General features: G+C 39.8%; 2 protein-coding genes and 1 long non-coding RNA gene across 5 annotated transcripts; 1 reads left to right on the top strand and 2 right to left on the bottom strand.

The window, feature by feature from the left end:
* Window positions 1–28693: 28693 nt before the first annotated feature.
* LOC133777566 (transcription factor bHLH19-like) lies at window positions 28694–30970 on the bottom strand. The gene is made up of 4 exons (XM_062217246.1): window positions 30580–30970; window positions 30354–30484; window positions 29831–30202; window positions 28694–28950 (listed from the first exon to the last, which is right to left on the bottom strand). The coding sequence occupies exons 1-4, from the start codon at window positions 30968–30970 to the stop codon at window positions 28882–28884; spliced, it is 963 nt and encodes a 320-aa protein (XP_062073230.1). The 3' UTR covers window positions 28694–28881.
* A 2280-nt stretch (window positions 30971–33250) lies between these two features.
* On the bottom strand, window positions 33251–41972 carry LOC133806982 (protein DETOXIFICATION 43-like). 3 transcript variants are annotated; one of them, XR_009879101.1, is made up of 11 exons: window positions 41834–41972; window positions 41598–41730; window positions 40791–40875; window positions 40524–40653; window positions 39474–39609; window positions 39284–39380; window positions 38169–38245; window positions 37574–37689; window positions 37283–37503; window positions 36518–36640; window positions 33253–33808 (listed from the first exon to the last, which is right to left on the bottom strand). XR_009879101.1 is itself a non-coding variant. In XM_062245081.1 (9 exons), the coding sequence occupies exons 4-8, from the start codon at window positions 40641–40643 to the stop codon at window positions 37673–37675; spliced, it is 447 nt and encodes a 148-aa protein (XP_062101065.1). In that variant the 5' UTR covers window positions 40644–40653; window positions 40791–40875; window positions 41598–41730; window positions 41834–41972; the 3' UTR covers window positions 33251–33808; window positions 37283–37672. The 3 variants fall into 3 exon arrangements, 1 of the variants encoding a protein (XP_062101065.1); XM_062245081.1 differs by lacking the exon at window positions 36518–36640 and having other exon boundaries at window positions 33251–33808; window positions 37283–37689; XR_009879099.1 differs by lacking the exons at window positions 39284–39380; window positions 39474–39609 and having other exon boundaries at window positions 33254–33808; window positions 37283–37689.
* LOC133806995 (uncharacterized) lies at window positions 41928–42293 on the top strand. Its single transcript, XR_009879102.1, has 2 exons — window positions 41928–42058; window positions 42129–42293. It is a non-coding gene; the product is annotated as an uncharacterized LOC133806995 (long non-coding RNA).
* The last annotated feature ends 22905 nt before the right edge of the window (window positions 42294–65198 follow it).

The following is a 65198-nucleotide window of genomic DNA, read 5'->3' as shown; positions in this document are numbered from 1 at the left end:
CGCTGCATCCCGCTCTTGGACCACCGTCCGCAACTCCTTAGCATGTTTGGCTTCAGCAGCCGAAAGCTCCTCAGCCGCCTTCACCTGATGTTTCTCGAGAACTTTAACCTCAATCTGCTCAAAGTAGGCCTGGGCTCGGGTACGAGCAGTAATGGCAGAAAGTAAGGCCTGTAAACGAAAAAGAAATCAAGACTCATCACGAGAACTGAAAAAACAAAGACTCGAGAAACAAAGAAATACTTACGCTGGAGATCTCGTTCAGAGTCCTGTTCAGGATCTGATCGACTGGTAGCTCTACTGCTTGGATCATGGCAGCCCCAACACGCTCACCTCTGCCAATCCGTTCAATTCGATCCTTAGCGGATCGAATGGTATGGCTCACGAGCCTGGCCTCATGAGCCTCTTCGCGAGAAAGATGCTCCCTAGCAGGCGCAGGTGGAGGATTGGATCGAGCAGGGGTGTTTTGCTGTTCAGAAGGAGCTGGAGGAGGGGTAGGATTTCGCCCGGTTGGCGCAGGACTTTGCCCGGTTGGAGTACCTTGAGGAGGGTCTTCTGGTCGACTCTTCTTGGCTGAAGGGCCTCGACTAGTTTCACCAGTTCGTTTCTTTGACCTCCGTTGAAGTTGAGGGACTTCCTCTTCCTCTTCGGCCTGGTACATGTCAAAGATATTGGGAGTCGACATATCTGCATGAAAATAAACACAAAAGGTTAATAAGAGAAGAAAAAGGTGGAAAAAAGTAATACAACAGAAAGAAGATAATAAAGTGAATACCCGAGCTACAACTACTGGTCGCTATACTATTGACTCTATTAATCATATACTCATTTTCTGGCATGAAGAAGTTTGGCCCTAGATTTGGAGCATATGTAAAGTTGCCATCCCCGTCAAACATGTGACAGGGGATTGGCAGACCATTTAAAAGCGAAATAACGTTACCATTGTCATCAGAAGACTCTTCCAAGTCAACAACTGGTTCTTTGGCCTTTTCTTTCCCCTTGCCTTGGGGAGCAGAAGGCCTTTCTGCAGAAGGGCTGCCCGTGGGTTCCCTGATCGTAACTCCTGTTGGCCTCCTCCTTGGAGAGGGCGCAGGAAATTGCTGCTCGGGAACCCCCCCAGCAGTGGGTTCGTCCATTTCGGACCCTCTATTGTCATGGTGAGGAGCCAGAAGGCCAGACGACCTCAAATTCTTTTCTTGTGTCAAGGTCTTGACACATTTGGTAGCAGCAGACATCTTGGCCAGAGTGTCAGACCTCGACACCATGTCTGGTGTTGGGGTCGGGCGCAACCAGGGGCCTGAAAAGCAAGTCGAGTTTGAGAAATGACGAAGAGAAATACTCTATGATAAAGTATCGACCAGGGCAAAGACAAAATTGTACCTCCTCTCGCGAAAGCCAAGTTGTTGCTGGATATATCCGGAGTAAAGAAGTACTCCTTGTTGTAATGTCCCACGTTTGATATGTGGGTGGTGCCACTCAAAAAGGTCCGGCCAGTTTCCTGATGGCAGAAGTGAAAAAAGCCCGTCCCGTTGTGTTGGGGATTGGACTTAAGATCAAAGAGGTAATTAACCTCATGAGGTGAAGGTTCTGGCCACTTGTTAAGTTTGTACAGGACATAGAGTGCAGCCAACATCCTATATCCATTAGGGGTTATTTGAAAGGGAGCGACGCCGAAATAATTGGCCACCCCCACAAAGAAAGGATGAAGAGGGAGATAAGCCCCCGCTTCAATGTGATACCGGGACCAGGCGCTGTTTGCCGCTCCTGGACGGTTAGCCCTCTGCTCCGCAGTAGGACGTGTAATGGTTACCCCCGTTAGGGGGTATTTTCTGAAGCAGTTCGCGACCATCCGAAGGGTCATCGAACTGGCTGGAGGAGTGTACCACTCGACATCAGGCGGATTGCGATGACGAGGACGAGCCCTAGTTTGGATATTGGGGTCAAGAGTAAGATTTTCTCGACCACTGGTCGAGGGAGCCCCCGCCTGCGAGTCAGGCTGGGCAGAAGGAGATGGGTTACTTTCAGATTCGGGCCTTTTCTTGCCAGAGGATTTTGAACGGGCCATAGAAGGAGAAGGGTGCGGTCTGGAAGAGGCTCGTGAGAAGGGTATCTGGTGGATGCGATCGGATATTTGTTCTTCACCCTCGAGCAGTTGAGCAAGGAGGTCGTCGTCGATGGGTCTCTCACCTCCCCACAAATCTGGCATTAAAATCTGCAAACAGAAGAATGGGGAGGCGAGGTCAGAGGGATCTAGGAGATTCTTAAAGTAACGCTGGTCGAAGTATAAAAGCTAAGCCTTTATATAACAGTATTCTAACTAAGTCTCTCTGCGCAAATAGTTTAAAAAGCGGACCAAAAGGGTGAAAGTGAAAAGTTTTCCTGAAAAGCTTTTTCGACTCCCCTCGCAACGGGAAGAAATTATTTCCAACCGGATTAAAAAATCGAAATGCTACTTCGATCCTACGTCCTAAAAAGTGCTAATCCTGGGTTTTAAACCTACTCAAAAGCATACTTTGACGACAAAAAACATCTTATCTACAGGCGTTCAAAAAACCAGAAACCAAGAGATTCAAACAGTACACCATTTAAAAGCATGCACCACGAAAGGTTAGAAGCATGGAGTTGTAGAGTAACTTACCAAGGAAAGTGGTCGTGAAGATGGAAATGAGAGTTTCGGAAGTCAATGAGCCCACCGTCTGATCCTACAGCACGAAGGAAGGTTCGCCGGAGAGAGTAAAGCTCTGGTTTTTAGGGTTTTTCGACAAAGAGATGACGTGCGTAAAAAGGAAGAAAATGGCTCAAGTAACCTTATATAAATTTGTCTTTGGTATTCAAAAGGCGTGATCATTAGTTTTCCATTTTCGGAGTATGGGGAAGCGTAATGGCCGTCAAAATTGTTTTTGGGAAACTGAAATGCCTTGATTAGACAGAAGTGGTTTGCTTTTTTCAAGAACGCACGAAAGGCTCTGACACGTCAGGAGGGGTTACCGAAGGGTCGTTCGCTCAAAGTTTATTTACTGTTCGTAGTAAATAAACTTTGGGGGGCAAATGTTATCCAATAAATTAGCATTTGTGACGTGGCGAATAATCTCTTGACACATGCCTGACACCTGGAGCGTCTGCTAGAGTATCGACCAGGAGACACACCAGAAGCAGGACAGACCTGTTTTTACCACGACCAGACTGGTCGGTGGTTCCGCTGGCAAAGCAACATTTATGGAAAGATCTTATGTATCCCGAATTTATTTCATGCAATCTTCTGAATATCCCATGATTCAGGGGATAATATCTGTAACAATATTGGGCAACCCTCCATGGGCCTATAAAAAGCAAGAGATGGCTCATGGGAAGGGACCTTTTGGCAGCTAAAAAACCATAGAAATATAGAAATTATCTCTGAAAACTAGTATTGTTTATGAGGAGTGTTGAAACTCATTGAGCCCAAGCTCTCTGATCACACTTTTGTTCCCATATCAATATCATTCTAAGTGGATGTAGGTCATTACCAGATTCTGGGGCCGAACCACTATAAATTACTGTGTTTTCTTTACTTTTGTCATTACGTTATTATCTATACATATTCGCCTATATCATTCATATTTTGACTCCGTGTCAGTTGGCTAAATCGAGGGTCAACAATTTTATTGTTTAATTATCTTATTAATTATTAAATTAATATTTTATTATTTAATTATCTTAATCTGAACTCCAACCTACCCTATTCCGACCTAGTGGATCCCTTGGAGAAAGTAAGCAAACATCTACTTCTCCTCATTTTTTCAAAATGTTTGAAGAAACATCTTGAAAAAAATGAGGAATACTAGATGAATACATTGACACTGATTACTATCCCCAAGGCATCCACTAGATGTATGTCGATGAATTTTTGTTGTTAGAAATAATAACAATTATCACTAATAACCATCCTATCCTATATATGATGTTTCACAATGTCTTATTTTATAATGTTTAAGGTTAAATGTTCTCGAATAATTAAAACTACATTTTTTACGAATGTTATTATAGTTATGATTATTATTCATTTCTATTTTAATTATTGTTTAATTGAATATAATTGAAATTAATTATAGGTAATTATTTCCATTCTTAGCTTTCAAATTTATCAAAATTTTTCATAATAAGTTATTTTTTAAATTATCAAACTTATTTTTCTTCTTTCAAATTAATGTTAATTTATGAATAATTGTTTTATTCTTAAATTAGTTATTATTTGTAAAGTTTATATTACTTTTTTGTATTACTAATTAAATATAAATATGAGTATAAACTTAATTATTTTTAATATCACGAAATTTATTTTGATTTTAATTAAATATTACATTTATTCATCATTTTATATTTTTAAAATATTAATTTAATTCTTAATATATTTATTAATTTAATTAATTAATAAAGATAAACTCAAAATTAGATAATTGTTTATTATTAATGAATTTTATAATGATATCCTAACACTACTAGAAAAAATTCTAATTAACTCCACTAAAATTTTCGCAGCATAATGACTATATTCTTATCAATCCAAAAAATTTTAAACCCTGCAAATAATACTCAGAAAATTCACAGAGCATTCACAATATACATATTATTAATTAAATTCAAACACTAACACATTATACAATTTTATACACACATTCACAATATGTTATTCTACCCACGTATATAAATACCACTAAACACAACTTACTTTCTACACATAGTCAGATATTAATTAAATTAATTAAAACAACAAAATCAAAAAATAAATACCTTGATGCCACAAAATTAGAAATACCCTACTGACCAAATTTTCAAGAGATACTCCTTCAATTTCTGCACAAACATAATATACATTGTTATAAAAAAAAATATGTTCTCAACACACACATTATATATACATATAAACAAAACTTACACATATATATATATTTACAAACATATATATATAAATATATATTTACAAACATATATATATAAATATATATAGGCACACATATATATATATCTATATAAAAAATATATATATACATATAAACTGAGAAAATATATATATATAACTACACACTGTATATATTTACAAATAAATAAAAAAGCTATATATATAAATACATATATCTATAAATATACATATACACCACACACACATTAAGTATATATATTGTTGACGGTGAGAACTCGTCAACTAAATTAAGTTAGAAAAATAGAAACGTAGAGATTATCAAAAGAAAAACTTTGAAGATCTAATTGGAAACATAAAGAACACTTGCAGAAGAAAAATGGTGAACTGAATTTGTATTTCTTATGGTGTAGTGCTACAGTGATTTTTCCAACCCCCCTCAATGTTGAAGAAGGGTTCCCTTTATAGTGGGCTCTAATGACCCTTGATACAGTGTGGTTTAGGGGACCAGATGGTACACAAGTACATTCTCAAGAGAGTGGTATCAGGTGTAGTGGTGTTGGGAGAATGGTGGTCGACTCTGGTGCATGTCAAAGACGTGGAGGTGGTGCTACCATTCCTCGTACTACCCCTAACCGCCACTACTTGTCAGGTACAGGTGTCAAGTCTGTCCCTTAATCCTTGCAGGCATGTACGTACCTATTTAGAGGTACCATGTTTGTATTTTTTGCCTCTTCTGGGCCACCTTGAATGACATATCCGGTTGGCCTTCTTGTAAGTGGTCCCAATTGGCTAATTGAAGAGAGTGCACTTCGTTGGTGGCCCCAACCTCACCAAGTGACGTAGGGCCTTTTCTACGAGGTGGGTATAGCATGTTATAAGGCTAGTGAGGTTTTGCGAGGACGTGGGGAGGTCCTGGCACTGTGTGCACCTGCGGGACGTAGGGTGTCATATACACCTTCGTAGCAACATGGCCGCGAGACGCGATGTTGTGGGAGTACCTACACGCATTGGCCCCTGGGCGAGGCCCTTTGGGGCGAGGACATCATGGACGTGAGGCCCTTGGGCGAGACCCTTTGGGGCGAGTCCATCATGCACGCGAGGCCCTTGGGCGAGATCCTTTGGGGCGAGGCCATCATGCACACAAGGCCCTTGGGCGAGACCCTTTGGGGCGAGGCCATCATGCACTCGAGGCCCTTGGGCGAGACCCTTTGGGGTGAGGCCATCATGCACGCGAGGCTCTCGAGCAAGGCCCTTATGTGTGTGAGGCCCTTTGGAGCGAGGCCACGTGCGCGCGGATCCCAGATGGCATCGCGAGGCCAGCGTGTGCATATCCCAGGCGGCATCACAAGGCCATCGCGCGCAGATCCCAAGTGACGCGCGAGGGGCTCTCTGCGAGGCGAGGCCTTGCTGGGTGCGTGGGTGCTCAGCACGCTGAGAAGTTCCATCGAGGTGCACGGGTGTTGGGCATGCTAAGAATAGCCTCATGTGCCTCCTTGCGAGAAGATGATGTACCATGGGTTTCGTGGCAGAAGTAGGTGTCTAGGCGTTTGGGGGACCTTGGCATGTGCTTTGGATCTTTCACAAGCATGGAGTTTTGAGCATCTACACTTGCCCCCCAGTCTAGGAGAGGACCTTTAGGTGATTTGGTAGACTCTTCTCTTTAATTCTTATAAATAGGCCCCCATGCCAAGCCTATTATCTACACTTCATCTCCTTAGCTTAGTGGCATTTAGATCCTTGCTCCTTTCAAGAGGTAAGGGGTTCAATCCCCCACAACCTCACTTTGGCTATAATTTTCTCCCTGCTTTTTTTTTATATATATATTTGAGCTAATTTTTGGTATGTCTATATCCCTTCATATATTTGGAGGCTAACACATCTTTTCTGTTTATTTTTGCAGACGCGTACTTTCGACCATTTGGCTCTTTTTGACCGTGATGGTACTTTTGGCCCCCAACCTCCTTTTGACCACGACAACGTTTCATTTTTCCTACTTGAGGTCTATTCTCTTTTTCCCTTATGTTTATTGGGTGCACATTAGCACCACTTGGGATGGGGTACTTTGGCCTGAGCCCGTCGTGAGTTGGCCTTAAGGCATGCCCCTTTATTCACACCTCGTAGCGGGTCATTTAGAGTGTTCATGCCTAGATTTTTTGAGCCCATTCCTTTGTGTTTTGTAGCAATCCTCTCATTTATACACGAACCTTTTTGCTTTCGGGATGAGGTCTTGTGGCAAGTGAAGGTCCGTTCGGCATTCCTCCGGGGGCTGAGTTTGTTGACTTGTCTTCAGACTCAGAGTCCCCTGAGGAAAACCCTTACCAAGACCATGACACCTTAAGGCAGGCCCGTATTCGTCATCTTGAGCACATGGCTGAACTTAGGCGTAAAATTTGGGTGGTAGAGAGCGAAATTGACTCGGTTTTGAGAGTAGACGGAGCACCTTTCCCTCCTGACCTTAGTGACCATGTAGCGAGCCTTAGGGTGACCCTTTTAGATTTGCAGGGGGAGTTGGAGTTTATGGAGGGACATCTTCCACCTGAGCCTTCTAACCAATCCTTGCCTGATGACTGTCATGGTGCGCTTCTGCTTCTCTTCAGCCCTTATTTTCGATCTTTCCTAGCTTAGCGCTTCCGCAGCCGGTGCCCCGGTGGAAGACTCTTGCTAAGAAGAGAAAATGGAGGGTCAAGTGTTCTGTCTCTTCCTCACCTTTTTCTTTTGGTTTTGCAGATATAACGAAGGGAGGATGACGACAGGTGTCCATTAATGACCAGGACGATGCCCCCCTAATGGCATCCACCCTAGTGTCCCATGTGTCTAAAATTAAATTGATGGGAATTGTAGATCACTACCGTGTTCCTCCTGAGTATGCATTATACACCCCTTCGGACAAGTGCCGGGCTGACTGCCCTAGTCCTGGCTTCGTGGCCCTTAGAGAGCATATCCTGAAGGTGGGCGGTACCATCCCATTACACCCGTTCTTCGTTACGGTCCTCAACTATTTTGACCTCACTCCACTTCAGCTGGCACCCAACAGTTGGCTGACCCTGAGCTGCCTCTTTATCACATTTGTGGAACTTGCCAAACGTGCTCCTACGGCCCTAGAAGTGCACTTCCTGTACAATCTCATGCCCTCTCCCAAATTCAAGGGCTTTTATTACCTACAAAAAGCCAGTAATGAAGTCCCTTTGATAGAGGGTGCAGTGTCCAACCCGGGGTCCTGGAAGCAGGACTTTTTCTTTGTGAAAGGCCCTCTTTCTGTTCGTGAGCACTTCCGTTCTGCTCCCAGTAAGTACCTCGAGCCACCTTTTCTTTTCTTTTTTTTTTTGTTGAAACTTATGTTTGTGTCAACAATGGTGTGGATCGTGCAGAGCAGTTCGCCGTACCTGTAGTTGTTGAGTCGGAGGCGAACGCCGTGAACGACCTTATCAACGCTGACCCCGCCGTGAAAAAGGCTGTATACCTATTCACTGTGGAGAATCTTAACCTCCACAAGCTGTCCTCGGTTTCAGATCCCAGGTTGCTGTGGACTATTCCTGGGTCAAAGAGGACGCAGGCTGCCTCGGCGGAGCCTCGTTCGGGTGAGGGTGAGGCCGAGGGCGTGCCGGAGGGAGTCTCCCTTGGACACGGGCAACCTTACCAGCTATCTTCGTCCCCCTGGGGATGTCCTCCCTTTGTCCCTTTCGACCCTGACATGGCTTCCCAATCCCAAGGTCAACAGGCCATGCTGGGGCATTTTGTTTGCCCCAACCCCGAGGACTTTGACAGTTTTCATCAGGCTCCCCTCGACCCTGGTCCATCGGAGGCTTACTTTCCCGATCTTCCTACACCCCTTCCTGATCTACCCAGGGCTCATTCTTCTAATCTTCCCGCGCCCCTTCCTATTTCAGCGAGTGGGTCATCTGTCCTCACCCAGCCAGGTACCCTTAGCTCAGAAGGGGTACCCTAGGTGGGTCGCATGGCGACCTCTTATGGGCGGTAGTATGTCCAGATCGCCTCAGGCCTCCCCGAAGCTGATTGGAGTGGCCTTGGGAGTTTCACTATGTCGGACCTTGGGGAGACTCTCACGCGCTCTACTGCCTGGGTGAGTTCAGGCATCTTATGTCGGCATCATATCTTTTTATTCCTTTCTCTTTGTTACTTATCATTGTTGTTGTCATTTTTCTTGTGCAGGCCTATACCATGGCGCAATGGTTTGCCGACTCGGCTCACAACCTTTCTACGTCGAGTACCGAGAGGGACCGTCTTGCAGTCCGGGTCCAGGAGCTCGAGAGAGAGCTTGATGAAACCAAGTCTAGGCTAGAAAAGGCCTTGGCAAAAATTTCAGCCCCGTCAAAGAGGAAGAAGAAGGCGGTTGTCAAGGCCATGATGTTTTAGGAAAGGGTCACCAGCCTAGAGGGCGAACTCCAGGGTGCCAAGGCTACAGCGGCCGTGTCGTAGGAGAGGGTCGCTTTCGTAGAGGCTGAGCTTGAGGTTGCTAAGGCTACTATAGTTGCATCGCAGGAGAGGGTTGCCTCCTTAGAGGCTGGCAGGGCAGCCATTGAGTATAGGTCTGTAGAGCGCACCCTCTATGGTGTATGGAGGCAGGATCCAAACTTCGATTTCTCCTCCTTTGGCGAGCACGTCGATGCCCGGGCGGCTAGGTGGAACGCCCGTGGCAGGAGGCCTTTAGGTCGTCATTTCATCACTTCTGTCAGCTAGCCCGCTGTGGGTGTGTACTCATTTGAAGCCTTGTTGTGCTTGTAATTTTTTTTTTTAAATCTTGCCATGCTACCAAGACTCTTTTTTGATATATACATATGCGGTTATTCATCTCTTATTCATGTGTGTTTGAGGACTTTTTGAGTCCGTATGATGGGGTTTGGTAGGTTCCCCTCTTTTATTTATCAGGCTAGAGGTCTTTTGGAGCTCATCTGAAAGGGTTCAATGGGTCCTTTTTTGGTGCCTCTTGATTATTTTTATAAGGATATTTTGACCCCTTGGGTTCTAGCTATCCTTTAATATATTTTTGCATGTGCTTATTATTTTTTGCGAGAACAGTCCTTCTCGTCAGTATTCATAGTACTATTTTTGCAAGGGTCTCTTTTATGACCTTTTTTGGCTAGACGGCTTGGTGGCCGCTCTTGGCTTATTGGCGGGTGCTCTTTCTGGGGCTTCTCCCTTTGAGAGAGTATCTGCCCTTATTTGGGAGCTCGTTGTTGTTGTTATTTTTCTTTTATAAGAACTTTTGGCCTCCTTGATGTTCGTAAGGGTAGCTAATCCTTGTGAACTTCAGGAGATGCCTTGCAAGGTCTCCTCCCTGTTTGTTAGGGTTCACCATGCCCTGATACAAGGGGTCCTTTTAAGGATCCTCTTTTTTAGGAGCCCTTTTTAGGATCCTCCTGATAGAGGGTCCTTTTTAGGATCCTCCTGATAGAGGGTCCTTTTTAGGATCCTCCTTTTTAGGAGCCCTTTTTAGGTTCCTCCTGATAGAGGGTCCTTTTTAGGATCCTCCTTTTTAGGAGCTCTTTTTAGGATACAAGGAGTCCCTTTAAGGAACTCGTTTAAGGCCCTGATATAAGGGGTCCTTTTGGGTTCCTCCTTTTTAGGATCCTCCTGATGCGAGGAGTCCTTTTTAGGATCCTCTTGCTTGCTGTATGCTTTTGCCTCCTGTCCTACCCCCCAAGTGTTTGGTGAATTTTATTTCGGCAGGCACTTTGGCTGATGCTCGCATAGAGAAGAAAAATAACACGTGAAGTTGCGAACAGTTTCATTCATAGCATGTGGTTTACAACAGCATATAAAAAATGGTTACATCTAATTGGGAGGTTACCTAGGTAGCCTCTTTGATTCTTACTCACTAAGCTAACATAACAAGGGACAAACTAAACATAGATCCTCTTTGCACCAAGTGCCGAATCCTCACTGGTATCATTTCTTGAGGTGTTCCATAACTCGTGGGTCTAACTCGTGTGGGTTGCACCTTCATACACAACCATTGCCATCGGAACCGCGATGGTTTTGTGGTCATGCGGAGGGACATGTTATAGCATTCCCCTGCTTCCTTATGCTCCCCTTTCATGCATGCTACTCCCCCAGGGGTTGGGAATTGCATAGCTAGGTGATACATAGAAGTTATCGCCTTTAATTCTCTCAGAGAGGGTCTCCCTAATACCGCATTGAAGGCTGAGGCGCAATCCACCACGACAAAGTTTTCCATTATGGTGGTTTGCCTGGGTTGTTTCCCCATGCTGAGGGCTAATTCAATTGCATATAGGGACTGTATCGAGTCCCCTGTGAACTCGTAAAGGGAGGTATTTCAGGGTTTCAGGTGTCGGACGCTCAATCCTATCTTCTCCAAAGCGGGGCGATGCAGGATGTCTACAGAGCTTCCATTATCCACTAGGACCCGATGTACTCTCATGTTCGCAAGATGGACAGTTAGCATCAGGGGGTCATTATGATGGAAATGTACCCCCTGCGCGTCTTCTTCAGTGAAGGTTATCAGTCATTCTCGCCCTTGAAACTCTTCGGGTGGCGTTGCTCCAAACTTAAGACGGACGGTGGTGGACTTTGTCTGGCCTCCTTGGCATATTTGTCTCGTCCCTTCCTTGAATCGCCTCTGAATCCTGGTCCTCCAAAGATGGTCCTGACCTCTCCCTGTACTTCTGAGGCCACCTCTCGCGCCCGCGGCGGGGACGCTCCTTCTTCTGGCCTCTGGTTCTCCTTGCGCACATATCTGCCCAAATGTCCCCTATGGATGAGCTCCTTGATTTCCACCTTCAAATGGTTGCATTCCGCGGTGGTGTGGCCGATATCTTTGTGATACTGGCAATACTTGCCGGGGTCTCTTTTAGACCGGTCTTTTTTCATTGTCGGGGGCCTTTTGAAAGGGACCTGGTTTTCGTTCGCAACGAAAATATGCTCTCTCGCATGGGTGAGGTCAGTATAAAAGGTGTAGGGGCCCTGTATGCACTCATCAGAGCGTTGATGCTTCCGGGGCCGATCATCTCTCGTTTCCTCATAGACCCCCTTCTTCTTTGCACCGCTTTGGTTTTCTCGGATCGAAGGTTTCAGGGGCGACTGGCCTTTTCCGGCTTTGAGGCTGTCGTGACCATCCTCTACGTGAATATATTTTTGTGCTCGCTCGTAGAAACCATCCAAGTCTGTGATCTCCCTCTTGAGCATGTTATCCCATAGCATGCTTCCTGGGTGCACTCCAGCTGTGATGGCCATTTTCAACTCTCGGCGGGTTAGGCTCCCTACTTTAGCTGCCCCCATATTGAACCTGTGAATGTAGCTCTTCAAACTCTCATTTTCTCCTTGCTTCACATTTGCGAGGTTGGTGCCTGGCATCGTGGAGTCCTGCACGGCGTGGTGCTGCTGGAGGAATTCATCAGAAAACTGTTGCCAAGATCTGATGGCCCCCGGTCTAAGTATTTTGAACCATTTGTACGCAGGTCCTTTTAATGTGACAGCGAAGCAATGACATCTCGCCCCGCTACTAATTCCCCTCAGCTTCATCATGTCATTAAATGCATCTAGATGGTATTTTGGATCTATGCTTCCTTCGTAGGGGGTCATATGGGGCTCCTTAAAGTTGGTTGGGAGCCGGATGGCTTGGATCTTCTTGATGAAGGGTGACTCATGATCGAACTCTTCCTCAAAGGCTTGACCTCCGGAGTCGGTGACGATTTTGCTTCGTAGGCTCCTCATTTCTGTGTCCAGGTCTTCCCTCCACTTGCTTAGGGAGTCTCTCAAAGTGGACGGGTTAGGATCCCCCTTTCCTTTGCCTTCTCGGGGCGCCATAGGGGGTGTGGTCCTTTTACCCACCCTCTTTTTTTTGAGCTCTTCCTGTAGATCTGAGGGTGCTCTCTTTGAGGTGACCTCGTCATCGTTACGAGGGGCAGCATTAGTCTTCGGCCCTGGCCCCTGGGGCTGCTTTGGTGGTTCGGGGCATTCATGTTGCTTCGTCCCGGGGGTGTTACTAGTGGAGAGTCGGGTCCGTCCATCATCTACTGGGACGGTGGTTTCTACTCCCTCCTAGCCTCTCCTTTTTCGCTTAGGGAGTGTCACGTGTGATCTCCCTTGCAACAGACCATTTAGCACCTCTTGCATGTTCTCCAGGGTGGTTTCTAGCCTCTGATTCTTACGCTGAAGTTCTCATATCTCATCTTCGTAGAATTAAGACTTAGAACTCGAGCTCACGGAGTGGACCCGAGGGTGCTTGTCAGCCTGGCGCTTCGATGGGCCTGGATCCTGCCGACCAGGGTTTGGCACCTGCGGCGGCCTTGGAGGTAGGAACTCATCGGTGCCCCTTGCTGGGGCAGTCGCCGACTTTGGACGATCCTCCTCAGGTGGGACTGCCGGGGATGAGGCCTCCTTTTCGTCTCTGGGCACCTCAGACTCCCTTGGGGCCTCCATGTTTGCAGGTAGAGGAGGATCCCTCATGGAGGCTTTTAGCTGATCTCTGTCAAGGTGGACCTCCACCTCGCGTAGCTCTCTCAACCATTTTGAACGTCACGACACTTTTTCTTATCGAAATCAATGGAAGAACAGTGACTTGCAATCTATCCTTCCCACAGACGGCGCCAAACTGTTGACGGTGAGAACTCGTCAAACAAGTTAAGTTAGAAAAATAGAAACATAGAGATTATCAAAAGAAAAACTTTGAAGATCTAATTGGAAACATAAAGAACACTTGCAGAAGAAAAATGGTGAACTGAATTTGTATTTCTTATGGTGTAGTGCTACAGTGATTTTTCCAACCCCCCTCAATGTTGAAGAAGGGTTCCCTTTATAGTGGGCTCTAATGACCCTTGATACAGTGTGGTTCAGGGGACCAGATGGTACACAAGTACATTCTCAAGAGAATGGTATCGGATGTAGTGGTGTTGGGAGAGTGGTGGTCGGCTCTGGTGCATGTCAGAGACGTGGAGGTGGTGCTGCCATTCCTCGTACTACCCTTAACCGCCACTACTTGTCCGGTACAGGTGTCAGGTCTGTCCCTTAATCCTTGCAGGCATGTATGTACCTATTTAGAGGTACCGTGTTTGTATATTTTGTCTCTTGTGGGCCACCTTGAATGACATATCTGATTGGCCTTCTTGTAAGTGGTCCCAATTGTCTAATTGAAGAGAGTGCACTTCGTTGGTGGCCCCAACCTCACCAAGTGACGTAGGGCCTTTTCTACGAGGTGGGTATAGCATGTTATAAGGCTAGTGAGGTTTCGCGTGGATGTGGGGAGGTCCTGACACCGTGTACACCCGCGGGACGTAGGGTGTCATATACACCTTTGAAGCAACATGGCCGCGAGACGCGAGGTTGTGGGAGCACCTACGCGCATTGGCCCCTGGGCGAGGCCCTTTGGGGCGAGGCCATCTTCGACGCGAGGCCCTTGGGAGAGACCCTTTGGGGCGAGGCCATCATGCACGCGAGGCCCTTGGACGAGGCCATCATGCACGCGACACTCTCGGGCGAGGCGCTTATGCGTGCGAGGACCTTTGGAGCGAGGCCACGCGCGCGCAGATCCCAGGTGGCATCGCAAGGCCAGCGCGTGCATATCCCAGGCAGCGTCGCGAGGCCAATACGCGCAGATCCCAGGTGACGCGCGAGGGGCTCTTTGCGAGGCGAGGCCTCGCTGGGTGCATGGGTGCTCAGCAAGCTGAGAACTTCTGTCGAGGTGTACGGGTGCTGGGCATGCTGAGAATAGCCTCATGTGCCTCCTTGCGAGAAGATGATGTCCCATGGGTTTCATGGCAGAAGTAGGTGTCTAGGCGTTTGGGGGACCTTGGCATGTGCTTTCGATCTTTCACAAGCATGGAGTTTTGAGCATCTACATATATATTTATAAAAAAATATAAATAAACAAAAAACTAAAATATATATAAATTTATATATATACACACACCATGTTATATATATTTATAAAAAAAAAAATATGGATATATATATACCTCAATACTGGGGTGGATCTGAGGTGGCGGCGGCGATGGGGCGGATCCGTGGTCGTGGCAGCAAGTGGGTGGATCCAAGGGGATGGGGGAGGCAGTGCTCCGGTGGTACTGGTAGTCTGAATGGATGGGTGGTGGTCCAAATGGGTAAGAGAGAGAGAGAGGAGGGGGGCAGTGGTGATCTAAATGGGTGAAAGAGAGGAGAGGGAGAGAGAGAGGAGGGCGACCAAATGGGTGAGAGAGAGGAGGGGTGGCCGAATGGGTGAGAGAGAGGAGAGTGAGGGAAAGAGTGGGATAGAGAGGGGAGGGGGGAAGGGTTTTGTGTTATCGGGGGAAGGAAATGTGTTTTCTTTTTTAATTTTGTTGTAGATGAGAATGGCGGAATGGTCGAAGAGGTGTTGCTATATAACACTATCAGGGGGGACATAATAGAATATTAATAAATTTCACAGAAAAGAAAACCGCCCAAATTTCCCTTTGCTTTGCTGGTCAAAATTTCATAATATTAGGGTCGACTTTTTCAATATCAGGGGCAACCCGTTGCCCCTAATATTATTTCAGAATATCAGGGATGACTTGCCCCTTATTGTCTCTAATAACGTGTATATTAGGGGCGGCTGTGTAGTATCGCTTGTAAAACTATTTTTTGTTATAGTGTGAATGAGGTTCAATACAAATACTAGCGTTAATTATGGTGGAAGGCATTGCTTAGGTGGAGCTTAGTACGGTGGTGAGAGATCACAATTAATACATGTGCTAAATGGTTGATTAGAGTTCACGTATAAAAATAATACATATTTAAAAGAAGTTTCCCATAAATGCTTTCGTTCTTTATAAGGAAAACCCTAGTTTCCAAGACCTTTCTTAGTTAGGGAACCCTTGCTCCTTAGCTTTTCTCTCGTCCAAAAATTATCGATGCTAGCCTGTGCACCAGTGGAGCTTGGTGAGAGGCCCTGCCCTTGCACATTCAGCATCTTTGGACCCTTCTTAGTTAGGGAACCTTTGTTCCTTAGCTTTTCTCTCGTCCGAAGATTATATCGACACTAGCCTGTTCACAAGTGGTGCTTGGTGAGACGCCCTGCCATTGCACTTTCAACATCTTTTATTGTGGTGGCTTTGTTTGTGCGAGCACTTTGTTCTATTCGCCCCTCTATCACTTATCGGTTCTTTGACGGTGGGTTCCTCTCCTGACTCCTGATCTAGTGGTCGACGTCACCATTCAACAATGGCTATTGATTTGGGCCAACTCCATTTGGTGGAGTGTGGGCTTTCCAATTGGCTATGAGGTGTGACATTATTAGCTCCAGTGTTGGCTTGGCACCCCCAGGATTATGATGGTCTCTTGGGCGCTAATGGAGGTGGGTCTCGACCTTGGGTGGGAGTGAGGTGATGGGTCGTGGTGAATCGTTTTTATAGTCGGGATGTTGTTGTGGTGAGTTTAATTTTATTTGTCTTGTTTAAGTTTTATTAGTCTTGTTTATGTTTCCTGTTTGATAATTTGCTTCTGTTTTGGTTTCTTTCATAATAATGGTGTTTTATGACCTTATTCTGTGATGACCTTGATTTGTGTTATTTTTGTATGATCTCTCTTTCTTTCTCTCTTAGTTCAAATCGTATTCGAGTGGTGTTGCTGATTCATATTCGAGCACCATTACTCTATTGTAACATCTTTAAAAGGGAAACCACTGTGTATGTATATGGTGGGGGAAATCTGTTTTACCTATTGTTATTTCTAAGTTGATGCCTGCCCTTTAGGGATGTAAATGGGGCAGGTCGGTCCAGCCCCACTAAGCTCCCGCCCCGTTATAAGGCTTTTGATGCGAGTCAGGTTAGACCTGCCTTGGATGTAATGGGGTGGATCAGATAAAAATGTTACAAGATAAAAAAATGGCAAAAAAATGTGTCATACTAGACATAAATGAGCTGCCCAATTTTTTTTATAAATGGCCTTACATACTAAAATAAAAATAAATTTAATATACTTCAAAACAAAACATCAATTTTCTCCTTTATCTCTCTTAAATATATGTCTAGCTTATTATACATATATTGGATCATGGATCACCCTAAATAATGGTAGTAATTGAAATTTTTTAAATAAAAAAAATAATAACAATATGGTCGGGTCATGATCCGACCTGCATCAATCGCTAATGGGTCGGGTCGAATCTCAACCCTGCCTCATTTTCGCCCCACTTATATCGGATCGGGGGTCGTCATGTCGGTTCGGGCTCCGGCCCGTCCTGATCCGCCAGGTTTTTTTGCCATCCCTAAGCCCTTATTATTAGGGGATGGTCTTAGTACTTAGGTTGATCTGCTCTATCATGTATTCAGTTTGATTAGTCTTTATTTAAATCATCTTTTTTGTAAGATTTGTGAAGCTATTTATACATTTTTCGTAGGAGTGTGATCCATTTTAACCAATGAATACAAATTCATTTTATTTCTTAAAAAAACAAAAAGAATATAAGAAAGGTTGATGTTTATTTTTTATTTTCATTATTTTTAATCAAAGAATGTTGCTTTATTCTTAGCTTTTTCGAATGGATCTTGTGCTAAGTATTGCTCGATCTCTATTATTATATTTCCATATTTATTCTAATGTTTATTTTTTTTTATTTGGTTCAATGTGGTTTTGTAATTTTGTGCGTAAATTATGTAATAAAGTTGCTTACTTATTAGCATTCTTTGGTGTTCATTGTACCAACAAATTCGTTGAATAATATTGTAGACATCTTTTTTCAGTATTGTTGAGAATTTGAATTAATAAAGATTGTAATTCTTTTTTATTAAAACAAGAAAATTATAATTTAAAGGAAGACTACGACAATATACAATTATTAGTCTAAAACCTTATGAAAAAAACACACTTTTTAAACATTATCTTTTTAATTATTTATACATTTTGTTTATATATTGAGTGAAAAATCATAAAACTCTCTTTTGAGCTTTTCAGGATCACACTATATTACGGGCTCTCAGCAAGCCCAGGTGGTTGCGGCCCAGAAGCACAGCCCAATAGCGCTGAATGAACGGTTGCTAAAAGACAAAGCCCAGGAATGGATAGATCAAGCCACAATATGAGAAGGAGAGGGCAGTGAAGTACACGAACAGTCGAAGGACCCTTCAGGAGAAAACGAACCCATTGAAGAGCAGCGGGCACGTGAGAGAAGGAAGCCAGTGAGACCTTGATGGCTGGACGAGTTTGTTAGGATGGAGCGGCAGTGAGGCCTTGGAGAGGAGTGAGAAATTGTTGAGATTTCTTGTAATTTGTGATTCTGTTAATCGTTTGGGTATATGTTAATTGTATTGAGACAATGGGAATTATTATTGAGAAATCAAAGCTTTTAGCTGCTGGGAGTTTTGCACTGACTCGAAGAGTGCTTAATTTTACTGTATTATTGGTGCTTTCATTGATTCTACTCATCATGAAGAATGAAGAAATCGCTGCTCTGCTTCAATCCATGGAGCTTAGCTTCAAGCAGTACTCAGATGAACAAATGGAGAAACAGTTTCAGAAATTTTCCACTCTGTTGAATCAACATGCAACCCAGACTGAAGAACGTTTCGCCGCCATTCCATCTCCGCATGGACCACCGTTGGAAGGAACTAGCAGTATTCGGGGGGACGGCACGAAGGGGTCAAGTGAGCAATTCACAGTGGTGCAAAGTCATGGAGATATGCATTCCATTCTCAAAACTCTGAGGGTGAAGGTTCCACGTTTCGACGGTTCGAACGTGGAGGACTGGATTTACAAGATCACTAAGTTTTTTGACTTGCATAAGGTGGACAATGAGATGAGGCTGGCTGTTGTCCCTATCCATTTAGATGGAGCACCATCCACTTGGTTTCAATGGGTGGAAAAGGGGGGTTCAATCACCGATTGGGATTCTTTTTTACAAGCTTTGGTTCAGCGCTTTGGCACTTCGATCTACGATGATCCTTTGGGGCGTATCTCGAAATTGACTCAGACGGGCCGAGTATCATAGTACCGAGCTGAGTTTGAAGCATTGATGCCACGTATTACGGGGGTAGCTGATGCGATGTTTCTCAACTTCTTTGTGTGGGGTCTGAAGCTGGAAATTCGCAGGGAACTTCTCCTTGCTAAACCGGTGGACTTAGCCGATGCAATGGCTAAGGCTCAACTATTCGAAGATTGCCATGATGATCTGGGTTTTCGTCAGCGTCCGGAGATGAGCAAACAGGGATGGCAACCACGAACATACAGCACTCAACCAACGCAACACACCACGCCAACATATGCTCCGAAAACAATCGCCCCATATCCAAACACATTTGGCTCGGGTTCTCAACCCCCAGCGAGTACGCCTTCCCTACCGATCAAGCGATTATCCCCAGCAGAACTTAAAGAACGCAGAGACAAAGGATTATGTTTCACGTGCGATGAGAAATTCAGTTATGGGCATAAGTGTAAAAATAGGATGCTGATTTTGTGTGCTCAGGATGAGGAGGAAACGAATTTGGAAACTGAAAGTACAGACCAGGACGGGCATCAATCCGAGGAGGCTGAAGTAAGTCTAAACACTTTATCTAATTCATTGAACCCGCGGATCTTCCGTATTATGGCCAAACACGGCACTGAAACATTGGAGGTCCTTATAGACACCGGTAGCAACAACAATTTCATACAAGCATCCTTGGCCGAGCGGTTGGCTTTGAAGTGGGAAGACACAACTCGTTTCAATGTTTACATGGGCAATGGCAAGTTCTTAGTGTGTTCGAAGATCTGTATTGGAGTGGAATTGCTTATGCAGGGACACTAATTAGTGGTAGATTTGTACGTTCTACCAATTTGTGGGCTGGATATTGTTTTAGGAATGCAGTGGGTGCAATCCTTGGGACCGTGTCTTCATGACCATAAGAACTTAACCATGGAGTTTCAGTGGCAAGGTAGCACGGTTAAGTTGGAGGGGTCCAAAACAGCTGCTCCAAATCATCTTACATTTACACAATTGCATGCCCTCATTAGAGAAGGTGACATTAAAGATGTATACAGACTGATGGCATTACAGAAGGAAGATCCGCCAGCTTTAACAGACCTCCAAACCGTGGAATCACAATTTCCTAGCGAAGGTTTCGGCCTTCTTACCGAGTTTCAAGTTGTGTTCGCCGAGCCCACATCTCTTCCGCCATATAGAAGCATCGACCATCGAATATTTTTGCAACCCGGTTCGAACCCAGTGAAGGTGCGGCCATATAGATACCCCCACTTTCAGAAAGACGTTATGGAGCAGTTGGTTAAGGAGATGATTTCGTTTGGTTTCATACGCCCAAGCACCAGCCCATATTCATCTCCGGTCCTATTGGTCAAGAAGAAAGATGGTACGTGGAGGTTTTGTGTGGATTACCGAGCTCTCAACGGCATAAAAATCAAAGATCGATTTCCCATTCCGACTATCGATGAGCTATTAGATGAATTGGGTCACGCAAAGGTATTCTCAAAACTAGATCTCCGGGCGGGCTACCACCAAATCCGGATGGACCCTAGAGATATCCACAAGACCGCCTTCCGCACCCATGAAGGACACTACGAATTCGTCGTGATGCCGTTTGGGCTTACAAATGCCCCGTCCACATTTCAGGCCACAATGAATCGGCTATTCAGTCCCTTTCTGCGACGGTTTGTCATCGTTTTTTTTTATGATATTCTTATATACAGCCATAACATTTCAGATCATGTTTTCCATTTGCGAATGGTCCTACAACTTTTACAGGATAATAGCTTCTATGCCAAAGTTACCAAATGCAGTTTTTTTCAGTCCACTATAGACTATCTGGGTCACTTGGTCTCGGCAAAAGGAGTTAGCGTGGATCCTTCTAAAATAGCAGCAATGTGTGACTGGCCTACACCAACTTCGGTTAAACAGCTGCGTGGGTTTTTAGGCTTGACTGGCTATTACCGCAGGTTTGTCGCTCATTACGCATCTGTTGCAGCGCCTCTGACAGATTTGCTAAAGAAAGACAGCTTCCAGTGGTCCTCAGAAGCCTCCCAAGCATTTGAGAAGCTCCAAGCGGCCATGACCTCAACACCGGTGTTACAGCTACCAGATTTTTCCCAGGATTTTATTGTGGAGACAGATGCTTCCAACATTGGCATCGGTGGGGTTTTGATGCAGAACGGCCACCCAATTGCATTCTTTAGTAAAAAATTGGGACCATAGTTTGCAGGGGCTTCGGCGTATAGCAGAGAGATGAGAGCCATTATGGAGGCAGTGACAAAGTTGTGCCAATATCTGTTGGGCAGACCTTTCATTATTCGCACAGATCATAGAAGTCTCAAGGAGTTGTGGACACAAGTGATACAAACGCCTGAACAACAACACTTTCTGCGCAAGTTTCTGGGTTTTACTTTCACCATTGAATACAAAACTGGCCGAGAAAATACAGTGGCAGATGCATTATCCAGAAAATACGAAGGTGCTCCTTCGTTGCTGCAATTGGCTGTAAGTACAGGGTGCTTCGAATTTTTGGAGGAACTGCGGCAAGAGAACACAACTTGCCCGGATCTTCGCTTATTACACAGTGACTTTCAACAGGGAAAATTGGATACAACGGTCTATTCAGTCCACGAAGGCTTGCTGCGTTTTCATCATAAGATTATGGCCAGTATCCACTCGAATCTAAAAACAAAGTTGCTGTTAGAATTTCATGCTTCACCAGTTGGGGGTCATGCAGGAGTTACACGAACTTATGTGCGTTTAGGGGCCAATTTTTACTGGAAATGCATGAGAAAGGATGTCAAACAGTTTGTTCGTTCATGTTCGGTGTGCCAAACAGTGAAGTATTTGACGACAGCCCCCTATGGCCTGCTGCAACCGCTACCGATTCCGGAGCGAGTTTGGGAAGACTTGGCGATGGAATTTATTGTGGGTTTGCCCAACTCATGTGGACTTACGAATATTTTGGTGGTCATCGATAGGTTGACAAAATATGCCCACTTTGGAGCGCTGCCTAACAATTATTCAGCCACCAAAGTCGCTGAACTTTTCACTCACATGGTTATTAAACTACATGGACTGCCCCAGACAATTGTTTCTGACCGAGACCCGGTGTTTACAAGCTCTTTTTGGACAAAATTATTTGAGTTGATGGGCACCAAACTCAAGATGAGTTTCGCTTACCATCCCGAAACAGATGGCCAAACTGAAGTGACAAACAGGTATGTGGAGCAATATTTGCGGGCGTTTACGGCTGATTTTCCAAAAAAATGGAGCAAGTTCTTGTCATGGGCAGAGTATCACTACAATACCAGTCACCATTCAGCCATTGACATGACTTCGTTTCGGGCGGTATACGGCAGACTTCCTCCGTCCATCCCTGCTTGTACTCGCGGGGCAACAACAATTCATGCAGTGGAAGAAGATCTCTTAACTCGGGATGAAATTTTGATCACTTTAAAACAGAAACTACAGCAAGCACAACATAGAATGAGGCAGCAGGCAAACAAGAAGAGGAAGGACGTTGAGTTTACAGTGGGGGAACTTGTGTTGGTTAAACTACAGCCATACCGACAGTCAACCGTTGCTAAACGTTTGAATCCTAAACTCTCTCGTCGATACTTTGGGCCATTTCCCATCCTAGCCAGAATCGGAACCGTGGCATACAAGCTCGGACTGCCGCCAACAAGCCACATTCACCCTACATTTCATGTCTCCTTGCTCAAGAAATATTATGGTGCTTCCCCACAACAGTGTTACCCCTTGCCCGAATTAGCTATAGCTAATAATCCACTCATGCTACCTGTGGCCATCTTGTCATCTCACATCATAGTAAAGCAGGGTCACCCAACAAAACAAGTGTTAGTCCAGTGGTCGTTGAGCACGTTGGAAGAAGCAACCTGGGAAGATTTTGATTCTTTTTGTCAGATCTATAACTTGCTGGACCTTGCGGACAAGGTCCAATTCGAGGAAGGGAGTAGTATTACGGGCTCTCAGCAAGCCCAGGTGGTTGCGGCCCAGAAGCACAGCCCAATAGCACTGAATGAACGGTTGCTAAAAGACAAAGCCCAGGAATGGATAGATCAAGCCACAATACGAGAAGGAGAGGGCAGTGAAGTACACGAACAGTCGAAGGACCCTTCAGGAGAAAACGAACCCATTGAAGAGCAGCGGGCGCGTGAGAGAAGGAAGCGAGTGAGACCTCGATGGCTGGACGAGTTTGTTAGGATGGAGCGGCAGTGAGGCCTTGGAGAGGAGTGAGAAATTGTTGAGATTTCTTGTAATTTCTGATTCTGTTAATCGTTTGGGTATATGTTAATTGTATTGAGACAATGGGAATTATTATTGAGAAATCAAAGCTTTTAGCTGCTGAGAGTTTTGCACTGACTCGAAGAGTGCTTAATTTTACTGTATTACACTACAGAAATCTTATCTTTAGTGAAAATTTTGTAATTAAAATCCATTATTATATTTATGTTGTCACTAAAAAAATTTGTAGTAAAAAATATTATTTACAAAAAATTAGAATTTGTGACTATCAGACCCAACAAAACTTATCCCTAAGTATAATATAGATTATGATAAAATTATATTCGTAACAATTGTGACTAAAAATATAACTTTTTAGTCTCAATAATTTTTTTAAATTGTTCTTATACCAACTACTAATATTTTTTTCAAGGGAGAAGAATATCATTGAATAGGTTAACAGACCACAATACAATTGGTCGGCAGAACTCAAAGAACTGTACAAAACTCACAAAAAAGATGACTTAGAGATAATGGCAAACCAAACAGATTATAATTAATGGTGGAGGCTGAACCAAATAGTACATCTAAGAAACCCAACCCTTTCCATCAGTGCCGACAAAAGAGAAAGCCCAACCACCTGCCATCCCCACGAGAAAAAGCCGAGAAACCCATATCTGAAAACCTCCACCGCCAACACCTCCACACCACCTGTTGATCTCTGTCAATCCCACATCCCCTCTCAGCTAGGACACAAGCTAATGGACCCTAGCCTAGAGAGGTATTATACAATCAAGAAAAAGGAAAAAGAGGTTTGTGTATAATTCTCTGTATATTGTATTAAAGGCCTTGAATGCCTTATATACAAGATGCCAAACGTAAACAACAGTAAACCAGTTGAAACTGAAATTAGTTACAAGTAGTTAGAAAAGGAAAACTGAATTAGACTTAACTAACTAACTAATTCTATATCCCTAACAGCCCCCCTCAAACTCAGCGTGTTTAAGGAAACGACACTGAGTTTGTCACGCAAAACAGAGAAGCGAGTGATGGACAGCGGCTTAGTGAGGCAGTCTGCAATCTGAGAAATGGCAGGAACATGACGAACACTGAGTTTTCCTTGAAGCACCTTGTCACGAACAAAATAAAGATCAATCTCAATATGTTTGGTCCTTGCATGGAGAATGGGATTGGCTGCAAGCATTACGGAACTCAGATTGTCACACCAAACTAGAGGAGAAGGCTGAGAAGTGATGTGAAGATCACGAAGCAAGGATTGAATCCAAGTGATCTCGGTCACAACAGAGGCAAGGCTGCGAAACTCTGCTTCTGTAGAGGATCTAGAAATCGTATGTTGTTTCTTGGATTGCCAAGCAACTAAGTTACCTCCAAAATAGACACAAAATCCGGTTGTAGAGCGACGATCATCAGGATCACTAGCCCAATCGGCGTCACTAAAAGCTTCAAGAACAAGCTGTGTTGGGCGTTGAAGATGAATACCATAATCAAGTGTACCAACTAGATATCGCAGAATCCTTTTGACAGAAATCCAGTGAGACTCAAGAGGGTTGTGCATGAATTGGGAGACCTTGTTCACACTATATGCAATTTCTGGGCGTGTGACAGTAGCATATTGTAAAGCACCAACAATAGAGCGATATAAGGAGGGGTCACTTACAGAGTCGCTGCCATAGGTAGATAGCTTGAGTCCCGCATTCATTGGGGTGCCTTGTGATTTTGCTTCTTGCATCTTGGTCCTGCAAAGAAGATCTTGAACATATTTGCGTTGACACAAATGAAAACCAGCGGATGTGTGTGTTACTTGAATGCCCAAAAAATAGTTGATATCACCCAAATCCTTCAAAGAAAAATCCTTATGAAGATCCAAAACTAGTTGAGATATGAAGGATGATGAACTCCCCATGACAAGTATGTCATCAACATAAACTAGAACATATGTACAATGACTAGTTATAGCACAAACAAATAGAGAGGAATCAGCTTTAGAGGAAGTAAAACCTTTGGCGGACAAAGCAGTAGAAAGTTTGTCAAACCAAGCCCGTGGTGCTTGTTTAAGACCATAGAGAGCCTTATGAAGTTTACAAACTTGGTGGGGCATATGAGGATCTTCAAATCCTTGCGGCTGAACCATGTAGACCTCCTCCTTCAACTCTCCATTTAAAAAAGCGTTATCAACATCCAATTGCCGAATCTTCCATCCTTTTGCCAAGGCAATAGTCAAAACTACCCGAATTGTAACTGGCTTCACAACTGGACTAAATGTCTCGGTATAATCAAATCCATGTTGTTGGTGAAATCCCTTTGCGACCAACCGAGCCTTATACTTTTCAACAGTCCCATCAGGTTTTTCCTTAACTTTAAAAACCCATTTGCAGCCTATAGGGGTTCGGTCATGTGGAAGATCAACAAGAGACCAAGTGTGGTTCCTGTGCAAAGCTTCAAATTCAAGTGCCATTGCTTCTTTCCAATGTGGGGTACATAAAGCATCTTTGACTGACCGTGGCTCCTTAGTAGCAATGAAGACTCTAGGCTTGCGAATACCAGCCTTAGAGCGGGTCACCATAGAATGATCATTAGTGCCTGCAAAAATATTAGTAGGTACAGCAGAAGAAATTACATGTGATACATTATCAGAAGTATTAAACAATTGGACAGAAGTGGTGGGATTATGGGGTGAGCTGGGTGGTATTGGAGCTGAAGTGGGGCTGTCAAGGTGCGGTGAAGCTCGGGGAAGAGGCTGGACAGGGGACGGACAGGAAGGAGAAACAGTGGGAGGGCCTAGTTGTGGTGAAGGAACGGGAAAGAGGGGAGGATGAGCAGAAGGCAGAGTTGAGACCGAATGGTGAGGAGATGCAGCAGGAAGTTGCTGTGATCGGGAGGGAAAGCAATCTTCTTGAAAAACAACATCACGAGAAAGATATAGTCTACCATCTGAGGAAAGGCATTTATAGCCTTTATGAGAGAGGCTATAACCAAGAAATGTACATGGGACAGACCGGTATTGTAGTTTATTTCTGTTATAGGGTCTAAGGTTTGGGAAGCACAAGCAGCCAAACACTTTAAGAGATAAGTAATCAGGCCGAATCTGAAATAGAACTTCAAGAGGAGACTTATTGCCCAAAACAGTTGTAGGCATTCGATTTATCAAGAAAACTGCAGTCCTAAAAGCTTCATCCCAGAATTTTAAATGAAGGGAAGCATGAGAAAGTAGAGTGAGACGTATTTCGACTATATGACGGTGCTTGCGCTCAGCAACACCATTTTGTTCATGGGTATGTGGACAAGATATTTTATGAATGATGCCATGAGACTCTAAAAATGCAGTGAAAGACCAGTATTCCCCACCCCAATCCGACTTAATGGATTTAATTTGGCAGCCAAGTTGCAACTCAGCTTGTGCCTTGAACTTAATAAAGGTGGGTAGTGCTTCATCTTTTGTTCTAAGAAGATACAGCCAAGTATGTCTAGAATATGCATCAATAAAACTAATGTAATATCGATATCCATTAGAGGAAACATTAGGGGCTGGACCCCAAAGATCCGAAAGAATGAGTTGTAAAGGAGCATCATAAACAGTAGTAGAGAATGAAAAAGGAAGTTTATGATGTTTACCAAGACAGCAAGAGGTACACAAATGAGAAGCTGTTTTATTATTATAAGGGATACTACAATTATTGAGTACATTTTTGACAATTCCCATTGAGGGATGATCCAAATGATTATGCCACAAACTAAGACTATTAGAAGACAATTGAGAGTTTAGAGATGTTGCAGTAGGAGTCTTAGAACATGCAGACCAAGTATTAGGAACGGAATGGGGCTGTGTAGAAGACTTGGACAGTAGGTCAAGATGATTGGAATCAAATTTATAGAGTCCCTTGTGGCGCTTCCCAACCAGTAAAGTCCTCCCGGTACCCAGTTCCTTCACATAACAAACATGAGAGTGAAACTCAAAATAAACATTATTATCTTCAGCAAATTGAGATACACTAAGAAGGTTTTTAGTTATATGAGGGACATGTAATAAATTGCATAAAACAAGGGGTGTAGAGGAAAAAGGTGTATGAAATGAGGTCTGTCCAATATGTTTAATTTCCAAACCTGTACCATTACCCATGTGGATTTGTTCATCACCAAAGTACTCAGAGGTCTGCACAAGATTGCCATAATCTGGAGTAAGGTGGTGTGTAGCCCCGGAATCTGGATACCAGTTGCTGTCACAAACCGATTCAGGAGTCGCAATCATAGCATGCATATCACCGCTGGAACTTGGTGCAGGTTGCGAAGGCTGAAAGGAATCTAGGCCGTGGAAAGACTTGTCAAACCGATAAAAACAAGTCTTGACAGAGTGACCTTGTTTATGGCATAGTTGGCATTGAGTTTTGTTACCCCAAGGAGTAAAGAAGGACCGGCCTGTAGGCATAGACGATCTTGTATGGCCATGAGGATGAGCCAGACCACAGTGAGCAGTAGAAAACGAGGATCTTGGAGCAACATTCTGGTAGTAATTTGGGGCACCGTACTGAATAGAAGAAGACCCAGAGCTGGCCGAATAGCCCCGAGAAGAGCCATATCGAGCGCCACCATTGTTGAACGCACCTCTGGAATTGTAGGGTCGGGAGTGGGAGGCCAAATTCACTTCAGCAGTAGCAACATCAAGTTCTTTAAAGCTTTTATCAATACGGGCCTCTTGTGCCATGAGTAATGCCTCTACTTTAGCTACTGTGTAAGGTTCAGATCTTGTATTGACAGAGGTAATAAAGACTTCATAGTCTTTTGTTAAACCATTAAAGATGGCTTCAACATGATCCTGTTCAAAAATATTGTGACCTATAGATGCAAGTGTATCAACAATATTCTTGATTTTCAACAGGTACTCATTTAAAGAACCAAGCATTCGAGTATTACGAAGAAGATTTTTAAATTGACTTATCTTTGCCCTATTCTGGGCAGTGTAGTAATCGGTGAGGGCTCTCCAGATTTGGGATGTTGTGTCTCGGCCGATCATTCGGTTTGTAAGCTTTTCGGACATGGAGGATAGAAGCCAAGAAATAAGAAGACTGTCTTGCTTCTCCCAATTTTGAAAATCTGGGTTGAGCCGATTGGAGAGACGATCATCATCGGTAAGAAATTTTGAAGGAGCATTCGAATCATCAAGGAATTTCTGCAGACCATTACCCCGAATGGCATGAAAGACTTGATGTTTCCAAGGTAAGAAATTGTGTTCATCAAGTCTGATGGAAAGAGAGTGAGCAAAATGAAGAGGATTTGTGCGTGGAAGACTAGTAGTAACAGAGGCATCGTTAGAGGAAGGAGCACCGATGGTGGAGTCAGACGTTTGTGCCATTGTTGAAGAAGAAGAAGGATCGAAGAAGCTTGTTTAAGCTAAAAACTCTGATACCATGTTATACAATCAAGAAAAAGGAAAAAGAGGTTTGTGTATAATTCTGAATATATTGAATTAAAGGCCTTGAATGCCTTATATACAAGATGCCAAACGTAAACAACAGTAAACCAGTTGAAACTGAAATTAGTTACAAGTAGTTAGAAAAGGAAAACAAAATTAGACTTAACTAACTAACTAATTCTATATCCCTAACAAGAGGAAATGAAAAGAAAAGGGAGGAACCCCGCAAAAATATTGATCAACATGAATTATGCTTACATATATTTTATAAACATGCATGTATATAATTATTCAAGGAAGTCATAGCTCGTATATAGGAAGGTTATATAGAGTCTGAAGCAAATAATTAGAGTCATCATATGAACTTCTTAGTTTTACAATTCAAAAATATTATATACTGCGTAGGTCTCTACGTACGTACTACATGAGCAAAGCCTGTCTTAACTTCTCTTTGAGCTCGTTGTGAGTCATGCAAAACTCAACGTCCATCTGCAAATACATGAAGAATCTTATGGATTACTTGGACATGACTTAGAATAAAAAGTAGCTAGACCAACAAATAAAACTAATTAATTTCTTTGTAAGAGAATACCATACATTATATATATTTATATATAGATATATATATTCACCGACCATACTTATACGCCGCTGATTGGTTGATGTACACATATACTTTAATCTTCTGTCAAATTATATGCGTACGTATATCGCATGTTGATCACGCACTATATATAGTAATACATACATTATTAATTTAAATGATATCTACGTTCAAGAAAGCACTATATAGTTCTAATTAACTAAGATATGATACATATATATGCATTTGTTTTAGTATATATATATATAATAATTTCTAATTAAGACACGATATACAACCCTAATAATTTTTTTAATACAGAATCAGGTATAATAATATCAATATGGATACTTCTAAATATTTTGTTGTTTATTAATTAACGTAAGTATCTTATCTGATCATGAGTAAGCATATTATATTACTTATTACTCTTTTTTTTTTCCTTAAAATTTCCATTTGAGTAGTTAACTAAGCCTGATGATCTTCCAATATTTCCTATCAAGTTTTAGATTGACTAACAAAATTAAGTCACATTTTTATAGAACAATTTTTTATCTCCCAACATAAATTCTGATGCTATAATTAACAGATGCGAAGCACTTGTGTAATTTTTCTAATTTTTTTTTAAAAAAATTGTTAGTGTAAAGTAAGGATTTAATGACTACAAAATTAAAAAATTAGTTACTAAAATTAAATTTTTGAGAAGCAGATCAAGGACTTTTATTAATTTTTACACAAACAAGTACAAGAATCATAACCAAATCAGAAAAGGTTTTAAACATTTACCTGAGCAACGATAGTTATATCAATTGTAGAACTCCCTAGGGGCAACGCACTAGTACTGACAATTGTGAGGTGAAGGTTCTCTATTTTGGTGAGTAAGTTGGCCAAATTGCACCCACCATATTGCTTCTCGCAGTAGATTCTTATCAAAACATCCTTGTTGGAAACTCTGGCCTCAATTTCAGGCAGTGGCTGCATAACCATGTCATTATCAGACAAATAATCTTCGACAGTACATAGCAGAGATTTCTTCATCAAAATGACTGGTTTATGGTTTTCGGTTTTTATTTCTTGTTGTTCCTCCAGTGTCTTTACTCGTTCTTCCAGATGTTTAACATAATTGATGGCATCTCCCAGAACAGAAGTCCTGTCCATCTGTTAAGAGTTTACCATCATTTACAAATTTGAGAAATATTAATGGTTTTACATATATACAATGTAGTATTGAGATCCCATAAAAAGAAACTTATAGGATTATATAGTCATATCATGCTGAATTAATTGGCATAAAACTAGCAGTAAGTACCTTCTTTAGACCTGGAACCACAGCGGAAAGAGCTATAAACATCTGATTGAGCTTCACTCGTCGCTTTCTTTCAGCTATAACATGATCCCGAGCATATGATGGAGACCTAGTATTGGTACCAATCGAACCAACTGTTTGAACCCCTTGCTTAGTACAATTTTGAGTTTGTTTGTTTGGAAACATAAAATTAATCACAAGTATATATTATCAAGATGATCGTAATTACCAATATAGTTCTTCTCAGAAGAAAGCACCAGCGCATTATTCGCGGTTGAGTTCGAGTTGTTGAACGAAATTAAGGCTGCAGGAGAAGTAGTAGTAGACACCATCTCCGCATTTGGGGTAGCCGAAGTGCAAGAATTCAAATTGCGGCTCTTAATCGTAACCCTTTTCATATCGGCCGGCAAAGGAGGTTTCGTGGTTGTATTTTGTTGATGGTGGTCACTACTACTATTATGAAGTGCGGAGTTAAGAGTGTAAATGTTGCTCTCATAAGGAGAAGAAGATTGAAAATAATTGAGCTGATGTTGATGATGATGATCAAGATCAAGATCAATTGAATCTAGACAGCTCATATCGAAGTGGTCACACATGAAATTACTTAAGGCATCCTTCATTTCCTACAATTAGTAATTAAAATCCAGCGCCACAATATGCAAACGTGTCTTTCTATATCTATTACATATATAATAAATGTGAATGGGCTGTAATGAACAGTATATATATTGTCTTTTAATAACTCTGCAAGTCTTTCGAATATCAAGATTTAATCATTTTTAACATGTAATTAGACATTAGATATGAATAGTATTATATTGGTGTATATTCCTTTTTTTGTCTTTTAATTCCAACATAAAAAAGTTTTAGTAGGTCTAGCACTTTTTTTATTTACCCCTCTTTTACGTATATTTTTTGTCTGTCATTTTTATTTCTGTTTGCTTTTTTTTTTCTTTATAATTTTTAGTGAAAAATATCTACTGTGTGTAATTTATTTTTCTTATGATAAATTATTGCATAAAAATTATATAAATATTTTATTTATTGCTTTATTAAAAAAATGCATTAAGTATTAGTTTTGGAATTAAATATATTTTAGTGCTTTCTTTATATAAATAATATTTTGTTTGGTAAAAATCTCACATTTTGTCATAAAAGTACGTAACAACTAATAGAAAACAAATCCAATTTTTGTAAATGATAAATAGATTTTGCATAAATATAAAACTAATAATTTTGTATAATTTTTTTTATCATAGAGGGTATGTGCTTTTGCTATTATAGGCTTGCATTTTTTTCAAACACAAGTGGGAAACTGAAATGTTAAGAATTTTGTTTTCGACACTCTAAAATATTCAGAATTTTTAAAATATTTGTATAAAGGATATTGTAACTGCAACGAACACTACCATGAAAAAATTGGAAAAAAAATACTCTGACATATATTTTTTAAGTCAGATGTTAACTTAAAAACAAAAATAGGAGGTTGACCATAATACTCATTTTAACAATAGTAATAAGTGAAAATAAATTGTACTTAACAGCATTATACACAATTACATGATTTTTTTTTACATATTAGTGAGTTACCCTTAAATCATTCATATTTTTTTTTCTTCTCATATGTATCAATAAACGTTTGATATATTAGACAACAAATTTAATTGGATTATTTTAATTGTGGAAAAATTTACAGTACAGTTAGATTAAGAGTATTCTACCGTAATTAATAAAAAAAATCATAAGAAAATTGCTATACATTAGTTGATTAAAAAATAAAGTGAACCATACTTATTTGAGAATAAAAAGGGTACTGGAGTGTGCCATAAGCACACATTCACAACCTATAGTGTGCATAGTAAATATTAAAGTATATAAACAGTGAATTTTTTTTTTTATGGTTTTAATACCCTCGCTGCAATCTGCACCGTTGATGAAATCTAAGGGCTGGTTTTAATTTTTCCTCTTTATATTTCTCTTTAGCAATAATGGTGTACTATTCGTGTTTTTGTTATTTGATAGTTGTAATCTAATTTTTTATTTGCTGTATACATTTTAGTTATTATAGGCATTTTATTATTTTCAGAAAATTCTAAATAATATATGGAGTCGAAATAATTGTTCAAATATTTTGTAAGCACACGTGTATAAAAAAAAACAAGCACGAGTATAGCAAAATGCTTAAATTCTATTTTTGACACCATAAATTATTTGAATTTTTTTAAAAACTAATAAAATAACTATTATACATGTATATATATAATTAAAATTATAAACCGATGCTCTCCTTTTATATTCATTCCCAATGTACATACAATACAAATGGGTAAATCTTTTATAAACTTAAATGTCTTTTCTGTCTTATTTTCTCTTTTTACTTTCGTACAAATAGCAAATTAAATTTCACTTTATACAATGATCATATTAATTCTTTTGTTTATGAACTTAATAATAATAAGAATTATACATAGTTTAGTACTCCTTTTGGAGATATGTATGGAATTACAAAAAATAAAACAGAATTGTCTTTTAAATTGTCAATTATTTATGATTATGTAATTGTTGTTATTTAATAAAACTACATATTACATTTTGTGATTATGTAATATTTTAAATTTCAAATATAGTAAGTATATATTAATAATATATTTTTTGTTTTTATCACTATTAAATTTAATATAAAACAAGAGAAATAATATGGTGTTGACAAAAATTGGTTTCAACATGTGGATTGTTATAAATTCTAATTTTTCATTATCACAGTGTATATTGTAGTCATTTAGAACTTCCCACCAATTTTCAAGAAATTTCAAATAATTTATAGTACTGAAAATAAAGTTCAAACTGTAAGAAAGTAAGAGAAAGAGAACAAGAGAAAGTGAAAAGCTCAAGATGATGAATTGATCAGATGAGCAAGCCTTTATTTATAAGAGCTGAGTTAGGTAGATAGTAACATAACAAGAAAAGACTTAGTCAACTGACCAAAAAAGTAACAGACTAACAGAGAGTAAAAGTAGTTAATACTGTGCTAACTAAATAACTAACTACTAATAGGTTCTTTAACAGCCCCCTCAAATTGGGTGGCCTGGACAGGACAGTCAATTTGTGACAAAGGCTTTTGAACTGAACTACAAGGAGGTGTTTGGTGAGAATGTCTGCCACTTGATATTCAGATTGAACATACCTGATTGAAAGCTCCTTCTTGTGACCATGTCCCTTATAAAATGGAAATCATTCTCGATGTGCTTTGTGGGAGCATGAAAGATTGGATTTGAGGCGAGTTGGGCAGCAGAGACATTATCACACCAGATCATAGTGTAGAAGACAAGGCAATATTGAGATCAACAAACAGAATTTTGTACCAAGTGAGCTCGACTACAACATTAGCAAGATCGCTGAACTCTGACTCTGTACTGTTTCGAGACACCACCTTCTGCTTGGAGGAGGACTAAGAAACACTACAAGAAAATTTTCTTTCAATAAGACCGAAAAAATATTATTTAATATGTAACATAACACTTTTAGATGTGTTAAGGAAAGCGATGTTATCGTAGGTTGGAGCACTTTGCATAACACTTTTCCAGAGTTATAAAGAAGTATTATTGTACAACATACAATAACACTTTTTTGTGTAATTTTAATAAATGGATAAGTGTTTCCTGTTTTTATTTATAATAATTTATTTAACACTTTTTTCCACTTATAAAAAAGTATTATAATAAATTTAACAATAACACAATTTTGGTATTATATACAGTAGTTTGCATATCACAATTTAAATTTATGATTATATGATAATAATTTTCTTTTTTACAATATCACACAATTTATGCTAATGACATGCCTATTAGCTTATATATCATTTTTTTTCTTAATTATGAATAACAAAATTAACCATAAGCCAAATAAGATAATATAAATATTTTTTATTAATATCTTGAATAGAATTACATTAAATAGTCTAGGCTTACAAATTATAATACAATATAAATTCTACTAAGTTCTAATTCTAACATCATTGAAAATGTAACAAGAAGTGTACAAAAATTGGAGAAATAAATTATTTGATTCTAAAGACTTCAATAAATAATGCTTGATTTTTCTTTGAAGAAATACAATCTCATTACTTGCAAATTGCAAAATAGATCATTAAATTATTGACAAAGCAAGAAGTGAGTTGGTATGTTAGAAGCAAAACTTATATAAACAGAATGGGAGTATGAGCTAAAAACTAATTATAAGCGAACCTCATAGAGTGATAGTTAGAGCAATGATGTCCAATAACGATAATGTATAAATAATATCATCTGACAATCACTTGCATTGGCACAGTCTATGCAAAAGAGAACTAATTGATGGTGCTCTTATAAAATCAACAATTTCTTTCTAGTTGGTTGTTTGATAATAAAATTTCAATGAAATGGGCATAAGGAGCAGCAGATTCAAGTATAACTATGCAAGTAAAAGTGTAACAAAGTTGTGAAATTTAAACTCTACAACTCAAATAGTTTCAGTAAAAGTCGTTCTATGAAAAAAAATATTTATATAATTTAAATCAAAGACATTATAAACATATCCATATACAACACAAAGTAACTCAATATATGGATAGCACAAATAACTTTGAGTACCCCACTAGTGACATTTTTGTAAGAACTAGTGTTGAAAGCCCTTACTATTTGAGGATAAGCTTTTGGTGTGGAATAAGAATGATTAAGTAAAAGAATAAATGACACAAATACTATTAGAAGCTTCTACATTGAAACAAACATAGATAAAGCATTAAAATAGTTGCAACTCTGAAGTCATATATTCCTTATTACTATCAATGCATATATATCTCTTCATGCCCAAGGGTAGCAATTTTCAAAGTTATTCACCTATGTCTGAGGAAGAGCAATGTAACAGATTAATAATCATATATGATGAAAATGAAACGAACAAAAAAGTAAGCATATAATCCATAATCAGAGTAAGAGGTTTGACAAGCATTTACACTATTTAATAAGTTCATTTCTATCTTTTGACATGATTAACTAATCTAGAAAACAAATTACCACTAAAAACACTACTACAAAAAAGGTTTTTTAGGACTCGCGCCGCGAGTCCTCTATTTGAGAGCCTTAAAAGCTAAGGTTTTTTAGGACTCACAAAGGGAGTCCTAAAAAAATGTTTTTAGGACTCGCAACACGAGTCCTAAAAAATCTGGTTGAGTGCCTTTAATTTAGTTTTTAGGACTCGCTTTGCGAGTCCTAAAAAATCTAGTTGAGTGCTTTAAGTAATTTTTTAGACTCTCAACGCGAGTCCTAAAAAAATGTTTTTAGGACTCGCAACGCAAGTCCTAAAAAATCGAATTGAGTGCCTTTAAGTAATTTTTTAGGACTCGCAATGCGAGTCCTAAAAGATCATGTTGAGTATCTTTAAATTAAGATTTTAGGACTCGCTTTGCATGTCTTTAAAAGTAAACTTTTTTTTAAAAAAAATGCAGCTACAATTTTCATTTTGATTTAAAAAAAATATATCCCTTTTCCAAAATGTAATGTATTATATATGTTAGATTTCTAAAATTTTCAAAAGAAAATACAACAAAATAATTTTTTTATTAATTACTCAAAAATATAATTTTAATATTTAATATTTAGTCTACTCAGCTTACAAAATCATATTACATGATAGTTATAGTTGCATATGGATATTTTGGTCAAAGTAATGTTAGTCTATGCAATTCCAAACAAAATTTCAGCCAAACAAAAGAATTGATATTTCTTTCCCATTCTATTTCTATTCTCACATAAACACTATCATTTCAATCCCAACCAAACAAGATTGTATTAAAAAAATATGATAAGAAATCACCTGTGCTGTATTACAGTCTAGACAGCCTCAGACTAAGATAGTACATATAAGACATAAAACTACAAACAGAGAACAATAAAGACAGCCTCAGAAAATATGTGATATACAAGGTAAAACTAAGTGGGAAATTTGGCAGGTCTCCTTAAACATCCTTATTTTTACAACCTACATAAACACAGGCTGCACAATTACTAAAGGCAACTACAATACTAATTTAATTAGTAGAACATCTTAAGAACCAATAGGTTTATACAAAAACCACAACATCAAATAATCAAGCAGGAACATTTCATACCAATTAATTACTTTACCTGCACTAACATCAAGTGATGATGGCAACAATGTGCATGGTTCTTTAACTAGTTTCTTCTCTTTCTTTTTATTTGAAATTCCAACTTTGCTAGATACATGCTGTCATTTTGTTCGAGTTATTTCTGGAAGTATTTAAGGACATCAGAAAAAGTAAGTGCGAATGAATTGCTTTCTAAATATTTTTCCACATCACCAATAGTAAGATAAAATGCACTTGAAGCACAGGTTCATAACAAGTGATATACATACATTATACCCCTCAAGAAGGATAAGAAAATGCTTTTGAGCTTATCCATAAACTATTAGAGAATAGACAGAGATCCAAAAGTGTAGATTTTTTTTATTCTTTGTCAACTTGATTTTCACTTTTGGAAAATGGAATAATAAATATTATTGATGTAAAATAAAAAACTATCAATAGATATAGCAAACCAAGAGAATAAGCTACAAAAAACTAAATGTAGCACATTGTACTTGTAAAATGTTAATCTAGAACAACTTCAGAACTTGACATTTTATTGCAACATGTCATTTTGAAGTATATGTATCTGTATCTAACTAAGCTTGGAAAGAATAAGTTTTCAAACTCTCAAGTGTAAGAAGATAAAGCAGCATCATTTTAGTAATTATGAAAAGGATGAGTATCAATTTCAACACAGTCAAAACTTTATAGCAATGTAGATGCTATCCACATCTCTCTACCTATTCTCTCTAGAGTTAGTAGGCATTTGAGATAAAGTAGCATGCAATGTTTAGTTTCTGACCTCTTGACTCGTTGAAGGTCTCTGAAGATAGCTTAAGGATTTCTTCATGAGGAATGAACTTAACTTTACCAGTTTCTACTGGCTTTTTCTTCTTGGAATGAAGCTGGGAAATTGACAATTGCCCCTTGCTCATTACTATTGTGACAGCTTCATCTCTCTTCCCAAATTCACAGACTCAATCTTCAGGGACCCCGTGCTTTACTTTTCTTCCCATGCAATAACTGAAAACAGAGAGATATAAGAATCATTTATGATTGATTATTATCAATAGACACAATATATAAGCATGACCTGAATTGGGACTTTCATTGTCTCATTAATTTGTTTAGGCGACCAATTTTTGAGTCCACGGCAACTTGTCTCTTATTTTTCCAGCGCTCAATGTTTGATTCATTGGTAAAGATAACCTGACAATGATTACAAATGGAATCAGGTGAATAATGTAAATAATTAGAAGTTCACGAAGCATTGACCAGGTGTACAATGCCAAAGTAGGAGAAATCATAAGACAAATACATTACATTTGAGATAGATTATATGGAAAGAAAATAACCAGTTTATAGCCATCATTGTACAGGCTCTGTAGCTTAGCAGGTATTGAAGGATACATCAGAGACCAAGCATTTTTGTGTAAAGCTTCCAACAAATGAAGCATTTTTGTAAGTGTACACATTGAAAATTTCTCGGGCATCTTAGTTCACAAGAACCTTAAGTGAGCTTGAACATTAGAATCAATGTAATAAGATTTAAAAACTATGTATTGGAATGAAATGTATTTTAGTTCGATTTTGTTTAATTTCTTCTGGGAATTATAGTTCAATACACTATACTAATATTGCACTTCAATGAAATGTAAGTAATCAGTGCTTAATGAATATTATACAACCTTCTAATAGAAGTGTTTGCAAGACATCCATCAAAATCGAAAGCAGCAATTTTACTTGAATTGTGAAGGCCTTCATCCTGTTAGAAGTAAAACACAAAAAAAACCATGTTAATAATGTTGAGGTACGAAATTCCCTTCACTATAACTATAGCAGTGTAAGACAACTTGAGCCATATTTAACTCATGCAAATACAATGAAAGAATCTCTAAGAAACACACCAATAAGACAAACTATCTCACCAGTTATATTTATCATAATAAAAATTCATATACATATAATCATTATGAGCTCTAGCTTTTCTTTTTTATTTTGATAAAAGGGTAATTCATCAAACTTCAGCAGATTCGTCATCAAAGTAGACATCCTGCCCAAAAATTACCAAAAATCCTCTACTGAATATACACTTGAAAGAAAAAACTAATATTCAAGCTCAAGTCAGTAAAACATGTCTCCAAGACTTTATATTCTGTCTATGGCTCACAAAAATTATTTTACTTGTAATCATTATTATTTTTCAGGGAAAAGAATGAACTCGGTTACGTATGTATATCTATCATGCAAGCACTCTAATAAAAGTTCTACTGATTTTATGACAAACCATCTATGCATCACAAATATAGATCAGATTACGTATTAGCAACAGTAATAGAAATAACATTGGATAATCAGTTTGTCAATATAGAAACTGCATAAATTTCTAATTAAAATAACAGGCTATAGCTTTTGCTAGTAATGCAGGAAAATAAAGCAATGCAGCTTATAGGGCCAAAGATGTATAGTTGTCAGGTGAAGCAAAGTACACTACAAAAAACTTGATATTTAGTCACAACTTTTTAGTGACAACTAAAAAATACTTGTCACTAAATATACTTATAGTCATAATTTGTGACAAATTATACTTTAGTCACAATGTTAACTATGTAGGTAAATTGTAATTTATTTAGTTTTGGTTTAGATCATGCCCAATTCATTAAATAATTAATGTGAGATGATGTAATTGCAACTGGATTTTTTTGTGTCTGTTTATTTGATATTGATAAGCTGGCTGTTTATTACATCATGTCAATTGAGATGATATGTTTAGGAATAAGTCAAGTGAATGAGTTTTACTTACTGAGAAAGAACATGTGCAATGGCTGCACCTCTGATTCCCAAGTGGCAGACAAAGATCAGGAGAGGGTCAAGGGCAACATTCAATGAATATCCCAACACTGCCATCATAATGAAAAATCTTAGCTTTTTTGTAATCTTAGTACTACTGACTAAAACCAGAAGGTGAAGAGAGATTAAAGAGATGTTCATACATATGACATATAAAGGTGTAGTTGTATCCTTAAACCCTCTGAAGATACCCTGCATAGCCAAGGTTAGAAGAACTGCTGGAGCACCAAATGCTCTTGTGACTAAGTACTTCTCTGCTGGGGCTAGCATAGGAGAGTCCTATTGAACAAAAAAACATAGTTAAATTGTGTCCAAAGTTTGGTTCTTTACTGGTATGAATCATAAGAAAAATTGCCAACACTTATATGTTTCACTCCCATTACTCCCAAGAGAGTTCTGGCTCCAAACATAAGAAAAATTGCTTGAACAAGGCCTAGTATTATGCCAAAAATGACAGTTGTTGATGCTGAAGCAATCTGTCTTTTTCTCTTTTTTACTTTGGCTTTCTCCAATTGGTTGTTGTTGTTACTTACTAAAGGAAACTTGCCCATTGCAGTTTCATTCAAAATTGATCAAGAAATCATCAACTAACTAAACTACCATATCAGTTATAAGAAGAAAAGGAAGAGAGCACACTACATAATATACCATTATTCTCTGAATCTGATAAACCTTTTGCATCACTATCTTTGCAATCATATTTTGTCTCTAAGTATAACAATACTAAGATGTTGCAGGTAAAGAAGAAGGGTGATAAAGATGAGAGGAAGCTCAAGAGAACGATGACTAATCCAATGGATTCTCATTTTCTTTTTATTAATGGGCTTTGATGTTTGTGGATTTTAATCTTTTTTTGGTTCCCAATAAAATACATTATATGTGATTGAACTTTCAGCTTGTTGGTTAGCTTTTCTCAGCTTGTTTCTAGCTTTTCAAGGTTCAATCAAGTATTTATCAGTGCATGAGAATATTTAGGCAGGGGGAACTAAAATGAACAATATTTAGAGCCTATTGTTATGAACTTTCTTTCTTTAACTGTATGATATAAACGCCTTTCTATGTGCGTTCCAGTTTCTACCAATTATGCTTTTACTTATACATCATGATAGTTCATTCATTATTATTGAAGTGACAAATTTAGAACATTTTATAATGGTTCAAATGCTTTTTTTAAAGGAGAGGTAAGATTTTACCTTCGGGGATAAACATAATGAATCTGCAGATGAAGAATCAAGTCCATGAAACCCAATGTCATATGAAATGGTGCCATCAGCCTTGAATAGTCCATAATTTCTCTCAGAAAATAGCAACATGGATTCATTCCTTGAAAGAGTAAAAAGCAGAGAAGAGAATTTGGTTAACTTGAAATTGTTAATAGCTAGAACAAACAAAAAACAAAATATCCATTTTCCATTTTCAGAAGGCTCCCAAATGCTTCCCTTGGTGTAATAGAACCATACCCTCTCTGAGTTGTGCTTGTTGCTCCATAGCCTGTAACTGCATTTTGAGCTCCTTATTCTCAGTAGTTAACCCAGTAGTATCCCTCTGCATCACATGAAAATACCAAGTATGAATAATGTGTGTTCTATGACCTTTGTATTGGTTCACTTTAAATTTGGTTTTTTGTTTTCTCTTCTAACAGTCATTAAGGTGGTGAGCAGACACACCCCAGTACAAAAGTTAGTATAAAAAAGCAGTGATCACTGGTTAATACTGTCCTAGAAAAATAATCAATATCTTAAACAAAGAATACAGTAATCTCTAATTTAGTTAGCAAAAAACCCAATGAACCGATAACTTTTAAAGGCTCACTAATACGAAGGTTCTAATTAAAATAAAAATACATATCAAATAACCGAAAACTCTAGTGTATGGTGACCATAAAACTGCACAAATCATACAAAAAACAATTGGAGTGCACACCTAAGCTGTTAGGTACAACCATATAATTGGCTTAATCAAAAAAGAAAACTGGTATTTGTATTGATAAAACATGTCCATATGGTACAGTCATTGGTGCTCTCTAAATCAGCCAACAGATCAATTAGTGTAAACACATGTTGTGTCTACCAAGTAAACGAGTATCCCAAGCATCAATTAGTATAAAGAATACATATCCACAAATTAAACAGTAATTTATATAAAGAATATATATTACAAAAAAAAAATTACGAATGCAGAAAGAATAGACTTGGCACCAAACATTCATAATTGATTACACCTCATAATTCTCCATAACTAAGAAAAAGTCATGTTCATAATCTTACCTGGAGCAATGCAACCTGCGCAGAATGGGTGGTGGCTTCAGTTTGAAGGGTCTGGACCTTCCTCTCTAGCTCATTGGTATAGCGAATCTTCGACTTTTTAGACCGCGCAACAGATTGTCTATTAGCAAGAATCCTGAAAATTGAAACAACACAAACCATTACATCAACTTCAAACATGTTCTAATTCCCAATATAGAGACTCATAATATATATATATAAACAATATATATACGTACCAGATGTGAACGGGCTCGACGTTGGGTTCAAGAATGGAGTTGAGTTGAACGCCGGTTTGGGTTCAAGCTAGGAGATCATCTTGGCTCAGCTTTAGGGAAGAAGAGGCATCTGGGCTCGACTTTAGGGAGGGAAGAGGCATCTGGGCTCGGCTCGGCTTTAGGAGATCAGCTCGTGGTTCGCATCTGGTTCGCCTGGTTTGAGTTGGATTGTAGAGGAGAGGAGATGTGTAGGGAGAGAAATTACAGAGGAGGCTGGCTCGACGTAGGAAGAGGGATATTGCAGAGGAGAGGAGAGGCGTAGGGAGAGAGAACAACTCCTTATATAACTGAGGTTTGGGTTTGGGTCTCTCCGTTGGGGTTTCTGCGTTTGGGGTTTGGGGGTTTCCTAGTATGGGTCTCTCCATTGGGGTTTCTGTGTTTGGGGTTTGGGGGTTTCCGAGTATGGGTCTGAAAGTGAAGGGAGAGAGAGTGTGAATTTCGGTGTGAGACAGAGAGGAAGAATAAGAAGAAGATAGAGAGGGAAATGAATTTTTTTTGCTGGTTTTTTATTTAGTTTCGCGCGTAACAAGAGGGTGGGTCTGAAATCATTTTTATAAATATATATTTACATATTTTATTATTTTTACTATTCATTAATTCTTTTACAATATTTTTCCAATTAATAAAACAACTATTTTTTAACTAATACAAATTTTATAAATAGGTTAGAGAATAATAAATTTAAATTTTCATATAAAAATTATTATAAATACAAAAATTAATAATATGAAAAATTTAGAAACAAAAAAAATCTAATTTTAAATTTTTTTAATAAATACATCATTTTTATAAATATATATTTCATAATTTAGTTTATTTTAAAAATTATACTATTTATTAATTTTTTGACAATATTTTTCTAATTAATAAAAAACTATTTTTTAACTAATATAAGTTTTATAAATATGTTAAAGAATAATATAGTTAATTTTTTATATAAAAATTATTATAAATACAAAAATTAATAATATGAAAAATTTGGAAACAATGAGTGTTTTTATGCTCTTTTACTTAATAATTTTAAGGACTTGCTTTGAGAGTCCTTAATACTCTTTTAGGACTCGCAAAGCGAGTCTTTAAAAGTCACTATTCCTAATTTTTCAGCCCAAGTGTTTTTAGGACTCGCAAAGCGAGTCTTTAAAAAGTATTAAGGACTCCAAAAGCAAGTCCTTAAAATTCTTAAGTAAAACACTCATTTTTTAGCCCAGATTTTTTTAGGACTCACATATTTTTTTAGGACACTCATTGCGAGTCCTAAATTGTGTTTTTTCAGGACTCTCAATGAGTGTCCTAAAAACTCAATAAATATTTTTAAGGACTTGCATTTATGTGCGTGTCCTAAAAAAGTGTCCCGTGAAGGGTATTTTGTAGTAGTGAAAACAATTTTCATTGTCAACTACAAATCGTGCATCAAATTAATAAACCAACTATCAACAATTTTACTAGCCAACAAAAAAAAGGACGATACTTGTAAAATCAACTGTTAAATATAATTCTCCCCCGCTCTTATATTGATTTATGTGAGCGAAGGCCAAAAAAAAAGTTTTCTGAAATCACACTATCGTTGTCAATAAAATAAATCGACTTTACTGTGATATTATTGACTCTCCCAATTCACCTCAGCAATAATAATTATAACAAAGCATTAACCCAATAGCATAAATTTTGTTAGGACGTGAAGAAAATACTACACATTGTCCAAAAAACTGAGAATGAGCAGCCTCCATAATGCACAACCTTAGATATATAAGCTCACAAATACATTGAAGAATAAATTCAGCACTAAGGAAACTAATAACTAATTTAAGTTTTATGTCACAACTATAGCTTGCTAAATAAAATGGCAAGACCAACCATTTTAACTTATTGCATCCAAAACACAATTAATACAAAAGAAAATAACTAAGTTTCAAGGGGCCTTCTATCAAACGGGTGGTGTGCAACTCATTTGTTTGAATTAGATTAGAATGTATGTATAGGATCATGCTCAACCAAAATTTATGTTTTTCTATTTTATCTTAATGGTATAACTATGAATTAATATTCTAATTACTATATGTAACCGAGCTCTTTCAAGTTTCAATGTTATTAAATGAAGTGTGAAAAAAATCTTCTACATTGTAGATGGGGAGTGTAGAAATAAAGGGAAAATCATTTGAAATATAAACTCAGCACCTGATCATTTAATGCAATTTTCTACAGTATTAGCTAGCTTGTAGAACTTGATCTTTACCATAATCAATCATTTAAATTCTATTAATTTGGGGGCTGCAACAACTTTGAGATTACAAAATATGTACCACACAAACTTTGATTACACCTCTATCTATATATATAGTCTCAAGGAAAACTAGATTACTCTGTAATCTTTTAGGCTACTAGATACGAAACATCTATATAATTTTAGACTACATTATATATCTTGCAACTTGTAAACATGACATTCAAGAAGTCTACAAGCAACACATTAAATATGGTCCTACAAATTTTAAAATAACTATTATTATTAAAGTTATTACATGGTACGTGTTGACGCCGTTTTTCGTCAACAGTGAAAGAAGAGCACGTAAACAATAATCAGTAATGGCCAAAAAATACGATAATACAAACGAGATTTTTTACGTGGTTCAGCAGTTAAATCTGCCTAGTCCACGAGTCTTTGTTATTAAACTTAAGATGACCTCTGAAAATTCTTCCAGGATGAATTTTCCAGAGTTTTCTCTCAAGATCACAAAAATTCCGTCCTTTACAATGGTACATGACCTCTCTATTTATAGAGAAGATTTCAGAATACTATCCCACATATTTTAGGAAGCTATTCTGTATATGCAAATAAATTAAATGACATTAAATGCCTGCAATTCGATATACAAGGAAACGTCCCCTGAAGATCAGGGGCGTATAACTGAACAAATAATATCCCTTGATTGTAGGGGATTTAATGTAATAAATGTAGATCGCGTCTTGTTATTGGTAATTCACTAGGATATTCAGAGTTATTATCCTGCATCACCAAGGCCCTATTCTTCCAGGTTTCCTCTTGACTTTCGAGCTATAGCATCTCCCTGAGGCTATATGACGTCGAGCTCAGACGCGCACCAGGCTCGGTGTCCTGATCCGAGGCCATCCCGAGAACAGATGCACCTCGGGGTCTATCTTTCGAGCTTGTTAGGATTTCGAGGCTATCATCTTCGAAGTCGCCTCTGCTTCGCAGTCTCGATGTTTAGATTTCAGACAGATTCCAGACTTTACAAGTTCGTTCATTATGAACCCAGCATTCGAGGTCACAACTCTCATGGCTCGAAATCTGGGTGCAACAGTACGAAATATCCATCTTTCTATTAAAATTGAAGTATAAAAAAGATGATTAAAAAGTTCACAACATCATATATATAATTAATTGAAGAAGCCCTTAGAACACCCAAAAATGATTTTTATAGGTACATATATTAAAATAAATATATGTATATTTCTTGCTATATGGATAGTAAACTTACTACTTCTTCAAAGTGTCTTTTCCTTTTATTTTATTCTTACGTTCTGAACATTCAACTGATTCCAGAAACTGCAATAGGTAATATACCAAAATCAAATCGGTATAAAATTGAAAGTGAAAGAGAGACAACGAAAAAAAAAATATCACCACGTTGCTACTACTTTCTGAAGAAATATACAGAAGCAAGACCCACCTAAAAATTTCCCCAAATCAACATGAATAGAAATAAAGATGAAAAAATTGAGATACACAATCGAAGGTTTAAACATTATCATAGGCCTTTTGCTCAGGGGATGCGCACAAATCATTCTTGACCATTTACCAAAAACACTCCAATATATAAGTAATATAAATCTATAAGAAAAAAAAAGATAGATTTTACATTATGAGGAAACATAAAACAAATAAGGTCATTAATTGTAAGAATTGAGACTTACCACATTTTGTTGTAAACAAAATGAAACCTAGACAACTCTATAGAGGGAAGGGGGTGGGGGCGGGGGGAGACATTGCACACAGAAAAAGTGATACAATAGGTTGATGATTCATTTAGGCTTGGTCCCTTCATATTGGAATGAGGGATTTGAGGGAGTGAGAGACTAGATGCGTAAAGGAACTCCAGGAATTTAGAGCGAGATGAGGTATTTTTGGAGAGATAAAATAAGAAATGAAACTTTGAACATAGTAGTGGATAGATAAAACAAAAGGTTCAGAAGATAAGCGCCAAAAAAATTTCAGTGACCCGCTCAATAATTTTTTTGGTTGAAAAGTTCCCACTCATTATTTTACTACTTACCATAATACATTTTTAATAGTATTAGCTTTTAGTGTTGTCCTATGCCTCTATTGTTGTAGTGAAACAATGCTGTCACTAAGAAGAACGCAGTAGCTGCCAGTGCTTCGCCTATCATTGGGGCTGGAGGCCCAATCAACATCTGTGAAGGCAGCCAAGTGAAGAGTGGGGGCAGAGGTGAAGGTGATGCCATGAGATTGAGTGCCATGGAGATATCTCAAAATATGTCTTACTGCAGACCAATGAGCCGAGGTTGGTGCTTGCATGTATTGACGCGCTCTATTAGTGGCAAAAGCAATGTCGAGGTGAGTCATGGTCACATATTGAAGAGAGCCGACTACTCGACAGTACTTAGTAGGATCTGCAAGGACTACACCATCATTTCTAGAGGGAAACTTGCCAACCGTGCCTGGAGTAGGAGCAGATTTGACATCCAACATGTCAAGAGATTTTAGTATATCATGAACATACTTTTGTTGACAAAGATTCAGCTGAGTGGAAGTTCTTGTAACTTCAATACTAAGGAAATAATGAAGGGGTCCGAGATCACGAAGTGCAAACTTATGATGCAAAGTCGAGACAAAATGTTCAATCTTGGAGGGATCACTACCTGTTTTAATATGATCATCAATTAAATCAAGGTGATGATAGTAAATTGAGGGTGATGAAGAATGAACAAAGATGGATCAGCTTTGGCACACTTGAAGCCCCAAGAGAGAATAGCAGAGCTGAGCTTAGCAAACCAAGCCCGTGGAGCTTGCTTGAGGACATAGAGGGCTTTGTTGAGCTTGCACACATGGTATAGATGAGTAACATCATGAAATCCTTGTGGTTGTGACATATAGACAGTTTCTAAAAGTTCACCATAGAGAAAAGCATTGTGAATGTCTACTTGTCGAAGAGGCCAACCTTTGGATAAAGCTAATGTGAGCACTACTCGGACTGTAGTAGGTTTAACCACAGGAGAAAGGTATCAAAGTAATCAACTCTGGCAGTTTGAGTGAAGCCTCAAGCAACAAGTCTGGCCTTATGCCTGTCAATGGTGTTTCCAATTTGTACTTAAATTTAAACAACCATTTGTAGTCAATAATGTTAGGAAAAATAATATTGCCTCAATGGAAATGGTAAGATAATGTTACAACTCTATGCAAAATATTACAATGGACAAGATTGATTAAATAAAGTGTTACAACTCTATAACTGAAAATACAAATAAAACAAAGGAAATGAAGAAGATGATGAAGAAGAAGAGAACAGTAAAGTACAACTCAAAACAAAAGTTACAAATAAAATAAAGTGTTTGGACCAAATGAAGAGATTACAACTCTTAAACAAAATATACAAGTAAATAAAACAAGAGAATAAGAAGAAGAACAATAGAATAAAAGGAAGAACATAAACCACAAACAAACTCTCACTTACACAACCTAAGTGAAGAGGATTGGGGATCACCAACTTGAACAAGGTTTAAAACCTTTGTCCAAAAGCTTATTTCCCCCTAACTCAAGCACTAAGGGATCTCTATCAGATTTTGGAAATGCTTTCTGGAATAATCAAGCCTCAAGGTGTTTCTAGCCAAGTGCTCTAGTGGATAGAAATGGTGTGTCTTACAAGTGACCATTAGGCTCCTATTTATAGAGTTTAGAGACACCCTTTGAATTTCAAATTCCACCAACCCCCATGGCTGTTACCAATGATTAATTGGGTGTTTTATGGAATTAAAATAGAGAATTGGGAGTTACTAAGCTGTTGGAATCGTTCAAAGTTGGATAAAAAACTGAAATTATAGAAGCTGTCAGCCATTAGGGCCGCGGCGCTAGTTCCAGGCGCCGCGGCCCTCAGTCAATTTCAGCAACACATTTTTTCAGTTTTTTTTTCAAAACGTTCCAATTTATTCCCACTTGATTTTGTAACTTCCATACACAATATGGGAGTTAAAATCACATCTCTATCAGCCATTTCTCATATGGCTTTAAGAAATTCATCTCAATATTGTGTAACAACAAATCTACACAATAATGGGTGATATTTAGGAGTTACAAATTTGTAACACCAAATATATTACATGTTTGGATATTTCACATATATCCAAATAATGTAACTCTCTATTATATGTTACAATATGTGACACTCTATGTCACATTTATTTAATCTAAAACATTATATTATGAAATAATATAATATTACATTATATTATAAAGTAATATAACAAATAACATGAGCCTAAGGAGGACAAGGTACAAGGGTCCAAGTGGAGTTCTTGGCTAAGGCAGCAAGTTCCATTTCCATTGCTGTCTTCCAGTGAGAATGACCCAAAGCTTGCTTGTATGATTTTGGAGGCATGTGAGGATCTGAATTAGTGACTGCAGAGAAAGATTTAGGCTTGGAGAGACGCCACTTCTTGCACACGTAACCATAGGGTGATTATTGACTGGAGGAGAAACCTGCAAAGTAGTAACATTTTCTTCAAAAATTGGATTAGTCACATGTTACTGCTTTTAGGAAGAGATTGAGCCGAGATAGAGGGAACAGATTGAGAGGTAGGAGAAGAGTTAGAAGGATGAGAGGTAAGGACAGGTTGCAGGGGAAGAATAGGTGAGGAAGAGGGGGAATAACAGGCTGAGAAGGTGAAAAAGGGGAGGGTGGGGGAGGAAGAACGACCAGAGAAAGAGGAGAAGAGGTAGAGGTGGCTGAGGGAGAAGTAGTTTGGGTGGTAGCAAGGGGAAGAAGCAAAATGGCTAGTGTTGGAGTGGTGTTAGAAGAGGTAGGAACAAAAGTAGAAGGAGAAGAGGAAGGAAAAAAATGTTCACCAAAGACAACATGTCTTGTGATATAGAGACATTTGGTTGAAACATCAAGACAAAGGCACCCTATGTGGGAGGTGTTGTACCCCAAAAATAAACAAGGGATAGATTTGTACTTGAGCTTGTGTTTGTTGTAAGGTCTCAATCAAGGGAAACAAAGGCAGCCAAATGATCTAAAGAGAGAATAGCCTGGCTATTTGTTATATAAGATCTGGAAGGGAGATTGGTTTTTAAGAACTTTAGTGGGAAGTCTATTGATAATATAGGTTGTTGTTTTAAAAGAATAAAGCCAATACTTAAGTGGAAGAGAAGTATGGGCAAGAAGGGCAAGGCCTGTTTCAACAACATGCCTGTGTTTTCGTTCCACCCTGCCATTTTCGGTAGAGATGTGGGGAAAGGAAAACCTATGTTGAATTCCACTTGAGTTCAAAAAGGGCAAAAAGGATTTAAATTCTCTAGCATTGTCTGGTTGAAAAACTTTAATAGAAGTGGAAAATTGTTTTTCTACCAAGAGTTTGAACTGTTTAAACATAAACAAAGCATGATCTTTTGTTTGCATGGCATAGCGCCAAGTAAAATGTGAGTAATAATCCACAAAAAGTAGAAAGTAACAAGACCCATTAGTGGAAATAATAGGGGAATGACCCCATATGTCACTGTGAATTAAAGCTAAAGGAGAAGAAGAGAATCTGAAAAATTAAAGGGTATTCGATGACTCTTTGCCAATTGACAAGAGCTACAAACATGATTTTTATTTTATGTAAATTGATGATTACATTTGTGTAAGACAAAATTGAGAATATGAAAATTTACATGCCCAAGAGGCGCATGCCAAATGGCTACAGTGCTCTGAATTATTGTAGAAAAAACAGTAGGAGAAATAGTGGGTATAGTTGAAGAAAAAGAAGTACAAAGATAAGCACAAGAATTTGATTTGTTGCTTTGACAGTGAAGAGTTGAGGCTGCTTGTAAAGTGTATAGACCTCGATCAATAGAACCTTGATGGAGCAAATTCTTCAAATGGAAAGCCTTGATTTTGTAGTGATCGGAGTAAAATTCAATAAACACATCATTGTCCTTACAAAATTTTGAAACAGACAAAAGATTAGATGTCAATTTAGGAACATGATAAACATTGTGAAGTTGAAAGGCATGAGCAGACTTATCAACATGTGATACCAATTGAAGAGATGGAAAGATTGTTACCATTTCCAACAGTTACGAAGTTTGGACTTGTGTAGGGACTCGCTTTATCGTAGTGAGATGATGGGAAGCGCCAGAGTTGAGCAGCCAAGTGTCATTTGTGATAGTGTTGGCATTGGCAATCATAGCAGATGTAGAGGAAGAAAAATTGTTTGGGGGGGGGGGGGGGGGGGTTTGAAGGTGCGGGCGAATTGGGATCAAACCTCATGTAACATTGAAACACAGTATGGCCAGGGCATTGACATAGTTAACATATGACTCGTGGAGTTGAATTCGAGTTTCTTGGAGGTGGACCTCGACTGGAAGTGTTGACAAAAATTCGTAAGCCTTTTTTTCTTTGAAAAATTATGTTATTGACTCATTGAAAACAATAACTAATAATAAAGAAGAATAAAGACTAAAAGAAGAAGAAGAATAACGAAAAACAGATAAGAACAAAACGAAGGAACAAAAAACTAGGAGTAGAAGAACATAGAAGAAGGAAAAAATCCAAATTTTATAATTATAAAATTGTATATAATAATGTATTAAAGCTTATTTAAATAATATGAAAACTACATTTATAACATTAACATTACAAATTGTCATTAAAAATCATACAACTTAATTAAAATTAAACATCACACTACTATGGCTTAGTTTTTTACCTCTAATTTTTTTCTTTCACTTTTATGAAGTGATTTTTTCATTAATATGACTTTATTCAGTTTATAATTTTTAATAATATGGTTTGCTCATTGATATTGTCCTATATAAAAGTATCAACCATATCAACTATTGTATATTATAGTCATTTAGAACATCCCATTAATTTTCAAAAAAATTTAAATAATTTACAGTACCGAAAATAAGGTTCAAATAGTCAAATTTTTCATGTGTGCCTGTTTTTTAGTGCACCCATGCAACAAGCTGTTTTAACCTTATTTTAGTTACCGTAAATTATTCGAAATTTCTTGAAATTTTGTGTGATGTTCACAATACACATTGTCATAATAAAAATTTGAATTTATAACTATCCACGTGCCGAAACAAACTTTTGTAACCACTTCTTTTCCTAAAAAACTATATGTATTAATAAATTCAAGTTATTTCACATGTTAATAAATTCACAATAAAAAAATATAACAATTATAACACTCCCAACAACATTTCTTTATTTTTCAATATACATATCAAAATCTCACTTTTTTAATTTTACATCAAAACCTTTCATTATAGATACACCATACATCAACTTCTCTTTTTTTACATCATTTAAATATTCTATTTTTTAATATGTTTTATTTATTTTAAATATATAATATTAAGATACTGATATGCACACATATATAAAAAATTAAAAATTAATAAAATATATTTAAAGCAATGAATAATAATAGTGTGGAGCAATTAATTTTGATTGTTGTAAAATGTGTAAAATACATCACGTGATGGATATGTATTGAGCACTTTTTGGAATCTTTCTTTTTCCTTATTTTAAAAAATATGAGTGCTAACAATAATCTACTATTTCAATCTTTTAGTCAACCTCCGCCTCCGAAAATAAATGGTGGAGTATTATTTTTTTCCCATTTTTTATGGTAATGTTTGTTGTAGTTACAACATCCTTCTTGCAAATTTTCAAAAAATTATGAATAATTTACAGTGCCGAAAATAGGTTTGTATTTTTTCGAACACACGTGGTAAACCAGATGTTGACCCTGATTTTAGGCAACTGACACGGAGTCAAAATATGCTTGACGTGGATGAATGCATTGAAAAGAACGTGATGACGAAAATAATAAGAACACGATATTTTATAGTGGTTCGGCCCCAGAATTTGGTAATAACCTACGTCCACTTAGATTGTTATTGATATGAGATCCAAAGGGGTGATCAAAGAACTAAGGTTCAATGAGTTTCACCAACCTCTCGAGAACAATACAATATGATTAATTTGATAACTCTAATCTCAAGTGATCTAGAAGTCAGAAAAGAAAGAAGGGTCCCTCTTCTCTGAGCCTTCTTCCTCTATTTATAAGCTCAGGGAAGATTTACATTGATTTGTTATAGATATTATTTCCTAAATAATCGGATACTCAGGAAATCATGGGAGATAATTTCGGATTCCATTATAACTGCCTAAGATTTCCTCCGCGTATTACGTGCATACGACCAGACTGGTCGTATGAAGAGACCGATCGCATGATACCGAATATCTTCCTGATCGATAGTCGAACACAGGTTCTACCAGGTGTCAGCCACGTGTAATTAATGCTTGCCATGTCATTCACTTCTGATTTTTCGGATAACATTTGCCCCCCAAGATTTTTTAGTGCGACCAGTAATAAAGAAACTTAAGGGAACAACCGTTCACCTTCCCATGTCTGTCAGAGTCCCTGTGCATTTTCAAAAACCGTGATCACCACTTCTTGGCTGTCCCTTCGATCCCTATAAGTAGGCCTTTCTTCTCTTTCAAGAAATTTTTACCTGTCACCTTTGCCAGAATCTTCAAGAACTTGCACCAGTGTTCAGAGCTTTGAAAACCAGTCCGACGTCTTACCGCAGGTTTTTCGATTCAAGTTTCGATCTTTCTCCGACTCTCCATTTTCGCCCAGGTAAGAACTTCGTTCTTTAAGCTTTCTATTACGCCATGCATGCCATTTCTGTGCTCTGTGACCTTTGCGTTCTTGAATAGGGTTTTGAGAGTTTCTTGATATAAGCCATCTATTGTTAGGTAAAAATGTGTTTTTATGCCTTGTATAGGTTAGGTCGATACCTTGATATATAGAATCTCTGATTTAGGATGTTAGGTTGACGAAAGATTCAACCTTTAAGCCAGGTGAAAAAACCGAAATTTTTTCCCGCCCTTCAGGAGTCGAAAAAAGTTCTTTTCAGAAAACATTTTTCTTTCCTTTTTGTTTCTATACCCACGTTGAAGTTAGTGTAGGACTAGGATGTTGCGGGTTATTTAGGCACGAGCAACATTATCCCAACTCCTCCCACTACTTCGCGGATTGTGTCTTATCTCCTCCATTGTCTTTTTGTAGTTCATATGCAAGACCCTTGGGGGGGGAGAAAGACCTATCGAAGACGAACTCTTGGCCCAACTGCTCGAGGGCGAAGAGAATCCATCCACGTTGATTCCAGAAATTCCATTTTCACGTTCAAACCTAAATCCTCCACCAGCTCCTACTCAGAAAATGGCCAGAACAAAAACCAAGGCTAGAAAAAAGACGCAACCCTTACTCTCCAAGTCAGCCTCCTGCTGATGCTCCCTCGACCAGTGGTCGAGGTGAATTCCCTCCTGAAACTGAGGTTCAAAGGCGTGCCCATCCTCGCCATGCTGACCAGCCGGCGGTCGAGTGGCATGTGGTACCCCCAAGCACGGTCACAATTCGCATGATCAGCAACTATTTAAATAAGTACAATTTGACGGGGATAACCCTAGTCAGACCTTCCATCGACCAGCGAGCCAACCTGCCAGGGGGGGCTTATAGCACCTGGTCGAGATACCACATCGAGGCGGGAGCCACCCTGCCTCTTCATACATTTTTCCAAGGGGTGGCAAACTACTTGGGGTGGCCCCTTTTCAAATTACCCCGAACGGGTATAGGACGCTGGCCGCGCTCTATATTCTTTATCAACTAAAGAAATGGCCAGCCCCCTCTCCTCACGAGGTCAATTATCTATTTGATCTCAAGTCCAACCCCAACCAAGATGGTACGGGGTTTTTCCACCTTTGTCACCAGGAGACCGGACGCACCTTTCTGTCTGAGACCACTCATATCTCCAATGTGGGGAAGTATCATATGGAGTACTTCCTTACGCCCGACATCGCCGCGGATAATCTTGCCTTCACCCGAGGAGGTAAGGAAAATAATGATCCTTAAAACAGTAGTTCCTGCGCTTTAAATCTTTCTTGTTGTAATACTTCACTGTTCCATTGTGTTCCAGGTCCATGGTTACGCCCGACCCCCACTCCAGGAATGGAGTCGAGGGTAGCACTCTTAGCCAGTACGCCAAATGCTGCTAAGAGTGTAAAAAACTTGATCAATGAGGCTAACCTTAGGTTGGCTGGACTTAAGGGCTCCCAGCATGCGACCAGCGAACCTGCAGCGGGTGGTGTTCACGTTGGTGTGGGAGCTGAGCAGGGACCCGAGCAGCAACCTCAGGTGCCTCCTCCCAGGAGGCCAACTGGGGTTACAATCAGGGAACCTGCTGTTCCCCACCGAGCAACAGAACCTTTGGTCCTAAGGGCAAGGGGAAAGAAAAGGCTGTTGAGCCTACCGAACAGTCTGACGACTCGTTGGAAGTAAACAGTATACCATTCTCGTTTTTGAATAATCTGCCAATTCCTTCCCATCTATTTGATGGGGACGGCAACTTTAGGAACGCCCCTTCTTTAAATTCAGATTTCTTCTAGGGACTAGGTAGTTCAGTAGATAATGTTACGACCAGTAGGTGTAGCTCGGGTATTTTACTTGTAATCCTTTCACTTTGATCTCTGCTCCTCGTGATCCTTTAATCTAACTGTTCGAATTGTTTTTCTTTGTGCAGGTATGGACTCTGATGACTTCTTCGAGGATTACCAAACCACTGCTGCTGCCTCTATCCAGAAGGACAACAAAAGGGCTAGAGGGGAAAGCAGTAAGACTCCCTCAAAAAAGGCTCGAACATAGGATACTCCCGGCGCCGGCCCTTCTAAGGAGAACATGACACCTCCGCCTCCCACCGAACAGACGCCCGTGCCTGAGAATCCACAACCTTCTTCCAGGGCTGCTGGTAGAGAGACTTTGGACAACTTGTCCGAAGGCTCCCTATCCAACCTCGTGGTTGGGTCGGCCAGGGAGAGAATCTACAAGCTCTCGAAGCACAGACGTAGCTAGGCTGCCATCAATGAAACTACCTCAATGGAGGCCGACCAGATCATCAACCGAGGGTTGAATGAAATAGTCAGCGTAAGTCAATTTCTATTGTTTCATCATTTATTCTGACTTCTATTCCTTTTTCGTTTTTTGTTTTCAGGGACTGCTGTCTTTAACTGCTGGCTGGCGCCGTACTGGGGCGCTGGTTTTTTGCGGGCAGAACTTTGACTCCAAGCTTGCTCAATCCAAGCAAGCACTTGAGGATGAGAAGAAAAAGCTGCTCGAGGAGAACAAGGAGTTGTGCAAGCTGAACGAACATCTATGCGAGGACTAATCCAACCTCACCCAAGAGCTTCAGGAAAGTCAAGGGGCCCTGAAGAAAGCTATCGATGAGCGGCACAAATGGAGGGAGCATTCTATACTCCACACCCAAGAGTGTAAACAACTCACTCTCGATCTGACCGCCAGCAGGGATGAGGCAAAGAAGCTTGAGGTGCGGGTGCGCAAGCTCGAGGGACGAGTACAGGAGCTAGAGGAGGACAGAGTTAAAACTCTGAAGAAGTATAAGGAAGCCACCTTCCTCTGATTTTATGACTTCTGGAAGCACAATCGGGAGGCCAACATTAACTCTCTTCGAGCAGTTGCAAAGGACGCTGATAGCGCAGTGTGCTGCTCGGCTGGAGGTGGAAGAGAGAGCCAAGGCCTAAACCCTTGCTGCTGATGCTGTGGCTGATCAGAGTGCTCCTAATCTGAAAGACCCTCACGCTCCAGCAAAATTAATTTATTTTTTCCAGCTTTTATGGCCTACGGGTCTTTTTGTAAAGACAATTTTTTTCTTTTATTGCTGCGAGGGCAGCTCTTTTGCTTATGCTTGAACAATTACATCCGAGCAGTACTGCTCGCGGTGTAAAGGTTTTTTCCTTTTAATTTCATATTTACATCCGAGCACTAATGCTCGCAGTGTAAACGTCTGCCTTTTTGGTATTATAATGTTTCTTTTATTATAATACCTGTTCGCATGACCGAACTTAGCATAGTACTTTGGTTTGATTTTACAAAACATAAATATTTGAAAAATGCTCTAAGTACCGAAGCATGCTTTCACTTATTTTATTCATGTGTTTACGTACCTCATGGTACGCTTTGCTATCGATGTACCTTATATGCCCCCCAAGTGATCGAGGAGCTTTAGGTCCTTGGTCACTTGCCTTGACCACGACCTGTGCGAACATTACTACTCGTTGCAACATTTAACACTTGTAATACAGCAAAACAACACACGTAATGAACAAATACTTGTAAAAATAAATTTACAAAAGTTGGCAAGAATGACTGGCTACGCAGTCCCTTATAATCTATTATTAAAAATGGACTAAACATGTCTTTACGAGTGATCTTAAAAAAGATCTTACACTTATTAGCGATTAGCCAACAACATGGCTAACCCTTTTTGCAAAACTTGTAAAAAGTAAAATTTAATACAAGCCAGTCCTTTAAAAAGGATTGTTCACTGATAATACTTGCGCAGGTGTTCTCCATTCCAATAGCATGGAATGAGATCTCCGTTTAGGCGTGCAAGTTTATAGGTGCCCGGGTGAAGGACTTCTTCAATCTGGTACGATCCTTCCCAATTGGGTCCGAGCAGTCCAGCAGTGGGGTCCCGAGTATTCAAGAAAACTCGTCGTAGCACCAAGTCACCGACGTTGAATTTTCTTTCTTTTACTTTCGAGTTAAAGTACCGGGCGACCTTTTGTTGGTACGCAGCAACTCGGAGTTGGGCTTTTTCTCGTATTTCGTCAATTGAGTCCAGGGACTCCATCATCAGTTGGTTGTTCTGGTCCTGGTCGTATGTTATGCGTCAATGTGAGGGGAGATCTAACTCGACAGGTAACATGGCCTCATATCCGTAGGCTAAGGAAAATGGGGTATGACCTGTTGCTGTTCGGTGAGAAGTTCAATACGACCAGAGGACTTCAGGCAGCTGCTCTGGCCATGCTCCTTTAGCGTCTTCAAGCCTCTTTTTCAGGGTGTCCTTAAGAGTTTTGTTCACGGCCTCGACTTGCCCGTTTCCTTGTGGATGCGCAACTGAAGAAAAGCTTTTAATAATCCCGTGCTTTTCGCAGAAATCGGTGAATAAGTCGCTGTCAAATTGGGTTCCGTTGTCTGAAACAATCTTTCGGGGGTAAACCATACCTGCAAACAATGTTCTTGATGACGAAGTCGAGAACTTTCTTGGTCGTTATGGTGGCGAGTGGTTCAGCTTCGGCCCATTTGGTGAAGTAGTCAACTGCCACAATTGCGTACTTTACTCCGCCTTTTCCCGTGGGCAGGGATCCAAACAAATCTATCCCCCATACTGCAAAAGGCCACGGACTCTGCATCTGCTTCAACTCGTTGGGAGTTGCTCGTGGAATTTTGGAGAACCTTTGACATTTATCGCATTTTCGTACAAACTCCATCAAATCTTCGTTCATAGTCGACCAGAAGTATCCTTGCCTTAGAATCTTTTTTGCCAAACTTTGCCCCCCAGCGTGATCCCCGCAGAAGCCTTCATGTACCTCTTTCATCAGCTCCTTAGCTTTTTCTGGTGTAACGCACCTGAGTAGTGGCATGGAATATCCTCTTCGGTACATAGCACCATCGACCAGTATGTATCTAGCGGCCTGCCTTTGCAGAGTTCTGGCCTTGTTCCTATTTGTTGGTAGTACACCTTTTGTCAGATACTCCAAGTAAGGCGCCATCCATGTATCTTCCATTCGGATTTCCATACTAGCTTCTATTGCTCGTATGCTTGGCTCACTTAATCTTTCTACTGGCACAATGTTCAAAGTGTCAGCATCATTCGCGCTCGCGAGTTTGGCTAAGGCATTTGCATTCGAATTCTGACCCCGCGGTATTTGCTGGAGGGTATACTTCGTGAACTGGGCTAGCAGGTCTTTTGTTTTATTCAAGTAGGCCACCATTTTTAGGCCTCGCGCTTGATATTCCCCTAGAACTTGGTTCACTACCAGCTGTGAATCACTGTAAATATCAAGCGCCTTTATGCTCATGTCTTTGGCCATTCTCAATCCAGCGAGGAGTGCTTCGTATTCAGCTTCATTATTTGACGCGGTGAAGTCGAACCTAATGGCGCAGTGAAATCGATGCCCTTCCGGCGTTATCAATATCACTCCCGCTCCTGCGTGGGATTTGTTGGACGACCCGTCCGTGAATAATTTCCACGAAGGAACTTCATCTTGAGATTCAGGTGCGCTAGGCTTTTCACACTGCTCGCTATTTGGGAGTTTCGTGAACTCTGCAATAAGATCGGCCAAGACTTGCCCTTTTATGGCTGCTCGCGGTGAATATGTAATGTCAAACTGCCCTAGTTCAACTTCCCATTTTAATAGACACCCAGCTGCTTCTGGTTTCTGGAGGACTTGCCGAAGGGGCTAGTCGGTTAAGACTGTGATAGGATGGGCTTGGAAGTAAGGGCGCAGCTTCCTTGAGGCCAGGATTAAGCAATATGCTAACCTTTCGATGGGTGAATATCTCAGTTCTGCCCCGATCAGCCTCTTGCTCACATAGTAAATCGCTTTTTGTACGCCTTCTTCCTCTCGTACTAGTACCGCACTAGCAGCAACTTCAGTGATCGCTAGGTAAATGAACAAAGTTTCTCCTTCGATTGGCTTTGATAAAATGGGAGGTTGTGCCATATGGGCTTTCAAGGCCTGGAAAGCTTGCTTGCAGTCTCCCGTCCATTCAAATTTCTTATTGCCCCTAAGTAGATTGAAAAAAGGGACGCATTTGTCTGTCGACTTTGAAATAAATCTACTTAGGGCTGTGATTCTCCCGATTAAACTTTGAACGTCTTTGATCCTTTATGGCGATTTCATGTCAATCAGGGCTTTTATCTTGTCGGGGTTGGCCTCGATTCCTCTTGAATTTACAATGAACCCCAAAAACTTCCCTGATCCAACTCCGAAGGAACATTTGAGGGGATTTAACTTCATCTGGTATTCGTTCAATACATCAAAGCATTCTTGTAAATCCTTCACATGTCCTTCTGCCTTTTTAGACTTTACCAGCATGTCATCCACATATACCTCCATGTTTACTCCGATCAAATCTTTAAACATGTGGTTAACTAACCACTGGTAAGTCGCACCTGCCTTTTTCAGTCCGAAGGGCATTACTTTATAACATTATACGCCCGTATCGGTCCGAAAGCTGGTGTGATCCTCGTCAGGGGGATGCATGCTAATCTGATTGTAGCCCGAATATGCATCCATGAAGGAGAGGATCTTGTGTCCTGCAGTGGCATCGACCAACTGGTCGATTCTTGGGAGTGGGAAGCAATCCTTTGGGCAGGCTTTATTGAGGTTTGTAAAATCCACGCAGGTTCGCCATTTGCCGTTAGGCTTGGGAATCAGCACTGGATTGGAGACCCATGATGGATAAAATGCCACCCTAATTAACCCATTCTCCTTTAACCTTTCAACTTCTTCTTTTAAGGCTCTCGATCGATCTTTATCGAGCAGCCTTCTTTTTTGTTGCACGAGTGGAAAAGTCTTATCTATGTTCAGGGCATGGATGATAACTGCAGGGTCTATCCCAGCCATGTCTTTGTGCGACCAGGCAAAGACTTCCTAGTTCTTTCGCGAAAATTCCACCAGTGCATGCTTCGTGGTTTTTTCCAGATTTTTCCCGACCTTCACGACTCTGGTCGGGTCTTTTTCGTCGAGTTGGACCTCTTCCAAGTCCTCGACGGGTCCAACGTTCTCTTTAAAATCCCCAAAGCAAGGATCTAGATCTCTATCCTCACTTTGGGCAACACCCTATTTGGTGACTTCATCACCGGATTGGGTTTGTGTATCAATTGCCATCTGCAACCTATCTGAGGTAGTGCTCTTTGATGTTCCCTTTTTTGCCTTCGTGACTGAGGCGTTGTAGCACTCTCTGGCCTCCCTTTGGTTTCCCAACACGCGTCCTACCCTTGCGTCTGTCGGGAATTTCAGTGCTAAGTGCCACATAGAGGTGACGACCCATAGAACAACCAGTATAGGCCTCCCAATGACGGCATTGTACGTCGAAGGACAATCAACTACTATAAAAGTAGCGAGTAATGTCCTGGTAGCAGGCATTGTACCTATCGTCACTGGTATTCTAATTGATCCTGCGGGGGCAAGTCCCTCACCAGAGAAGCCGTATATTGTCTGGTTGCAGGGCTCCAAGTCTTTAACGGACAACTTCATGCGTTCCAGCGAAGACTTATACAGTATATTTACCGAACTTCCTGTATCAACCAGCACTCTCTTTACCATCATGTTGGCCATTTGGATATCCACGACCAGCGGATCGGAATGTGGGAACCGGACATGTTGGGCATCGCTATCAGAGAAGGTTATCTTGCCCTCTTTTGACCGAGCCTTTTTTGGTGCGCGGTCCTCCACAATCATCATCTCGATGTCCTGGTCGTGGCATAGAGTCCGAGCATATCGTTCCTTGGCCTTTCCGCTGATTCCCGCGAGGTGTGGGCCTCCACAAATGGTTAATAGTGTGCCAGTCACGGGGGCAGGCTGTAAAGGTGGCGAGCGTTGGTGTGTGGGCGCTTGCTCGTTGCCACCTGGAGCTTCTCGTTGGGAATTTCCCGAGGCCCGTACATATCTTCTCAAGTGTCCTTGTCTAATAAGGAACTTGATCTCATCCTTCAACTGGTTGCATTCATTTATGTCATGTCCGTAGTCGTTATGATAACGACAGAACTTGGTAGTGTCTCTCTTCGAAATATCCTTTCGAATGGGGGCAGGCTTCTTATAAGGCACGTTGGAACTCGTGGCTTGATAAACTTCTCCCCGAGACTCAACTAGGGCAGTGTAGTTAGTGAACCGAGGTTCATAACGGTTACCCTTGGCTCGTTTATTGTCGAAGGTGGAAGGCTCATTGTGTGGCCATTTTCCACCATTCTTGCCATTGCCATTACCGTTCCCGTTGCCCTTGCCGTTGCCATTAGGCTTAGACCCATTGGCGGCTTTGGTGGGCTCGGCAGCCTTCTTGTCCTTGCCTGGAGGCTTTCCATCATCAGCAATGGCATCTTCGAGCTTGATGTAACGATCAGCCCGGTCCAAGAATTCCTGGGTAGTTCTAACCCCCTCTTTTTGGAGGCTTTTCCAGAGAGGGGTGCGACGCCTAACCCCTGCGGTTATGGCCATCATTTTTCCTTCGTCCCCCACTATTTTTGCTCCAGCTGCTGCTCGCATAAAGCGTTGGATGTAGTCCTTCAGCGATTGTCCATCCTGTTGGCGAATTTCAACCAGCTGGTTTGCCTCGGTCGGATGCACACGACCTGCGTAGAACTGTCCGTAAAACTCCTTTACAAACATCTCCCAGGAAACTATGCTTGCAGGAGGGAACTTGAAAAACCACTCCTGTGCGGCATCAAAAAGTGTTGCAGGGAAGATCCTGCACCGAGCATCTTCGGACACTTTTTGAGATACCAGGTCACCGTACCCATCAAAGTTCAGAAGCGTAGGCATTTTAAACTTGCTAGGAGTCTCTGCCATAGCTATCCTTTGGACGAAAGGAGTGCCTTTCCTCTTGTTGTGGTCGATGTAAGATGTTCTCCCCCCGACCAGCTGTTGCACCGCCTGGTTAAGGGCATCTATCTGAGCCTGTACAGCGATAGGAATCGATATGGCCTCTGTTACTGGGGGATGTTCTCGCCATGTCGCTCACGGCGATCATTGAGCACATCTCTCAAATCCTCGTCTCTTCTTCGCTGCTCGCTAGCTCCGAGCCGGTTGAAGACGTTATTTTGCCTGGGCTGCCCCCCAGGGTCCCGTTTGCCAGGTTGGTCATCTTGAGGTGGCTGATTCCTGTTTCCACCTCTTTCGTCATTCCTCCGACCGGCATTTCCCCTGTCGGAATCGGCCTCATCATAACCATTTCCATCTCTGAATCGTGATTGGTTATGACGGGATCGACTGTTCCCTCGATTTCCTTCCCGGGCTGAAACGTCCCGAGCGTTAGAGGGTGGCCTGCGTTGGTCGTTAGGTCCCTGTGCATTATCATGCCATGGGGGACCTCGGACCGCAGAGCCTAACTCTGAGTTCCTCCTGTTACCAGGCGGATGCTGTCCTCTGTTCGGAAGGTTTGGCTCGTCGCTCCTATGGCGTCTAGGACTGCGAGGCTGATGCTCGGTCCTATTCTGCCTTTGATGCGGGGGATTGCCGCGACCAACTTGGGATGGAGGCTGCGCCTCAGGGTTGAGTGGGACATCGTCATGAGGAACCTGAGGCTGCTCGGGCCTTTGCAGACTCGAGGGTTGGATAGGTGGGCTAGGATTAGGACCTCTTTGCGTTGGCCCATTCGTAGGCTGATCAGGCTGCGAGGCAGGTGCAGCTTGATTCCTAGCTAATTGCAAGGCTGCCTCGAGGGCTGCCATGGCTTCGCTCTGGCGATGGTCCATCTCCACCTGCCTCTCACTTAACTCCATGCGCTGCTGTTCAATTTCCTGCTGCTGCCGTGCCATGATTTCGGCAGCACTTTCTTGGCTGGCCCTCAGATTGGCCAATTCTTCGTGCAACGCCCCCAGAGTACTTTTTAGCGTTGCATCATCCATTTCCTCCTCCTTAAAGTCCAAATGCAGCTCATCCTCAACCACGCTTGCAGGAGGAGGTGGAGGCGGGTTTGATGGTGCAGCGGCGGCCGCCTGCCCAGTTTTCGTTGTAGTTTTCGCCATTGGTTTTCTCAACGGTGATATCCCAAGCTCTCAATGAAAGCACCAGAATGTTGACCGTGATTTTGGGCAACTGACACGGAGTCAAAATACGCTTGACGTGGATGAATGCGTTGAAAAGAACGTGATGATGAAAATAATAAGAACACGATATTTTATAGTGGTTCGGCCCCAGAATTTGGTAATAACCTACGTCCACTTAGATTGTTATTGATATGAGATCCAAAGGGGTGATCAAAGAACTAGGGTTCAATGAGTTTCACCAACCTCTCTAGAATAATACAATATGATTAATTTGATAACTCTAATCTCAAGTGATCTAGAAGTCAGAAAAGAAAGAAGGGTCCCTCTTCCCTGAACCTTCTTTCTCTATTTATAAGCTCAGGGAAGATTTACATTGATTTGTTACAGATATTATTTCCTAAATAGTCGGATACTCAGGAAATCATGGGAGATAATTTCGGATTCCATTATAACAGCCTAAGATTTCCTCCGCGTATTACGTGCATACGACCAGACTGGTCGTATGAAGAGACCGATCTCATGATACCGAATATCTTCCTCGTTGATAGTCGAACACAGGTTCTGCCAGGGGTCAGCCACGTGTAATTAATGCCTGCCATGTCATTCACTTCTGATTTTTGGGATAACACCAGAATATCAAGAAATATCATGAATATTATTTTCAGCACTGTAAACTATTCAGAATTTTTTTAAAATTTGTATGAAGGATTGTGCTACAACAAACACCGCCGTGAAAAAAATAGAAAAAAAATTACTCTAGCATGTGGTTTTGGAGGCAGAGGTTGACTAATAGGTTTAAATAGTAAGTTGACCAAAGCACTACTAAAAAACAAAATAGATGTTTAGACACTTTCTATTGAAAGTGCTCTAATATTATATTTTTTTCTAATTATTTTAAACACAATTATTATACTTCTAATAAATAATTTGTTAAACAATATAAATAATAAAATATTTATTATATATATTTTAATTAAGAGAAATTAGTAAGAATGAAATATTTTTTTAAGTGATTTTGTATTCTGGTCTAGTTTGTTGTTTTTTTGCAAAATGACCTCTGTTTAAAAATTCGACTAGCTGTCTAAATTTTTTGACCGACTGTTTGAATTTTTTGATCAACTATCTAAATTTTTCGACCATCTGTCTGAATTTATTGAGAATATTTTGCAAAGAATTGTCAAAATTAGACTAGTGTACAAAATGACTTAAAAAATAGGCCATTTTGCCAATGGACCATAGCTAGCACATGTTTTTACTATATATAATTATATAATGAGGAGGAATGTTGCGGTTAACCTCCTATTTCAACCTCTTAGTCAACTTCTGTTCCTAAAATCACATGCTAAAGTAATTTTTTCCCAATTATTTTCATGGCGGTGTTTCTTGTAGTTACAACATCCTTCCTGCAAATTTTCGATAAATTCCGAGTAGTTTACAATGTCGAAAATAGGTTTATATTTTTTTGAACACACTTGGTAAACCATATTATATCAGGAACTTTGTTTTCAGAAGTATAAACTATTCATAAGTTTTTCAAAAATTTACAGAAATGATGTCGTAACTACAACTAACACCGCCATAAAAAAAATACAGAATATGTTTTTGTGGGCGGAAATTGACTAAGAGGTTGAAATAAGATGTTGTCGCTAGCACTCCTCATATAATTAGCCAAGTAGGTAGAGATAGTAACTATAGTAGTCTTACCCGTTAATCAGATAACCATTTCATATTCGATCAAAGCTTCTCACTAAATGTGAAGGCTGAAAATATACATTGAAACTTTTTGCGATTAAAATTCAAGAAGATCGAGTAAAATAAATATACTAGCTCTATAACTAGAGACTACATATAATACAATATTGTAGGTTAAATATTTAGTGCAATTTTTTTGAATTGAAGGTAAGATTGAGACACGCCGAAGTAGATGTAAATCGAAAGTTAAATAATTATTTAAGATTTTGAATTTTACAATATTTATATACAAATAAAAGCATATATAATAAATGGCAAAGAAATCAGGTAGACACTACAAAGATGGTGGTTTCTACCAACGACAATTCTCGTCGGTAGAACTCGAAATGTCATCGGTAGAAGTTTTACTGACAAAACGTTGTTGGTACAATGTTTTTGGTAGAAGTCTAGTGTCTAACAACGACATTTTATGTATTTTCGGTAAAGTGTATATCGACAATATGTTGTCGGTATATACCCATATTAAGTTGTTGGCAGAAACCTTCACTTCTTTCACTATAGGAAAATAATTTTTAGGGGCGACATTATTAAGGGTGACAAAAAAAAGTCGACCCTAATATTAAGTGGGATAATTTTTTAAATTGGAAAAATTATTAGGGGCGACAAAATATTATATAAGAGGCGACATGTCGCCTCTAATGTTTCTGAAATTTTGAGTGAAAAAAATGTGGGAAATTGTTCCACTTAATT

The sequence above is a fragment of the Humulus lupulus genome, chromosome 1 (assembly GCF_963169125.1).
Source record: "Humulus lupulus chromosome 1, drHumLupu1.1, whole genome shotgun sequence".
Taxonomy (NCBI): Eukaryota; Viridiplantae; Streptophyta; class Magnoliopsida; order Rosales; family Cannabaceae; genus Humulus; species Humulus lupulus.
The sequence above is the reverse complement of the archived record's forward strand: the minus strand, read 5'-3'. Positions and strand labels throughout refer to the sequence as shown.

Bases quoted from the DNA above. Each gene is read 5' to 3' on its own strand.
- LOC133806982 (XM_062245081.1), bottom strand. From the start codon at position 40,643: ATGTTGCTATTTTCTGAGAGAAATTATGGACTATTCAAGGCTGATGGC. The intron at 39,381-39,473 runs GTATGAACATCT...TTATGATGGCAG, and splicing joins TACACCTTTATATGTCATAT to TGTTGGGATATTCATTGAAT. The intron at 38,246-39,283 runs GTAAGTAAAACT...TACTTCTAACAG, and splicing joins ATTGCACATGTTCTTTCTCA to GATGAAGGCCTTCACAATTC.
- LOC133777566 (XM_062217246.1), bottom strand. From the start codon at position 30,970: ATGAAGGATGCCTTAAGTAATTTCATGTGTGACCACTTCGATATGAGC. The intron at 30,485-30,579 runs GTAATTACGATC...GGGTTCAAACAG, and splicing joins TTCTGAGAAGAACTATATTG to TTGGTTCGATTGGTACCAAT. The intron at 28,951-29,830 runs GTAAATGTTTAA...ATGTATTTGCAG, and splicing joins ATATAACTATCGTTGCTCAG to ATGGACGTTGAGTTTTGCAT.